The sequence below is a fragment of the Amblyomma mixtum genome, chromosome 8, assembly GCF_055824585.1.
Source record: "Amblyomma mixtum isolate Tamu chromosome 8, ASM5582458v1, whole genome shotgun sequence".
NCBI classification, from domain to species: Eukaryota; Metazoa; Arthropoda; class Arachnida; order Ixodida; family Ixodidae; genus Amblyomma; species Amblyomma mixtum.
In genome coordinates this window covers 76,984,339-77,045,286 of record NC_143019.1, presented here as the reverse complement: position 1 = coordinate 77,045,286, position 60,948 = coordinate 76,984,339, and the positions used below count along the sequence as shown (strand labels likewise).

At 47.8% G+C, this 60,948-nt stretch overlaps 4 protein-coding genes, 1 non-coding gene and 1 pseudogene across 5 annotated transcripts in view; 3 read left to right on the top strand and 3 right to left on the bottom strand.

Annotated features, from left to right (window-relative positions):
- Positions 1–941: 941 nt before the first annotated feature.
- On the bottom strand, positions 942–1,361 carry LOC149333083 (uncharacterized). The gene has a single exon (XM_089555982.1). The coding sequence runs from the start codon at positions 1,359–1,361 to the stop codon at positions 942–944; it is 420 nt and encodes a 139-aa protein (XP_089412108.1).
- A 4,784-nt stretch (positions 1,362–6,145) lies between these two features.
- Positions 6,146–6,715, bottom strand: LOC149333082 (uncharacterized; annotated as a pseudogene).
- A 3,580-nt stretch (positions 6,716–10,295) lies between these two features.
- On the bottom strand, positions 10,296–16,189 carry LOC149333081 (sulfotransferase 1B1-like). The gene is made up of 2 exons (XM_089555981.1): positions 15,996–16,189; positions 10,296–13,034 (listed from the first exon to the last, which is right to left on the bottom strand). Exon 2 carries the CDS (start codon positions 13,011–13,013, stop codon positions 12,054–12,056), a length of 960 nt encoding a protein of 319 aa, XP_089412107.1. The 5' UTR covers positions 13,014–13,034; positions 15,996–16,189; the 3' UTR covers positions 10,296–12,053.
- Positions 16,190–23,824: 7,635 nt separating this feature from the next.
- On the top strand, positions 23,825–39,795 carry LOC149333080 (nephrin-like). The gene is made up of 7 exons (XM_089557634.1): positions 23,825–24,033; positions 29,783–29,936; positions 30,771–30,910; positions 32,247–32,430; positions 35,131–35,424; positions 37,222–37,482; positions 39,572–39,795. The coding sequence occupies exons 2-7, from the start codon at positions 29,798–29,800 to the stop codon at positions 39,793–39,795; spliced, it is 1,242 nt and encodes a 413-aa protein (XP_089413760.1). The 5' UTR covers positions 23,825–24,033; positions 29,783–29,797.
- Positions 39,796–42,222: 2,427 nt separating this feature from the next.
- Positions 42,223–42,296, top strand: TRNAI-GAU (transfer RNA isoleucine (anticodon GAU)). The gene has a single exon. It is a non-coding gene; the product is annotated as a tRNA-Ile (tRNA).
- A 14,460-nt stretch (positions 42,297–56,756) lies between these two features.
- Positions 56,757–60,948, top strand: part of LOC149333078 (uncharacterized) — a 13,374-nt gene continuing 9,182 nt past the window's right edge. Inside the window, exon 1 of the mRNA XM_089555979.1 lies at positions 56,757–56,868. Coding sequence (XP_089412105.1) covers positions 56,757–56,868 — 112 coding nt within the window. The remainder of the gene's footprint in view (positions 56,869–60,948) is intronic.

Genomic DNA, 60,948 nt, shown 5'->3' with positions numbered 1-60,948 from the left:
TCCTCCATTTACAAAACATAGGCGTCGCGCACGTGACTATTGCGTCATTAAGCGCCACCGCCACCGGCACACAGGGCGTACACTTTGAAACGAAAAGGAAAAAAAAAACTAATTATCTTTCCTGGTCAATTCCGGGCTGTGGGCATCTGGCATTTGAAAAACGAAGAAAAACAACAAAAGTGGCCTCTGGTGAAGCTCCGCCCACATTCATGACAGCCACATTGAATGTTTTCACTCAGAAGTTACCTGTTATTAAAGCTTTTCTTATGGCTTAAACAAGAAGCTAGTTACAAATAAAAGATATAGACGCAAATATGATGCGAAAAACATTAAAAAATTTATTTAGTTTACTGTTGTCATTTGTAAGGAGAGTAATACAACGCCATCCGGATTACGTCAAACAAAAAAGCCAATATCATAGCAGATTGACTTGCTAGTGAGAGGTTTTTCCTGATCCCGTAATGAAGGATAAAATTGCGGAATTTGCTCGAAATTCTTGTATTTTAAGCACTGTGTATCTGTAATACTTGTACCATTCTCAAGATTCTTATTAAGATTGTTGTACCTGTGAAACGTTACATTTTGTGCGCGCAGTGCTTTGCTGCAACACCTCCCAACTGCCCAGATCAGCTGACTTATATCGACAAAAGAAAATAGTCGTCCAGCAACGACTAACGCGAGGTACGCGGCTATAGTGTCTAAGAAGAAGAAGACGGAAGCAGTCCTGGTTCATATTGCCCAACTGGCTGAATATTTTTAGGCAAGTATTTTTTTGTTTCTGAAGAACAGCACTTGACAAAAAACGCAAAGATAAATGCATGTCGACGTAAACTTGCGTTAACTTAGTTTCCAAGAAATACAGCTTTGTAATCGTGCTTCAGTTTCTTCGAGTGCGGACTTTACAGTTGCATACAAGCTGCTTCAAAGTTCGGCCACCGCAGCTACAGTCCGGAAACAGTGGCGTTAACAGTTCCGTTCGGGGCCGATGTTTCAATCTCGAGGGGGCCGCGGTACCGGGGCTCGTCGGAGTGGTCGCCGTCCAGGAGGTACGCGGCGCCCACGGTGAAGGCGAAGAGGATGCCGACCAGGAAGACGGCGGCCAGCATGCGCTGGTGCACCCGGGACCACGGGTTGAAACGCGACCTGCTGCGATGCCAGCTTGCAGAGGCGCCTACGCCGTCCACGCTGTGCAAGTCGGCGTCGGGGGCGTCGCCACCGCGTACGTCTCGGCGAGCGCCGGGGCGGGTGGCATTCAGTTTGGTGGTCGAGTCGAATGCAATCGAATCGCTGCTGCCGTCGACCGCGTCGACATCGAGGGATGCAAGGCTGGACGCCATGCCGGGCTCTCCACACGCGTTCATTACCGACCCGGAACCTACGTTGCGAAGGGCGCGAAGGACAAGGTTGGGATACAGCGAGCAGCGACAAAGTGTTGTTGCGGAGCGTACGTCGAAAAAAAGGCGCTCAAGAGAGCACTACTACAGTGTACGCGTATTCAAGACACAGCACCACTGCAGAGGAAGGGACGTACCAAAAAGGCGCTGCTCTCTTCTTCGTCTCTTCTCATCTCGTGGCCTCTTTCATGCTGTGTCGGCATGCTAAGCTATGCCAGTCTTCTTTCCTCTTGAAGTTCTCATCATTTGTGCTAGTTGAAGTATTTGATTTAAAGAAGACTTTTATTGCTAAGATTCTGAGATATTTTTGAGCTAAAATTTGCGTTTAGAAAACCAGGGACGAGCAAGCAGGCTAAACCGATTGTTGCGGCTCTGCGCCCTTCAGGAAACGGGAGTACACAAGTATCGGCATGATCTGTATATAATTACCATAGTCTCTGGATGATTGGGTAGTGGTGGGGACTCGAGGGTAGGAGATGCTTTTGGATGTCTCGAGGTGCGCCCGCCGCTGCGTGCTTGTGCAACGCAGACCACGGATTTCTTGTGGACAGAGGACAATACTGCCAAGGCAGTAAAAAAAATTGTAGGTCGCTTCAGCTGCGCCTTAAGGGTACGACGCGATAGCGTAATTCGTTAATTTCCATATGGGCAGACGGTCGTTTCCTACTTTACATCCATAGATCCCTCGGAGTCCTCATGCCGCTCCTGGCGCAGTGGTGCAGCGGTTAAGCGATGCGCCGGTGCCCTTCGATAGCAGGTGCTCCCAGCGGGGGGAGTTGTGCCCTCCAGGTTGCTTTTTCTAAGCAACCAATCATTAATTTAACTGCCACTTGCCAAGGGGGGCAGTTCGTTCCCTATCTGGTGGGCAGGTTCTGATGCTGCTGCAACGTCATGTGACATATGTGGTCCACCTGCCTCGTAGGAGGTCGCTCTCTGGGAACCACCTCCCAACATGCTCGTAAGTGACCGCCTATCTGTTGAAGGCATAGAGTTTCTTACTATTACCTAGAGGGAAAGCTGGCAAGCCGTCTATGGGAGTTTGCATGGAGACCCCACGTGACCACCTCAGCCACCATGGGCGCTCAAAGCATCATGGGGCGGTGAGCTACTTGTTGCGGAACTGCAACTTTTGGCCAAAAAATAATAAAAAAATAAAGCTGTTTGATAGCTACAAACCTCCTAACATTAAATATCTTGTCTAATGGTTGCAACAAACGAGCAGAAAAGCATTTAAGTGCAAAGTTTGCCTAAAATAAGACATGACTAGCTTTCCTATTGGCCAAGTGATGAACACTAAAAAAACTAATATTTCGTAATTAACAGGCGCACTTTTAAAAGTACATATGTTTTCAAAAAAAATGTTGTTGTTTAGATACTTTAAGAGGTTTTTTAATGGCATTTCGGAAGAGTAAAACCTTTTATTGGCGTCGTGTGTCGTCGCGTCTTCACTACTATGGCTTTTGCACACTGCGTTCGCGCGAAAGTCGTCTGCGCACACACGAACTACGTTTTCGGAATGAAACGCCTTAGTACTGCCACTCTGTGTTCCCGAAAAACTACGACTGTGCCGCAACAAGTAGCTCACCGCCCCATGATGCTTTGAGCGTCCATGTTGGCTGAAGTGCAGCGCCGCCAGCTTTCCCTCTAGGTAGTAGTAAGAAACTCTATGGTTGAAGGCACCTTCAACTGCTCGCCCGAAACGTGACTGTACAGTCGTGGTCTACCCCTGGAGGTCGGACTCCCCGCTCGCACCACTTCGACCTCTTGCTTCAACTTCATATACCATTCGGCATCCCCCGCGGTGATACTACGCTGTTGTGCCGCCCGTGGCTGGGAGTGTCATTCAAAAAAGCCTATTCCAATCTCATCGCAATGGCAGACTCTCCAGCGTGTGAGCAGCGGTTGTGATAAAGCGATCAGACACCTCCTCTGTGACTGCCCTCGTTTTGAGTGAGAGCGCGGTTTCCTGATTGCTACTCTGTACCGCTTGGTGTCGCGTCCTCTGACAGAGTCCAACGTTCAGGGCCCTTGGACACAACCTTCCTCACAAAGGAAAGCGGTGAAAGCGCTCCTGAGGTTCTTAAGGGACTCGGGGTTGTATCCCCGTCTATAATCTTTAAGTTTTCAGTGCGCGCCCTCTGTCCCCGTGACATAGTGGTCACTGGACACTTGTAAAACTCATGTCATTGCCGCTCTTTTTACTTTTTTCCCCTTTGTTCCCCTCCCTAAATGTAGGGTAGCCAACTGGGCATCGCCTGGTTAACCTCCCTGCCTTTCCGTCCATTTCTCTCTCTCTCTCTTCACTCACAACATCGACGCCGATAAAGCCGGCACCTGATTTTCTGCACAACGGAGCCTTTAACGCTGTCGTGTTAATATCGTACCAATGAGCATGTGCCGAATAATAGGGACATGCCCTCATAAGAGTACGCGTGGGCCTTAGCACCTCGACGCACATGTAATCAAACGCCAAAAAGGGCGCCTTCATTAACTTGAGCATAAAGGAAGCTGGGGGCAGCCGTTAGCGCGCTTGAAAAGCCTTGATAAAGATTGTTGTTCAGCTTTCGAAGCACCGATCTGCATACCCTTTCCTGAAACTAATGTTGAGTGCCTTGCTTCAAATATCTAGCTCGTATCCTGGTGCATAGTGTGAGGGTGCATTACTCCCGTTAGGAAGCCGGTGTAGAAGAAAACACAGTATTATGTATACACACCGTGACAATCTCGAATATGTGGCCTGATCACAGATTACGATCTAAATAACTGATATTGAGCATCGTCGCTAAGGTACAGCGGAGTACCTTCGCTTCGGCCGTAGTCTGCTGAAGGCGGTCTGGAGTTTTTCAACCCCAACACATCAGTCATGCATGCTTGAAGTCTGCGTTAACACAAAAATCAAAATCAAAAGATATTTCATAACGAATTTTTCCAAGCTCGATACATATGGCAAATTTGGTGTTCAGGAGAAAGCGTTAGTGAGAAGCTGTCGAAACGAAAACGCATGCGCTCTGGTTGGCGCCGCCATGAAACTTTCTCATATCTTCGATCGCACTTTCCAAGGATCACCTGCAGAATATCAAGGTTATCTATCATGTATAGGATATGCAACATTAATCTTTCAAACAAGACTCTCTTCTTGGTATAGCAGAAAAAAAATGACTTCCAATGCCTTATCTATCGCAGTCCGTATCCGAATATGTTTTGTGACAGAGGCGTTGTACGTCAAACACGGTCAAGAGAGGGACTGGCCGCGTGTGTGTCCAACTTTGATTTTGTCCTTTGTTGTGGGCATTCGCTTTTTTAGAATGAAACCTCAAGCTGTTGGTAACATGTTTTCTGCAGCAATGTGTTCCTTGTTGCTTGGTAAACAGGATTCTTTGGAAAACTTTCTTCGAAGGCAGCCGGTGAGCTGATGCAACGTACACTTACTGGGATGAGCGAGGTATCATAGGAAAGAGTAAATTGATTTGTTGACGATGACAGGTCCACGCTGTACACCACGAAACCACCATGTATTTCTAGACTCATTCGCGTACCACGCAACACTAGAGCATCGGCATGCTGGATAGCACCGTGCAGTGTCGTGTTCACCTCACCCCTCTCGCAAGAATTTTTCACCCGACCTTAACACCCACCAATTCCACCTTCTGACCGGTAATGTTTTGCTCAAATGCATCAGACTTGCATGACATCAGCCAGGGCGCCTATGGTACGAATATTTTCTGCAAGGACGGGCAGCTTCTAGAACTTCGGATCGTTTGCACTCAAGACAGGGCGCCTATGGCACGAATATTTTCTGCAAGGAGGGGCAGCTTCTAGAACTTCGGATCGTTTGCACTCAAGACGTCTGGTTCAGCTTAGCTCCGTGTGGCGCCTGGTGTAGCGATGTTGCGTGTTCGCGGTTTCTGTTTCCCTTTTTTAGGTAGTGGCTGCGCAAGCACACTTTGGAAGGCAGTTGGGAAAGAAACCATTCTGCAGAGAAAATTGGCAAGTGGCTTGAAAAGAAATGGCAAGAAATAATTCACAGTGGATAACGATTAGCGTGCCTTCAGGGTAGCGCTATGGCAGCGGCAGCAGCAGTACTGTCAGCCGAGGATAAAACATTGTCAGGTTGCTACTTAGTTGTTGACGCTTGAGAAAGTTACATGTTGCATTAACGATACAGTCGGCTTCCTCTTTGGCGAATCTGTCGCACGGGGCTTGGGGCAGAAAAGAAGGTAAAATTTTTTCAACATGACTTTTTAAGGCCTGCGACCTTGTGTGCTGAACACACTGAGAAGCAGTAATCAGGACCATTATCATATTTTTTCTCATTTCAGTCTCCAGAGCAAGACAACAATGAAGCTGCAGTGAGAACTGCAGCAGAGTCTAGCGTACTTGAGACACAAGTAGCACCAGCCCCACCCTCTCCGGGTCAGCAGCCAGGCAAGAAAAGGAGAAGAAATGAACGGGCTCGGGAGTCAAGTGTTCTGTGGGGCGATCGCCAGCAAATACTAGAAAAATTAGTGACTTCATTTGAGGTGTCTGTGCAGCCAGAGGATCCAGCGGACCAATTCGGAAAACTGGTCGCAGCACATATTAGATGCCCAAAGAGATATATATTAGATCCTCCTGTGCCCAAAGAGAAGGAGCTGTCCTGTCAGGCAGTTTTTCTGAAAGCAATTGAAAGATTTTCCAGTAATATGAGGTGATCAAGAAAAGTTTTTATTTCATTCAAACACTATTTTGGTCTTCTCGATAATTGCTCACGTCTAAGTGGGCAGCCTCACGCTGACATGGTACAGCACCTTGGTTGCCAAAGAAGCTGCACAATTGTTGTCGTACTGCTGCACCGATGGCATTAATCCTTCCACGAGGTAAATTTTGCTCAGAAAGTTGTGAGGTGTTGCCAAGATCGAGATGTGGATCTCCATCACTTATTCCATTAATGCCAAAAAGTTACGTAAACACGCACGTCACGTCGACAATGGCTGTGGCACGTTCTGGCTTGTCATTCATCACTGTGTGGAGACAGCGAAACCCATTGGCAAGTATGCCAAGGGCGTTCTCCACAACGCGTCGAGTACGGGACAACCTGAAAAGCAAAAATGCAAGTCAGTCTACAGAGCACGCACACAAAAGTGTAACAACAGGCACCGATAGTGCCTGAACAGCATGGAAGGCAAGGGGGGGGGGGGGGGAGAGATTATGCGCTATCAAACATCTTGATCAAGTGACTGAAGTAATCGCAATTTTGTCGCGCAAAATGTTGTATTCAGTATTTACCTGTAGTTGAATATCTTCTTCTCCTCTGTGAGCCTTTTTTCGCTGAATGGCTTCATGAGGTTCCTGCCTATTGGGAATGTATTGTCCCCAACTAATGCAGGCGGCACCACAATGTCAGGTGAACTTGCCACTTTCACGACGTCTGACAAACTGGCTGTTCAACTGCTGGTGTCTGCTTGCTGACGTGTTGTTTGCCAGACCCCCGCGTCTCCTTGCGATTCCGGTGCACCAACATCAGTGTAAATGAACTTGTAGTTGGCGTCCACTAGAGCAACAGCATAATAATTAATGTTTTTTTTGTAACTGTAATAAAGTGAGCCTGACTTGGCAGGCTTGGTGATGGCGACATGCTTGCCGTCAGTCGCTCCGGCAAAGTTAGGAAAGTTCCGCTGATGTCCAAAGCCATGCATAACTGCTTTCCTCTCGTCCTCTGTTTGTGGCGTTTTCATGAACTGCGCTCTCAGTTCCTGGCAGATAGAAGTGCAGGTTTCATGAATGATATCATTCACGCTTGAATGGCCGAGCTGGTACTGGGCGAATGGTGGCTCTCTCTTGGGAAGACAGAGCACAATGCAATTTAAATTTCATAGCAAATATAAAAGAAGCCCACAAAAATTTTCCATTTGAATTTGTTTCACATGAGCAACACAATACAGCAACCCTTGAAATTTTTGTTACTCTAGCGTAACGAAGTTTCTCGGGTGCCTAAAAGCAGCAAGTCTTCACACTTCTGCAAGATGTAACAATCAAAGCAAGCGACAGTGCCGCAATAACACGTTCCGTCAGTTCTCGTGTTACACGGTGCCGCTAACTTGAACACTCGTAAAGTGGTAAAATAGTTTCGAGCGGCCGCAGTTGCGCAACCAACATCATACATCATCATCATCATCATCATACATCCCCACAATAACATGCTTCCTTTAGCTGCCTCCTAAGAAAAAACACTTGCCGCTACAAGCACCTACACAAAAAAGTACGACACTCACCAGTGGTAAGGTACCGTAGTTTCACTTGAAGCCGTGTCCTCGCGGGAATGGCTTTCCTCGTTACGGTATCTTTTCTTTCTATGCGTGGACCCACGCGTGACAACAGCTGCAGGAACTGCTCTTCGTTTACGCGGAGCAGCCGGCGGTATTGGGCTGGATCGACATCTAGAAGCTCCTCGTACAACTGGTTTTGTAAACCAAGCTCCTTTCTCGCAGTCCAGTCCCTTTGCCAGTAACTGCGTTTCGCGTAGCAGTCGTCGGAGTCATCATCAAACTGATCAACTCCGATTGCCACTGCCGCGATCGCTGCCAACCGACGCTTCCGCTCCTCTTCCATTTTGACGACTAATCTCGAAACAGGTCTCGGCTGCCGTTCGCTGCCAACCTGGTGTCTTGAGCTTGCCTGCTCCTTCCGTTTCCGTCCGCTCTTCCGTCTGCTATTCACATCTGTCGTGTGAATGCTCTTAACACGCGGACGGCCCTCGGATGTGACGTGACGTCACGGATTCGTTCCGTGAGGTCTGCGATTTGGTCCGTCGTGTGAATCCACCTTAACGGACGACAGTATGAGCCATTAAAGGTTTTTGCCTTAAAAGACCTTGCAAGAATTTAGGGAACAAGACGGGGCGAGAAGAGAGACAACAAGAACGCAGCTCTCTCTTCTCGTCCCGTCTAATGCGCGAAATTCTTGCGGTGCAAATCCAACGGGCCCAGCTTCATTCATTGACGAACTTTGAGGACATTGAGAACCATTGAGGACAATTCTATCCAAGTTAATCTCGAAATAAAAACTGATTCGATGGTTCCGTCTCGGTATGTTGTCCGTTATTCGGAAGGGACAAATTCATTGATTGCTCAGAAAACTGAATTCAACACATTTCCCACTACAAAATCAAAGCCCTGCCCTCTATGCTTAAGAATTTAGAGACCCCTTTTTGAGCGAACCGCGATGCAGCATAGGGTCTGATACCCACAACCAAATTTATCCGTCGACGCTCGCAGTTTACTGCGAAATCGGCCGGTGGTGACACCTGAATTTCGTTTTTTAGTCTTCTCTAGCTTATAAAAGCTCCGTTTTCGGTGAGAACTATCGATTTGGAAAATGGGCGCTGTATTCTATCGGCACAGGTCAACTTCAATTTGTCCTCATGTACAGCCCCCATCAAGATTATACAGCCCAAGGGGTGTGCTTGTGAAGCCTGCAACGTGCCTTGCTTTGCATCCTCAGCAACGGCAATCTATCGGAAAGAGGAATGGCTTCGCAACCCCAATTTTCCCAAGCTTTGAACACCTAGATGTGTTAGGGAGCCCCGGTAAACAGCTTAGAAATAAGCCGCTCGGGCTGTACACTTTTGATGGGGACTGTACATTAAGGCAACCTGCGCTCTGGCAGAGTCAGTACGCGGCCGACGCAACCACATGGCTGCGACGCGGCCTCCTCGCCGGCTGTTTGCGAGCCATCATGGAGGAAGGTCAGGCAAATGCTGCTGCCATGCGAAGGATTGCCATGAAGCAGCTGTGCCGCGCTGCGGTATGCGAGTGTGCTCGTACATATCACTAAAACCGAAGTATGCGTCCAGCTTGCGGCGAAGCTGCTGTTGAGTTACGGTAAGCACGCATTTAGCGTAGACACCAGGAATTTTTAGAATGCCTACGGCATCAGAAACACGTTACTGTAACGAGGTCGTTTACAAACACAGAAACACACCATTGGCAACCAAAAAAAGAAACCACTTTTGCTCGCAGAGGACCATGTCTTGTAGGTAGACTCTCCAACTTCGGACGCCGGATAAAAAAATCAAACCAACACTTAAGCTCGCCCTTTCAGGGTATGAAGTGATAGCGTTAATGGCTCTCTTCACACATATCCACTGTTCTTTGTTCACATTCACACAATTATAAGAACTCATTCTCTAAATTCTTGCCTTTGAACTCTTCCACGCAGCAGTTGACGCTCATAATGTTGCTTCTATGTACACTGACATTGTTTAGAACTCACTCCACTACGCACAAAATCACATGGCCACAAATTATCAGTACACCCGGACGCAGGTTCAGCACTCAGAAAACTTTATACTGCTCACGCTCCATCTTCTGGGGCAGCTGGCTACATAAGCTCGGGGGAGTTTTGCGGCTGCTGCCGCATGCGGGTTCGACTACGCCACGTTGTCAAGGAAAGAGGATATGACGTGCGTTTCTCGACATAACGCCTACGCTGCCTTTTCCCCTGAACGGCAGCCTTAAAACTGTCTTTAAAAGTTGGGATGTATACGTTGACCGGCACGGCGCACATGTCGGAGCTGCGACAGTATTTCTCAACGGGTCCATATAACGCTTAGAGTTGTTATTCCACTGGGAATGCCACTGTCGCTGCTACCTCCTCTATTCGACGCACTTTTCAGATGTATATTTCGGCTGTGCTACCGTTTAGTTTTTTGCCGCTTCCGAGCGTATGATCATGGCTTACTTAAATGGTGCTGCTCGTTCGGGACGCAGTACTGGAAACTAAACATTTGACGGATTTGCCTGTCTGGTTGGGTTTGATGACATGAAGTAAACTCTGACACATCTCCAACGAAAAACTTAAATGTAAAACCCAATGTTTTGGAGCTGGCACGGCTCCTTCTTCAGGGGAGACTGGGGACAATGGCTAGCGTCTTTAAGTGTCCATGGAGGGGGGCAGAGGACGAAAGGCGGGGAGGAAGAGGGCTTGAGGAAGTTAAGTCTGTGAATCACGTTATCGGAGTGAGGTTGTCAATGGCGACTTCTCTTTGAGCTGCACAGCGAAGTCCTTGTTCATTTACGGCGGGCAGGTTTCTCTTTGTGCGGTTGATGTGGTTCGTAGTCGTCTTAATGTGCCAGGATTCGAGTAAGAGCCTTTGCTTGCTAATTTATTTCGATTCCGAGGATACTGGTTTCGTCGTAGTTGACTCAGTGGTCTGTCTTCGGAATGTTTGGCTACAGGATTGCGCTCTCCTGCGTAGTTGCGGACGTCGTTTTTATGCTGCCGGATTGTTTCTTTTAGACTTTTGGTTTCGCCGAAGTAGCTTGCGTCTCAGTCAGCGCAAGGTATTTTGTAGATAATGCCTTGGGTTCTTTCTCTCCGTGGGCAGTCTCCGCGGGAACGAGTAGGCAAAGCGCAACATTGTTTGTAGGCTTGTGCGCAGCATAGAGACCCCCTTTTTCATGATTCGGGCGATGGTTTCGCTGGTACCTCGGACATAAGGCAGAAAGTGACGCATTTTGGTGGTGGCGTTGGTTTTTGTGCGTTGATTTCTCAGCGCATGTTGTGCTTTTGGAGGCGAGTGGTATTTCGAATAAAGTTTTTTGGGTAGCCGTTCATGAGGAGTTTTTGAATGTCATGCGTGGCTCTTTTCTTCTGTCAAGTTCTGTGCTGCAGTGTGTCTCGACTCTTCTGAATAAATTCTTCACCACTGATGCTTTATGGACTGTCGGGTGGTTGGAATTGAAGTGGAGATATCTGCCTGAGTGATTTGGTTTGCGGTATACGGAGAATTGAAGGGCCCAGGATTTTCGGGGTACAAGCACGTCTAGAAATGGCAGGGAGATTTCTTTTTCCACCGCTAGCTTAAATTGATTTGAATACGGTTATACGGAGTTTGAATAAGACAGGAAATTTTGAATTTCAGATCTCATGATGATTGTTAAGCAGTCGTTGACATACCTGAGGAAAATCTTTGATTGTGGGTGGAATGGGCAGAGGGTGCGTTGTTCGATGTGATCCATGGTTAGAGCATGAACTTCGACGGAACCAGCGTCCTCGGAATCAAAACAAATTACATTGTTTGACGTCATTGTGTGTTTTAGGTGAACTAAACCATTTTCTTCTCAGACGTTAAGATGCTCATGACGTCACATGTCATGTGACTGAAGCAGATGTGTTGATGCTCGTTTCGTTTACGTTTGGTTTCGTTTATAGAGGCTTAGCGTCCCAAAGCGACTCAGGCTATAAGAGACGCCGTACTGAAGGGCTCCGGAAGTTTCAACCACTTGGGGTTCTTTAACGTGCACTGACATCGCACAGTACACGGGCCTTTAGAATTTCGCCTCCATCGAAATTCGGCCACCGTGGCCAGGATCGCACCCTCGTCCTTCGGGTCAGCCGCCAAGCGCCGTAACCACTGAGGCACCGCGGCGGGTGCTCACTGGTGTTCAAACATTTGCAGAGACTAGAATGAACTAGAAGAGAACTAAGGACACTAGAAAGCAAAACACCAAATTCGGAAAATGCAGGATCATTGCAAAACATTTTACCTCAAACAAAATTTTTAATCTTCAGAATCAGAATCAGAATTTTTTATTAGTCAATCATTTGAGCAGTGTACAATGTTATCCCGGAACATATTTTGCTGAGGAACAAAGGCGAAAAGTTCCTTTGCTTTTTTTTTTACTTCGCGCTTGATGCCGCAATAGCGTCTTCGCGTATATTTCTCCACAGGTCCATTACAGGTGACTTCTTTTCCACATTTTCGATAGCGACCTCCATCCTCTGGAGCTGTTCTGGAGAGAAATGCTTTTTCCAGCCGCCCACTTTCGCTTCCCTCACGAAGCTGTATTTCGTGCTGTCTCCCTTGTATCCATTTTTGCATGTTTCGTTAAGGCGTTCCAGCGTACTCTGAAATTCGGGTTGTGTGTTCTTATCGAGGGGCACTATCATCGTATCTCTCATGCTTTCAGCTGCGCACCGAGCAAGTAGCGTCCGGAATGCCTGGTCATCCTCTTCCAGCTGTCGCGCGTAACTGTCTCCTAAAAACTTCGCCAGTTTAAGTATGGTTCCCGGGGTGTCTTCCATCAGGTTCTCATAGGTCACGAAGAGCACGTTGGGCTCGTCCTTGATGGCATATCCGGAAACCACGTGGTCGAAGTAGTTTCCGTAGCCGGCTACGTCTTCACTGAGGAAGGCGTCGATAAGTTCATCAAACGAGCCGTCCTGAAAGCGATAAAGGCTCAGGTTTGTCACCATGTGGAACAACGATACGGCCACGTCCCAAGGGTTCCTGGCCACGTAGATGTACTTTCCTTCGGTGCTTGCTGCCCCCTTCGGGGGTGGCAGGTGCGTTTGGATGAGCCGCAGGGGCAGGCCGGACCTCCAGCGGTCAGTCTCAAACAAACCTAGATAGCGCATGTCCTTTATGAAGTCCTCGTAAGAATTCACTGGCTGACCTCTCTTCATGATGAGCTGAACGATGTATAGGACCCAATGCGTGCCGGCTTTGGGGAAGGACGTCACGACCAGGTCCCGTTTTCCGGGGCGAAAGCTTAGTGCTTCCTCTGAGAGTTCCGGGTTCCAATGCGGGTCCCTGGGAACGCCATCTATAAGTTGTGCAAAGGGCTTCTTCTTCGTCATGAGCAGTTAGAGACGGTCCACCTGCACAAAAAAGATATCGTCGCGAACAAAATGTCAGCGAAACCTAACAGCAGCAACAGTTTTGCACTGCATTTGCGATTTCTTGTACCTTAAGCTACCTTACGTTGCAAGCAGAAGCTTGTCTGCAGTACGCCCGCGAAAACGATCTGCTAAGGCGTACAAAATCAGCAATATTTATTACGCTTTGTGATAAGGAGCTCCTTGGATCATTCTGCGCTGGCGTCTTGATGTAACAGCGTAACCTACGCAATATGCAGTGTCATTTTGGTTTATGTGAGAGCGATGATGCTGTGAGCGGCAACTGTGTATGTATGAGTCATATATGACCAGTTATGACTCGTCGTATACCGGATGTGACGCCACCTGGTCGGAATTAGCGGTTGCTGTGTGTGGCAGTTGTGTAGGTATGTATGAGTCATGTGACCAGTCGTGTCGTAGGACAGCCACGAAGTGACGTCACCAGATAGGAAGTCCATCGCGCAAAGGTGTCAAGAGGGGATATATTCTGTTCAGAATGCACTTCGGCAGTTATGATGCGGAAAAATCGCTTTCCTGCGGGTTTCGGCATTTCCAATACATTGAAATGCCATCGATGCCGCATACTTCAACTACCGAGGCGTTTGTTTCATTCACTACATGACGCATCAGGACAGACCCACAGCGAACAAAAATTTGTACTTAAAATCCAATCCCTAATGTCGGTCTAAAAGCAACAACTAAACTTTATTCTGCAGATAAAAAAGCAATCATGTAGCGCGACTGCTAAGAAACGGGGTAACGTACTTGTCAGTGATAATGTAAAAACATAGCCGTCTTTCTTTTAATACGAATCGTTGGTTGGAACTGACTTTTTAAGGAAGATTTTTGAGGATGGCTTCGCTACGAACGAATGAGCTGTTCTAGTCAGGAAAAGCCCTGCGTATTTATGAAAGGGGTGACACTCCCACTAGGCTTAAATGTGGTCAGTGTTTTGTTCAAACTGCAAAGAAAGAGCAGTGCTAGCCGGTGAGTCGGTGGCTCTCGTTAAATGTTACTTTCAGTAACAGATGCCGGTTAAATTGCTCATTTTTATCCCCGTTTAAGTATATTTCGCAAACAGACCACTAAGCCTAAGCGGCCGTATTATCTGCCTTATTAAATCGGGATATCATTAACTCGTTATTGCGCTGCACGTTAAGCTGCGAGAGAGCACATTTCAGAAAAGTTCTGCGTTCCGGTGTACCAGCAGTGCTATTTGAAAGTTTCTTGAATTCTTTAAATGTCGATAGGTTTAGCAATACTTAATCGAGTTCGCAACACTGTGCGCTAGACGCATAGATCTTTGATAGTTTTGTGGCATATATGTGTTATTGTTTACATTAATGCTGGTATGGTCAATAGCGTGGAAAACAGAAATGACAACCAGATCGTGAGCGTTCCCAGAGGCACGAGCTTTTGGGTATTTGCCGCGTTTTCCTCGCAATCACCACGCTGGAGTTATGGGGAAAGCAGCAACTAGCCAAACTCTTTTCTTTGCTAATGCTTAATCTTCTGTCTAGACAAAATACCGCTATAAATCTTTTTAAACCTTGTTTCCTGGAAATATTGGCTAATTTATATGCATGAAGCAGAGTTGAGCAAGGAAGGAAACACAAGGCGCAGTAACTGTCTCACGCCTCTGTGTACACCTCAACCGCGCCGTCAGGTAAGCTAGAAAAGGAGCAAGAGTAAAAAATGCGCTATAGTGGAAGGCTGGGAGATCAGCTGTATATAACTCGTGTGTTCAGTGCGTCAAGAGGAAGTGGCTATGCAGAAAGGAAGGGAGTGTAACACCTTTTTCTATTGGTGCACGCTTCAGCCACGTCGTGCGGTAAGGTGCCTGTATTTGCCAAAAGTAACCGAGCAGTCGCGATGACGGCGTGAGCGGGCTCGTGGCCGAGCGTGTGTTTTTTGGATGAGAGTGAGAGTCTCTTCCGGAATTCCTTTCTGCAACAAAACGACGCCGAGAGCTCTTAAGACTGTTTACGTGTTTTGAATGCGAAAACATTGTGTCATTGTGAGCTCTGTTGCAAGGTTCATTAAAGATTCCTTCCTTTCGAATGGCACACGCACTCATTCGCATACAGTAGTAAGGCGACGCATACACTAGGGTTCACCTTTATTCGGTGAACCCTTGCATTGCCTTTTTCGTGGAAGAGACCGCGGAAGAATTAAGATGCGTTGAATTTACGAATCGGTTTCGTATCTTATTTTGCTGGCACTCTAAACGTGCAGCAAAGCACTTCTTTACCCATTTTGCCCTGTACATATGCTAATTTGTAAATAGAATACATGTATACAGTACCTATATCCCTCGAGTCTTTAATTTCATTTCTCCCATCTGCCCGCAATGCCTGTATTTCCGCTGCCTCAGCTCAGGTGCTTCTCGTAGCGATGCTAGATGCCGGGGTTAGCAAAAATCTTTTCCTTCCTTTTTATTATTATTTTTGAAAAAACCACTACTGCTACTACTATTTCTACTGCCAATTTGCATAAGCGACAGAAGAAACGTACTAAAAATAAAGACTCGTGGTTTTCTATCCAACAGCGCGGCTCATATAAGCTTCGCGGTGTCCGCGCGAAAGGAGAGAATAGCTTGTTTTTCCGTGCGCAGCGCCTTCCCTCAGTAGCACAGCTCTACGAAGAAGTGAAATCGCATGCCCCACATGCTACCTGGTTACATTTTATCATCCCGGGACGAAGAGCAAGGGCGCAAGCTGTCCGCCCGCGCTGCCTTCGCGACGGCTCGGTTACTTATGGCAAAGACGGTGCGAGGGGCGTTAAGGATAGGAAATAAATTCGAGAATAGGTCCAGCTTTATTGCTGCGGAAATCCCTTTTTCACTATGCGTCCCTTTCCCTCCGTTCATTCTGTTGTGTAGTCCATACAAGCATATACCTCGGAAGCAATGCCTTCTTTAGTGGGTACAGCCTTTCTACTTACCACGCCGATAAGGACGAGGGTAGAAACGAGTGCCAAACGGGCAGGCCAGGTGTCACACTGGTGCGTTCACGGGCCACAGCAGGGTATGCTTTGCTATGTGGCAGCTTTTTTACCTTCAACTGTTTCAGTGACGCTACCTGCGTGCCCTCTTCGCTCTTTGTCCGCTCAACAGGTGCGCAAAAAACAACCTTCGTCTCTCGGTCACAGATGCATGTGCAGTGGGAAGCCTCAAGTATCAGCACGTGGAGGCAACAGAGACATTATTTTTTCTTGTTGAGCTATGCTTCGCCATGATATCTCTCTGGCTAGACGATGACCTTGCAGCTGGATCCGCAGGTCGACCTGCGTGGCAACGTTGTTTCAACTGCCACATCTGCTGCCTCAAATTTGGACGAGATTATCTTGCGAGAGGACGCAGCTACGGCGCAGCGCAGTTGTCACGGCCGCGGCGTCCGTATTTCAATGTGCGTGAAATGAAAAGAAAACGCCCATGTGGTGTGCGAAGTTGGCACACGTCAAAAAATCCCAGGTGGCCAAACAATCCGGCGCCTTCACCTACAGCATTCCTCATAGCCCGATCCGTCTGTTCGGGACGTTAAACCTCATGCATATATATTTATACGCTCAGAGACAACTTCTAGGCATAATGTTGCAGTCGTAAAGCCGATGAACGCTCCTTAGAGTCATAAATGCGAACTTCCCTGCGCACAAGCGACAGCCTTCTTTACTGCGAGGAAGAATAGCACCACTAAGTTTTTGAAAAGGCAGGCACTGTATAAAACTCGTTCGGTCCTGTTCCCTTCCAAGTGGAAAATTTTGGTCGCTCTTAAAATGGATTGATAAATGTTAGTTTAAGGGGAGCATATAAGGATGACAGCCGCGATGGATTGCAATGACCCCGTTAAGGTTGTCAAGTGCAGCCGGATGTAAAGGTAGAATGAGGCTTTGTGTCAAATGAAAATAAAAAATTGTCATAGCAGGAAACGAGTTTGTGCTCGTAGCGATCACACTGGCAAATTCTGAAAGATAATGAGGGACAGGAGGAACAAAAATAATCTCGTAAATTAGTGTTGCTGAACCAATCTAGACACGTGAAAGTTTCCAACTTACGTCAGCTCCTTTAAAGGTTCATTTTGTTAATTTACTACTTCACTTCTGCCTTCACTTCTTGTGGCTGTTTTTATTCACGCTTGGCTCTCTGAACAGTCTGTTTTTATAGCTGTTGTCACAGAAAACTGCGTGCTGTCTTAGCCCGAGAGCGGTGGCCCATAGTTCCTCACTAATATGGGAAAAAGGCGACTCCCATATCCGCACAGGTTGAAACTTTAACGAGGAACATTTAAAGCCTGCGGTCATCTTTTATTCCCTAACCGTGAGCGACAATTGTTTTTTTTTTCTGCGCAGTCACGATCCCTCTGATGCTTTTTAAGTTGGATGGAGGAGTAATATTGAATTTTTTTAAAGTGTTCCTCCTCACACTACTAGTATCCTTACGTGATCCTCTAATTCAGCCAGGCTTAAGTGTTGAAACTCGGCGGTTTCTCTTTTTTGCGAATAGCCGCAGCTTTCGTACTCGGTGCCGCATATGCTATGCGGTGGCTAGCAGTATTTATATTATCTCTACTTTCGTTCTTAGTGTGTTGTTGAGTTTATGGTGTTGTTTTATTCTTTTGTCATTTCGCTGTTTTCTCAGTTTCTTTTTATTATGTCAGTCAGTTTATCCAGTAGCTGCGATAACGCCGGTGTGGACAGGTTTGCTGCGTAACACTAAGTTCAAGGCTGTGCGCTCTACCCGCTTGTGGCACCCAACGATATCAGCGCCGAAGTCAACCCTGAAGTGCCCTTGGCTCATCTCTTTCAGCCATTTCCCTAATCGAATTCTCTTTCCACCTTTGTGCTCCCACTCGTTCTCTTCCCCAGTGGACCGTAGCCCTCCAAATGACAACCCCATCCCAACTCCTGGCTAACCTCGATGCCTTTCTCTTCATCGCTCTCAGGCGTTCTGTTTTGCTTCCAACGAGCGCCAAGTCCTGTGTCCTGCCAGAACAGCGTCATGCTCAGCGGATACCTCGACATGCAGCGTAAAAGATGCCGTGCCCCGTCAGACGACTGACGTCTAAACAAGCAGATCTAAGAAAAAGCTCTTTGTTAAGTTTTCTTCATAATCCCGCTGAATGTTTTCTTGCTCTAGCAATTCTGAGTAGGCCGCCGCAGTGCCTCAGCGGTTATGGTGCTCGGCTGCTGACCCGAAAGACGCGGGTTCGACCCCGGCCGCGGCGGTTAAATTTTGATGGAGGCGAAATTATAGAGGCCCGTGTACTGTGCGATGTCAGTGCACATTAAAGAACCCCAGGTGGTCGAAATTTCCGGAGCCCTGCACTACGATGTCCCTCGTAGCCGGAGTCGCTTTGGGACGTTAAAACCCCATAAACCATAGACCATAAACTCTCAGTAGACATGTTTCTCATCTCGCGGCTTATTATTAGCATCGCATCATCTCTCATCGTCAGCAGCTTGCGAAGTCCATGCCGACGAGTTCCTTGCCTATACCTGGAGCCAGCACGAGACTCCCTGGGAAGCTCCAGTCAAAATTCGATGTCCTGTGCACCGCGCGCGCAACATGCTGCTGAAAGTCATTTCGAGTTCATGTCTTGTATACCTAAAAAGGTGAGAGGCAAAAATTGCCCGCTAAAGCAGTTTTTCTTTTTAAATCGGTTGTGCAACTACAGGTTTTAGCTTGCCTGTACACCGAAAAATTATGCGCGTTAATTTCAGTGTGGGACATAAAATACAATTTAAAAAACAATCTTCGTGGGTGCAATAGCGGGATATTTATTAGATCAAGCGGTGTACATTTGTTACGTGAATTTTAGTGGTATTTGTTATTATTTACTTTCGTACCGCCTCCGTGACTGTTCTAGACCTGCTGGGCCTGTGCTTATACTTAGATTGCGTAAACCTTTATTTGTTTATTGTTTATTGTAATGCCCACAGCGCCTCAAGTGGCATTACAGTGGGGGGGGGGGGGGGGGGGGGGAATAACACATCATACAAACGGAAAAAAAGGTAACAAAGTGCAGCACATACAATGCAACCATGATGCAACATTAATACAGCCTAAAAACAGCATTCACAGAGATGAAGAGAATAAGTCACCTCACGTAATTAATACCACCTCTTCAGAGAGCCGGTTCCAATCTCTTATAGACCGAGGAAAAAAAGCATATTTGTACATCTCTGATTTACAGTCAATTTCCTTAACTTTTAATCGATGGTCACGGCGTAGCGAAATATAGTTTGGTGAATGGATGTACAGGTCACGGTTTATGCCAGTATTGGAATAGTAAATAATGTGAAAAAATTTTAACCTCAAACAATATCTACGTTTTGCAAGCGTCTTCCATCCCACCGAGTTTTCTGCACGTGAAACGCTAAAGCGTCTGGTATAGTTGTTAAAGACATATCGGATACCCAAGTTTTGTACCCTCTCAAGTTTATCTATATCCGTTTTATGCCAAGGGTCCCATACTGCGCAGGCATATTCGAGAACCGAGCGAACGTTTGTCATGAAAAGAAACTCTTTTGTTTCTAAATTGAATTGCTTGGTGTTACGCCTTAAAAAACCCAGAACGCGACACGCCTTTCCTGTTACATAGTCGATATGTCGTCTCCAGCTTAGGTTGGAGGTTATGAATACGCAGAGATAATTGTATTCTGATACTGAGGAAAGTTGTGTCCCATTAATTGTATGAGAGAATTCATGGGGCTTTTTCTTTTTTGTGACTCGCATATACACAGATTTATGCAAGTTAATAAACATACCCCATTTCTTACACCAATCAGACACCCTGTCCAAATCATTCTGTAACTGCACACAGTCATTCGGACTATCAACGACCCTATACAATGCGCAGTCATCTGCAAACAGACGAATATGAGAAGAGATATTAGAGCAAGTGTCATTCATAAAGATCAAAAATAACAAAGGTCCGAGCACTGATCCTTGAGGTACACCAGAAGATACAATGCATTCGTTTGATAATTTTCCATTAATAACTACTCTTTGTTTCCTTAAGTACAAGTAATATTGTATCCAGCCAATCATTCTCTCATCAATGTTATACCAAGACAATTCTTCAAGCAAAAAAGAATGAGGAACAACAACAAATGCTTTCTTGAAATCCAAGAAGACGCAATCTACAGACAACTCTTCATCAAGTGCACTTGTCAGATCATGAATTAGTTCAGTCAACTGTGTTACACAAGAAAGGCCTTTACGAAAACCATGCTGCTGATTGCTTAATAAGGAATGCGTATTAATGTGATTAATAATGCTAGTGAAAAACACATGTTCCAAAACTTTACAAGCAATACTCGTCAAAGAGATGGGACGATAGTTAGAAACAACATTTCGAGGGCCAGATTTGTGCACAGGAAATACATTGGCTAACTTCCAGTCAAAAGGCAGTGCACCTTCCTCTAAGGATTTTGTGTAAATGACTCTCAGATATGCAAACAACTCACACGCACATGCACGGAAAAGAGCAGTTGGTAGATCGTCAGGACCAGCAGCACTGGCAGCATTCAACCCTTTCAGTATCGACTCAATTCCTCTTTGATTAAACTCGACACAACGCATGTGATCAGAATTAACTCGACCAAAATTGAGCTCAACGTGAGAGGTGTTGGAAGGAGCAGAGAATACAGAAGAAAAAACTCATTGAAGCACTCAGCTTGATCGATATTCTCGTCGATAATGGAACCGTCATGTACAAGAGATGGAATCGATACTTGATCCTTGCCGTTTCTTTTCATGAACTGCCAAAATTCTTTAGGACACTCTTTTATGCGCAAATGAAAAGAGGAAAAAAAATAATTTTTTTGCTTTGTTAACGGCTACCTTCGCTGCGTTTGTTGTATATTTTAATTTTTCATTGTTCTGTATAGAAGGATTCCTTCTATACGCCCTGTAAGCAGCCTGTTTTTTGTATATGAACCTGCGCACAGTTTTGTTAAACCAAGGCTTGCTTTCGCTTCGTCGTGACGTCAAGATCCAACTAGGAACGTACATTTCACGTAACTCTGAAATTTTTTCTTTAAAAATTTTCCACAACTCGTGAACTGACATCGTTTCAGATAGTGCTTCAAACACATGAAAGTAGGATTCGAGAGCAGCGCAGATATCACTAACACATGCTTTACCATAGCTATATATGCGACGCCACCCGCCATCACTAGCTCTGACGTAATCCAGCTTCATTTCGCACAGTACTGAACTGTGATCACTGATCCCGGGCAAGATTACAGGAGGGTGCACAGCCTCAGGAATGTTAGTCAAGAAAAGATCTAGAACGTTGTTCCCACGAGTTGGTTGAGTCACGATTTGCGTCAAAGCGAAAGAGGCGCAAATATTAAGCATTGCTTTAGTCTCCTTATTACCGCTACTTGATACCATGCCTAAATGGGACCAATCAATTTCAGGTAGATTAAAGTCACCTCCGATGGCCATTTAGTCATGCTTAACTGATTCGACAGCTTTCGAAAGCTGTCGAAAGTTTTCGTGATCATAGCTGCAGTCCGAGTTATCGATGTATTCAAAGCGCTGCGGGCCATTTGCTAATGTTTTTTAAGAACCCGGCCTCTTAAGCGGTATTGCTTGAACAGATCGACAGGTGAACACTCGCCTTCAGCCAGTACCGATTTTGTGAGAACAAACGGTGAGAAGGGTTAGATCGAATACTAAGCATGACAACTTTTCTGAATACACAACACACACGCCACACACTCGCCTCAAACCCACACTAACGCTACAAACACTTCCCTTTCTTTCATTTTCTTTTTTCCTTTCCATTTTTTTTTCTTCGTTTAAGCCATAGTTGTTTTTCTGGGCTCCGAAATACTTAACAATTTTTGTAAAACAGGTTAGTTTTGGATCCTACTCAGGTCTTTGTAGGGCAGACATCGTCCATGGCCGAGCAGATGCAAGGGTATATTAAAGATGGGTCCAAATAAAAAAAAAATCAATTTCAGCTTTAACACAGCCACAACTAAAAAAAACTGAAGTTACAATGCCGGAGTGAAGCGTAGTTGAACAAATTAAAACTTTCACAAGCGGATACATTTCCGAGACATTCGCACACCGCTAAGTTGCGAACCGAGGTTCTAGCTGCGAACTCCTTCAAGGAAGACGCAAGTGCTTCTTTGATTAGCCACACGCCCTAAATTATACGTATCCACTATCCGCTTCCCACGGCCTTCGTATAACGCCCGGACGGTTTTCAACACACCTGCCCAGAAGCGCTTCAAATATGCCGTCAATAACACACACGCAGGCGTCGGCGTTAATGCATGCAAATTGACCCTAGTGAACGAGCGGAGCTAACACGCGAAACCCTTTGAAGCGCTCCGCTGCCGAGCCAAAGTCGGCGATTGGTCGACATGTTCCGCAGACAACTGTTTCGTCACAGATTTGCGGGGACTACGCACCGCGCAGTTAGGTCGCGCGCGCGGCCCAATTTGAAGCATCACCGCGTGCCTAACGACCGTTGGGCGCTCCCGGGTGTTCAGGTTCGCTCGGTCGGTGTCACGGGGGTCTAGGAGTGTAAAGTTCGAGTAGCGAGTTCGTTTAAGGAGTGCCGGTTCCTAGTAAGTATAGTTGAAGTAGGCGTGTAGTCGTTTACTGACGTGCCGCTAGGCGTCCCGTCGATCTCCCTGCAGCGCTTGTGAATTCTTACGCGGAAGGAACGAAACTTGCCTTTGTTGGCCGGGGATTCGTTCTGGCATTTTTCGAGTCGCACTAGTCGAGCCGGATGTACGGAAATCCAGCATCTCTTTGAAACATCCTTTCAGCTCGACATTATCTCACGGCTGTCTCTCACGGACCAGGACGTTACTAACAGGCAACGATACCTATTTTTACCCAAGCAGAACGCCGACCCATTGCACCTCCGACAGTTGTTCGCAGGCAGTTGACACAGAAGAGTTTACTCCTCTGTACAGGGGCAGCGAAATCAGGGTCTAATTTTAAGATGCCGTCAGAGAACCCTCCCGAAATCGCGGGCAGCAAGGCCTAGGGCATACTGCGTGCTCAATCAGGCACTCGAAGTGCCGCACTTCCCATCACAACAGCTCCATATCCCATCATGGTTTCATGTTCCAAGCCAAGATCAGCGACATGCCAAAAAAAAGAGACTAGTTTTGTAAGGGCAGCGTAACAGTTGCGTTCGCATTGTCCTACAAACGCGGCGAACATAGTGTGTTTCATTCTACTTTTTGCCCTGAAGCCTAGACGTAAGGGCTGATCTTGGCGGGATATACCTAAAATTTCTCTGAACTAGCAGCTTTTAGGCCAGGCTGAGGCCAGTTCAGAGCTCGCGGTTTGCTCTCTATTATGGCATTCGGTCGTCTATAGCTTTATTTAATGCAAATGTCATCCAGGCCAGCTTCTGGTCAGCATATGAGGAGTGTGACAAAACTATATGCGCGACTGTTTTTAGACTGATCATACGAAGCGGAACCTCTTGCACTCACAAGTGCATCGCGCCCTGTTAGGAGATGGCGTGGCTGCAATCCGATGCTCCTCGGAAATTTATATACGATCGCTCAGGGATCATTAAATCCGTGAAAAAATTGCTCATCGATGCTCTGCTCCGTGGTATATGTCATTTTGCTCCGTTAGAAGTTGATATAGCAGAGGCCGCTGTTTAGCTTCTTTTTGTCCTTCTTGTAAATTCAGTTTCAGGAAATAAATGGCTTTATCGGAGTCTTTCCTTCCAATAAAGGGTATTACGGCGACACCGAAGTTGCGGGAATGGTTGTCCGGAGCCTCTGCGTACCCTGGCCGGAGCTGCTGGTCGTGGTCTTCCCGTGGTGCCTGCTAGGCGGCGCGTCCCGTCTGTCGTTCCAAGAGGCGGCTCCGCCAGCCACATGTCTACACGTGCCTCGGCGTGAAGTGCTTCGAGGTTCCAGCGTGTCCGTACCCTGCGCCGGCGTCGACCACGACCGACAAGAGGAGGGCAGTCAGATTCGGTGGTACAAGGTAAATACTCGTCTTTTTACTGAGAGCACGCACTGTGCCTGAAGACTTCCTCCTAAGAACTTTTCAGGTTCCATTGCCTTGTGTTTCTTATCCTTGCCTTTTCTTCAGCATTCAGTGTAACTATGAAGTTAATCTCTTCAGTGCTGGCCCACCAAATGGTATTTTTTTTTTGTGTGTTGAGACGATACTTCTTCCTCCGAAAAACGTGGGCGCGAAGGAAGGGTATCCTTAAATACCTTGTTCGCTATTTTTGCACATGTAGACTGCGGTAGAGCGGTTTAAAAAATGGAAAACCTCCACATTGATTCCTATTGTACGCAGTGCTAGCTGAATTCGCAGCTGCGCAGGCATCATTATTAGAGACTCGGTATGCTTGTCCATGCGAAAGCAATTTTGGCATATGGAACTCTGCAGACAATGACAGTGAAAGATTTTCATCTCCTACATCCGGCGTAGTGAGCATTTTCAATCACCGGTTCTAGTCTGAATATATAGCTTAAATTGCAGCGAAATGAAAAGTTCCGAAATGTCAGCTAATCGAGCTGCTTAAGATAGGCAGAAGTGTGTGGCGAGATTAGTCAAGAAATCAAGTGGATTTTAACCAGAATAGCGTTTATGGCGAAGCGTTTATGCGTAGAAATGTGCATTATAAAAATAAGACGAGTTAGATGGACGGAACCTGCCCAATTTCGCAAGTAACTTATTTCGCAGAACTGGACTTTTTAATCGGATAGATGCGTTGGGTATTGCTTCTGTTTTAACTCAAGAGGAAAGTAGAGAGCGTTGGTGGCTGCCACTATTAAGAGAAAAGCCTTCAATGCCTCATCGTTGTCGACAGAAGGCTGTCGGCACAAGGTTGTTAGCAGAGGTGTCACGCTTTTCTAGTCAGCGCAGAAACTGCACGATGGGATCCGAACCACCATCATTGCGTTCCGCAGCCGAGCTTGCTAATGGCTTCGCTACTTCCTGCCAACGCATAAGTAGTTCTCGTTGTCTAGGACGCTGGAGAGTGTTTGAAGAAAGGCGTCTAATCAGACGGATGCCTCCCAAATGCCCTCCAGTGTCTCCAGCATTTAAGATCCACAAACAGTTGTGTAATTAATTAACATCTCTCTTAACCGCACATCAGTGACACAAGCAGCTAAACCGCACTAAACACCTTCGCCTCACCGCACTTTAGGTCAACAAAGTGTCCTCCTGAATTTTTTTTACCAGCGCGGAAAACAACGGAAACACGGAAAAAAGCTAAAAAAAAGTAAAGTTAGAATCCTTCACACGGCCTTCATTCTCTCTTGATTGCGTGTGCTCTACTTTTCATTTCATTCATTCATTCATTCATTCATTCATTCATTCATTCATTCATTCATTCATTCATTCATTCATTCATTCATTCATTCATTCATTCATTCATTCATTCATTCATTTTATTTGTTTTTCACAACATGACGTACACATTGTGAAAGGGGCCAAGAAGAAAAGCCGTTCCTTTACGGCTTGAAAAAAAATCTTGGTCCCCCCTGGCATTGACAGCAACGAAGCAACACAATCCAGAAACAAATGTACAGAACAAAATGTACAGATATATACAGAAACAAACAAAATTATAACTTGGCATTTTTATGAAAGATATGGCGACAAGCTCATGGAACGGTCGGGAAATAAAGACATGCAGTTATAATGAAACAGTGGCTAAATATCTGTACAAGGTGTTTTGTTTATGAAATGTGTGGTGTGTATTAGGGACATGCAAATTAATAAAACAACGCCTTCAGGTTCCGGAAATTTAGTCCTAAAATTCCTAATTTAGTCCTTCACAGAGAAACAGTGAAAGCTGGATTAGGAAGCACGAAAGCGCTGAAACCTTCTACTCTCACCTAAAATCCACCCCAGAGCATTCTAATAAAAATTTTTGCCACTACCAGCCTGGACTGGTTGCGTAAACAACTAAATGTTTACTGTGCTAAAAACTGAAAACCATTAAACATGTCATTATTGGGTACTAGGACCCGATCTTTCACTGGGACATATTACAGCACAAAGTCAACAAAAAAACTCTGCATAACACTTCATGGTGCACGTTTCTGCCGGAACGTTTCTACTTTCCGGAACTGTCGGAACTTCCGGAACGTGTCGCGGTTGTGCGGGATGACACATCTGCGATGTCATTTTTCTAATGTCTATATATTACTGTAGAATGGTGCAGTACTAAAGAAGACCACATACACGGATTCATGGAAACGTACGGATAAGAAAAATTCCAGCTCTCGAAACTGCAGTACTTTGCCTCTCACGGGCTTTCAATTCCGAGTGCTAGTTAGAAAGCTAATTTTTATTCTTGGTATATGCATTTTATGTTTTTAACGGCTTTTGTTCTGCAATAAGCGTTGACGACGTTGAGTATCCTTCAAAGGTGGCAACTTGAAAGCTACCCTACCACTTTACGCTCTAATACGACAGTAAAGTCGTGAAATCAACGAAAACCAAAAACTTAGGCGAGGCCAGCTTCATTGACAAGGCATGCGCATGCTAAGAGACATGTCTGGATCAGAAAGATAAGCAATACACACCGCGTCCTCATCCTTATACAAATCACAAGTGCGGATTGTCGCGGCATTGTTCCCAGTAGGAAGATCTTTCAATTAAAATTCCCTTCCAAATTGGCGAAGATGGTTCGGTTTGGTTTATGGGGTTTAACGTCCCAAAGTGACTAAGGCTATGAGAGACGCCGTAGTGGAGGGCTCCGGAAATTTCGACCACCTGGGGTTCTTTAACGTGCACTGACATCGCACAGTACACGGGCCTCTAGAATTTCTCCTCCAAAGAAATTCTAGCCGCCGCGGCCGGGATCGAACCCGTGTTTTTCGGGTCAGCAGCCGAGCACCATAACCGCTGAGCCACCACGGCGGCGTAAGTTGGCGAAGAAACTGAGTTAAAAAAAAAGAAAGCTCGCGTGCATATACGACTTCAGACAGTTCAAAAGTCTGCTTGTCTCCTATTTTGTGTAAGTTCTGCCTGAAACACGAGACGCCAGTTCTTACATAAAAAAATTATGCCCCTTGCTCCTGCTCTCAAGATTCTTTGCTGTGTTTCCGGGCTCCTAAAAAGAACCTCACTGACTTCCTGTCTGTCATGAATTCCCCTTTGTGGACCTTTGTGGCCCATCGAGTAAGCATACTAGCATTTGTTGTTGTGAAAACGGTGTTTTTCAAAATTAGCAAAGACAGATGACAAGCTGCTTATTGCCGACCGCGCTGGTTGAGAATCGCAACCAGTTGGGTGGCAAGAGCTCCTCTTGCGGCGGCAGTTATGTCGGCCCAGACTGCGTGTGGCTTTTACTGAGGAATGTGTAGCTCAACTAGACCAGTGGCTGCTGCATAAAGCATGAGGAAGGCACTGAAAAGAACCACGACGCTCTGATCTTGCACTTTCAAGCATATAGAAGCAATGCGTGTAATGGGAGACGAACTACTGCTGCAAATCACCGCATTTTCATTTTAATAGGGCGCGAAAGACCCAGTAGTCTTCTGCTCTTACGAATGTAGCGTTCACCTCTGTCCAAGCAGCAACAACGATTATATAAACATCTTTCTACCACTAGTATGACAAACAGAGACACCAGTAAGAACAAGCGCGAGTTAGGTATGATGACTGGTTAAGAATTAGTTACATAACCGATTCCACGAAACACGGCGGCGGTAAGAAATCCCAGACTTAAGGGAAAAATAATAGCGCACACGAGAAGACGGGACAAGCGAGGAGACACAGGCCAGCGCTAACTTTCAACAGACGGTTTATTGCAAAATCGGGAGCATATATACACATGTCCAGAAAGGCAGCAAAGGCAACATTGCAAGACATGTGACTGTGACCCTCCTTGCCGTCCAATTTTTGAAGATGCTGTAATCTTGTACCATCACCGCGACCAACTTACCAGGGAGATTGTTGAAGCGTCGAACATCGTGCGTTCTGGACCGGATTGTGTCAGTGAACCGACCGTTAATTTGTTAAAAAAAGAGCTTGTATATCTGGCACGATAAGCAGATGGCTGCCGAGGGGGTGTGTGTCTTGTTGATGTTATCTTCGTTCCTGTTCTTTGTTGCCTTTCTGGACATGTGTATATATGCTCCCGATTTTGCAATAAACCGTCTGTTGAAAGTTAGCGCTGGTCTGTGTCTCCTCGCTTGTCCCGTCTTCTCGTATGCGCTATTATTTTTCCCTTAAGTATGTCTTACCAACATGCCCAAGCCTCATCTCTTCTGAAATCCCAGAATACACCTTTCTTCGGCGTGAAGTACATGAACCCGTATGACATAGCATATCTTATATTTTACTTGATTCGTTCATAACTTTTCGCTAAAAGGATACGAGAACGCTGGCAGCTTGCTTAGCTGTTTCATTAATCATGCGGAAAGTCTGGCTTTTTTGCAACACTGTACCTTCGCAGCGGGAAGATTTAGAAGATTTATTTATTTTAAAACTAGTAGGCCTTACCAATGCAACATTTTCATTACCGTTATGAAAATACGAATGCCATTTGAACTGAAAGCCAACTGGCTGGAGTTTCTGGGAACGCGAAATCGTGCGCTGCCGGTCAGTGGAATATGAATGTCCTTCCTTCTATTCCCATTTCAATATCGTAAAAAAATTGGTCTCGAAGAAAAATGAATTCCGAGCGTGTAAACGCGGGAAAAATGTCGGTGAATAAAATTATTTATGAACAAAAAGAAAACAACCCTATTTCAAGGATTTGAAATAGTGACTTCCTCACCTAATCTCTCAGTTAGTCTGCGCAAAATGAACAACGATGCCAGGTTGCTATCCTGCGACTATTAAGCATGCTATGTACGGGTCTAATCGTTTCCATGTTGTTTCTGTCGAGTACAAAATTTTTGACCCAAAGCTTGTGGTCTGCCACTACTTTGTCATTGTTGTTTGCCATAGCTAGTTGTTCCTCACGCTATAATGCTTTTCAGGCTTGCAGCGCGGTAAAACTCCGATTATATTTTTGCTTTCATTGGTATGGCTCAAGTTTTTGGAAGGATACTGGGAAAAAAATTAAGGAAAGGGTATTAAAATTGACGTAATGGACCGTGACAAATTTCGATTTGACAGGAATCTTAAAGGCAGTTGCCTACCTTTGCCTTTCGACCTTAAAATAATCGGTAGACAGTCAAACTCTTCCCGGCAGAGAAAGCTGCGCGTACTTGTGCATCTGCGTTTTCAGGTATGTTGAGCGAATTCTGATGTTTTACTGACCAAAAGCATTTGCTTATGTCTATTTGGTTCGCAGGTGAATTATAGTGAGCGCGACTGTGAAAAATATTGAAAATGCGTGGTATCTCAAATATCTGGAGTCGTAACCACAAATACAAGTTCTGCTCGATCACGTCTCTGCTTCCGGTCAAAATATGCAAAATTTCATTAAAATTAAGTCATATACTGTTTCGTGAGAATGGCTCATGGTTCTCCGCTTTCGAAAACCAAAAATATTGCATAGAGCACGTTGTTTCAGTGCAACAAAGTAGTCACCTTATTATCGTATGCAATGCTGCATCGCCTAGGAGGCACTACGGTGAGAATCATAGCAACGACATAAAAAGGCACTAGAATTTAATTATTTGCGTGGGCTAGAAATACGTGAAGCTTCACCGGTGAACGCGTTCAGCATTGAGAGTTTGTTTAACCCTGCAACTGTGAAGAGGCTAAGGAGATCTCCTTATTTTTGCCACCATTCTCTGCCATCGGTAAGGATGGGAAGCCCGTGATGCTTGCACAACAACATGGCCGCGTCGCAGTCAACGGATCCTCGCTGAGACTGGCGCAGCTCGGGACGGCTGACTCGGCCTGCTACCAGTGCTTGTGGGGCAACGGACGGTGGAGCTCCTACGCCCTCGAGGTGGTAGGTGGGTTATCGAAATAGCATATGTTTGGATTGGTTGGTACATCTATATATTGATGGAGTGGCACTCATGAAGCACTAGCACCTCACTGGCACTGAAGCCACTCTTGAGGCATAACTTGTTGAAGTATATCATTTTAGCATGCGCGAAAAAAAAAATCATTCCGAACAATGCTAGCGCAGCCTGCACGCAACACTTTTGAAGCCGCGCCTATTTTAAAGAGCGTTCAGATTCTCTCAGCTGTTATAGAACTGTACATATCTCGAATTACTTTTAGCAAATTCCAACAACCTTGCAACAACAAGGCCCGCATCGACACCGGCAGCCATTCAACGTCAGCGCGGCGACACCCTCCTAAAAATCCGTAGGAAAGCCGGAGCATTACCGCAGAGTGAAGTTTAGTTGTTAACTCTGCTGGCGTTGATTTTCGCCTTCATTTATTGGACAGACCGCTTGGCGTCTTAAATTGATCGTTCTAAATTTTCGACTAAGGAATATTGTTCTAAAAAGGCATCTCATAGGTTTGCGTACTGTTTCATCATCTCAAAAATCTGCCCTCCGTTCAGGGGCCATTCAGGTGGCGTCCACTGAAAACAGCCTTACTCCCGTCACGTTCCAAGTAGTTAAGTTGCTTAGGCTTAGTGCTGCTGAACAAATTATCCCTTAATGGAGAGTAACCAGACCATTTAGGGCTACAATTCCGTGGTGCACAATGCGGACATGTCTGTGAGCCGTGAATATGCCACATGTGTAGTCGAATTGATTCGGTGCCTTTCGCGCTGCACTTTGCTGTGGATTCTAGAAGCAAAGGTTTCAGCTTTCCTCATGTCTATTCAGGTCCTATGTCGCCACCTACAATCACCGACGCGGATGGCAACGTCGTCAGCTCCAAGCTCGGTTCGCTGGTGCAGGGAGAGCCGCTGGAGCTGTATTGTAGCCCTCCGGAAGGTACGCATATAAGGGAGATGTATGAAAGCGTATATATGGTTGTTTCAGTACACAATGAGTCGAAATATCGCACGCTTAGCGCAGTACATAGTGTATGGTGTGTCACACCCAGCTAATGCGAAAACATTCGGAATATGAATACAACCGAGGAGAAAACTGATATTACGAACCTTATCATACGTGAATACGCCGTGACGAGATCTCTAGGCTATATTTGTTGCAGGCGACCTATACTGACTCTTGTTTTGGTAGAATAAGTGCGAGAATATATACGAGCAACTGAATTATATTGCTTACATATTCCTTGGATGCTTTTGCGAATTCATGCACATGTTTTTAGTTTTATATTCTGCATATTTTGAGTATTCGCATATTGTGTAGAATGCTTATTTTGCTCTGAACAGCTTTTCTAAGGCGTGGGTTGATCTTCGTCAGATGTTTTTATACATTTTGCCCACTCTCCTACCAGTTTTCATGGCAGGCTACGGATGCAAAACGAAAGACCAATTAATTATTTTTACCATTACGTGCGGTTCCTGTTAAAATACTTAAAATATGAGCCACACATTATGGGCTAGCAATGCGACAACATTACAAGCGATTGATGCATTTACCGGAAGTGTTATCCCTAATGGTATGCTGCGGTCATTTCTGGTTTAATGATGTCATTGTGCCGTCACACTTTGGGACGTGATGACGTCATTTTGGCGGCACGCCTCCTTTTATGACACGCGATGCTGATTTTTTTTTCTCCGATGTGACATCTAAGGCTTTCGCATTAATACTTATATAAAGACATTACAGAGGGAACAGTCGCGCCATAGATATCGTGTTGATGACAAATTATCTTGGCAGTTTTATTGCGAAAGCAATACTACTCGCACTTTCAAGCCTTCGCGTGCACTTTCAAGCCTTCGCGTGACCCGGCCGCAGTTACGTTTGACCTTTAGCGGAGCGAATATGGGCGACCAACTCGCTCCTTCAGATAGCCCGGCTGCAGTTACGCCGCGCCGCGCACCTTTGGCGCTACTGCCGCTGTGACGTCATACCAGCTGTAGATTATGTTTTCTTTCTCTCAGTCGCAACAACATCAAAAAAAAAATATAAAAAAAATTACCGAAGATGCTTTGAGTCGTCGTCGCGCAGCGGCGGCCGGTAGCCACGCGTGACCTGTAGACACGGCGCACTGCGTTCCTTCGGTTGGAGGCGCTGCGCTTTTGCTTTCGCAACCTACCAGGCTTAACCAAAGCTAAGCTCCCGCCATTTTTTTCTCTCGAAGCACGATAAGACAGACTTCCACACCCCCTCGTGCACGCATCGGTGGCGGCGTCCGCAGAGTTCCCGAGTGCCCGCATCCGCTGGCAGCTGCACGACCAGTGGGGACCTTCGTCTTCGGGGGCCGCGGGGACCACGGTGTTCTCCAGCGGCACGGGCTCCATGCTGCGCATCGAAGCCCTCGAGAGACGCCACCAGGGGATGAAGCTCCGCTGCACGGCAAGCCGACCCGTGGCCGGCGCCGCATCCACCGCTGTCACTCTGGACGTATTCCGTGAGCACGCTGGCGGGGCGGCGTAATGAGGGCAACTGTGTGCCACGCGGCTGGCATAGCACGCAATGTTCGGCAAGGACTGGTACACCAGTTATGTTATATCTGCATTGAAAACTTGCAGCGAAGAAATACCGATTACTGGGGCGACTTCGTACGAAATTTTGAATTGGACAGTGCTAAAGAGTTCAGTGCTGGCAGACAACGCACGATGACAAGGGCGCACAACTGCACCAAACTAACAACTTGGTTTCGAAAGGCAGCTGAACCGCACCTTATATACAAACACGAAAACGAAGAGAGCGATTCTCACGAGCAGAGATCATCAAAGCTCGAACAGGGTAAGAACGAAATTATACGCCATCATTTCTACATCGTCATCCACAAAAAAGTAACGCAGGCGGGAAAAGCTAAAAGGGAGGGACAAATAAAGTGGGTGATGATAAAGAAATTATCTTTTGGTTCTTGCCGTATCTCAGGTTTGATATGCTTTGCGCGAGTCCACTACTCCCTTTGCTTTTTTGTCTGTATATATCGTGCGGTTCGGCTTCCTTGCCAAATACTGATTTTAGTTGATCGCAGTCCGTTTAGTTGATCGCAGTTGTGTCGTCCGTTTCATGCCAGCGCTCGTCTTCTCAGAATGATTCTTAATCAACTCGCCGGCCAACACACCTTTCTAATGAGGACAATGTTTTAGACCAAGGACAGAGAAACGCACAAGACGAGTAGGAAAGCGCTCGTCCGGCGTGTTTCCCTCTCATTCGCTCAAAAATTTGTCCCCATTACCACTGTTCAATTAAACTTGTCGCAGAGACCAATGCGGGCAGACTCTTCTACGACTAGCCGTTTGTTTGCGGATACCATTTTCATTACTTCGTTTGCGTTCAGATTTCATTTTAGAGGCATCGAAGAGGTGTGATCCACTTTTGTGACTAATATTTAGTTAGCGTAACGTTCTTCTAAGAATGCCGTTCTTAGAAGAAACTATCAATTTACGCGAAAATACACACTCCCATCTAACTCGTCATCATGAAGTTTGGTATGTTCCACGTCCTCGCACTAATTACGGATTTCAGACACTAAATTACGCCTTACCTACTTTGCTTAATCAATTTCACCTACCCAGCTCTTCCGTTCGTTTACCTTCGAACCAACAGATGAAAACTTTATTTTTATAATATTTGCTAGCCTTGCCGTTGCGATGCCTTGATTTCTCTGTGTTGGAATGTGTTTGCTTTCAAATGCCTTTTCTTTTTGTATGTCATGTAAGATATATAATGTTCATTGCTTTTCCGGTTGCAGATAAACCGTACATTCTTATTTTTTCGATTTCTTTTTTGTTATGTTCAAATTGTGAACTAAGTGCTTTCTATGTTTGTATGTATGCTTTACACGCTTTCCTTATCCCTGCCGCCGATGTAGTTTGGGGGAAGGGAACGTTGTCAAGCCGCAATATTGCGGCTTTTTTTCCCTCCTCCTCAGCCATGTGATTTTCTTTACATGTCTGGAATAAAGTTGACTTGACTTGACTTGACTTAACGCCAGAAACGACAGATGTTACGTTAGGCTGACAGAGTGTGTACCGAGAGCAAGGATATATAGCTTGGAGCGACAGAAATCGCGTGGATAGACCTAGAGGCGATGTACTAGTTTAAGCGGGCCTTTTCTTCACACTGATGCGTAAATCCAAGTAACAATTGCGCTGTTTATGTCACTTTTTATTTATACCCTAGTGCAGGCAGCATAAAGTCCTAGAAGCGTGTGCAAAATGCTGCAAACAAACATTATTTGTAACACCAGGAAACAGTTTAAATAACGCTACATTACGATAATATACACCGAATGGTAACAATGCAAGACTGCAGATATGCTGAGTATCAGGTGAAGAGAAAGAGAATATTGCAGAAAGTTAGCGAGGGCTTTTCCAAAGCGCTTACCTTCAAGCACGTTTTTAGGTAACGAGTTCAATACTGTGATAGTCCTTCATTGTTGTCCTCGTTGTATGTACGTGTATGCGTAGCGCCAATCGAACTGACAGGCGAGGATAGGCAGAACTGCTTGTGCTGCCAGTGGACACTTGGAATCGGACGTTCATCGAAATTGCCGTTTTCCTCAAGGCCACTCGCCATGCTTGAGGGTTCCGATTATTGTGAGAACGAGTCGTTGAAGAAACTTGCTCTAACAATGAGCCAAACCGGCTTGTCGCTGGGGCGAACTGGTGCTTGCTGATCGAGGCTCTGAAGCGCAGAAAATGAACATGGCCAAAAGAACCAGAGGACGAACATGGCGCTGCTGTTGCCCTGAGCGCACCTCATTCATCAATAAACTCCTGTTTAAAGTTGTGCTCCCTCTTCTTCGTGATTCGTTCCTTGTGCAGTTAGTTTGTTTTAAATCCCCATTCATTATCGTCAGTAAAACTACGTCCGCTGCAGAACTACGTCCTATTAAACTGATCGCCAATTAAGCCGGTCCTGAGCCAGAACCCCCCCCCCCCCCCCCAAACATCCTAACGTCATTCGCCTATTGAATCTCTGCCGCCCCCTGTTGCGTTTTTCTTCTCTTGCAATCCCCTCCTTTACCCTTGGGGACCGTTCGCCAATGCGTTTGCCGCATCAAATAGCTTGCCCATGTCCCCGACTTATGCTAATGAAGCGCCTAGGTAGTCTAAGCACACTGTCTTTCGTCTTCGCGTGTCTGTCGCAGTGGCCCCCGTGCAAGCTCTGCTGGTGCGCCGTGGTCCCCTGGTGGCTGGCGTCACGGCAGAGCTGGAGTGCGTCGCGTGGGGCTCGCGCCCCGAAGCCTCTCTGCGCTGGAGCTTGGGCGGCCGCCCCTTGGCCTCGGCCTTTACTCACTGGGACGGGCGGAACGTGAGCACGGCCACGGTCACGCTCAGGCCCGCACCGGCCGACCACGGCCGCCGACTGGTGTGCGCCGCTAACAATCCCAGGACACCCGCGGTACCCGCCGTGCAGGACTCGCGCCGGCTCGATGTGCACTGTGAGGACATGCTGTTATCTTTGTAATTGCCCTACAGGAAAAAATGGCGCGTACCCACTTCAGAGAATTGGGCAAGACACGGGTGACCCCTAACATTTCATCGGAAACGTTTTCAAAGAAATAAAAATAAAAAAAAAGAAGTGCAGACTGGCAGTTTAAAATTATGAACAAATCGGTTCCTGTGAATTGCACAAAAATGCACAGTTTTGGATGGTTTCATTAAAGATGAGTTTGGAACATTAGCAGCCAGAAGAGAGAACTCAGAAAGACTTTCGGATGGGAGCCGTTTCGTGTCTAGAAGGAAGCCTTTAAATGGCGGTGAGTACATACCCCTAGAAGTCAAGACCTAGCTGTCGGCTTTTTTGAGGCAAGTTGCTGATTTTCAGTGCTTTCGAACATAGCGGTTAACTAAATTCACTGTGGTCATACCAACGACTCTTGAAGAAACACTTGTATTTTATGTCAAGTTTGCCATATTTGTCTATGTTTTTACCTTTATTTTTTGAAGACACAAAATGATAGCAGGTTTCCTTAAGGAAAAATAATTCACGATGCCCTCGGATTTTGGTAATACAGTACTTCCATTTAATTCACTGCTCAAGTGTTGCCCGTCTTTTCAAGTTTGAGTGCCGTCAGATGGACACACAGGATCATCTCCTTTTGGAGCCACTCAACTCTTTCTGTAGCCATCTGCCTAGTCTTTACACAGGAGCTGCATTCCACAGAACTGTAATTTTGGCAGTCCGTTCTCGGAAAATGCTCTGATCCGTTTCCGTAGCAGAGACTCTTGGTTGAGCTTGCAAGTTGATTTTCAGGTGAATGACAAATGTTACACGAGTGCAAAAAAAAAATGGTTATACCATGCATGTATACGAATAGGCGCTTTCCCAAAATTTCAGAGTCTAATCTACTTACCTGGAATGGCCCCTTCACGCGTGGTGCGGCGACACTGACGATGAGGGCGACAACGATTTATTTGCTAGGAAATGATAAACAGCAATTAGAACAACTAGTGCAAACTAAGGCGGCAATAACCGGTTGCTCTGAAGCGTTGGAAAACGTATTTGCACCTGCGTTGGTTTCAATTCCCCCCTTGATGCTGGGAGGGCAAGTTGTTTTTCTGCGAGGTACTATTCGGACGAAAACTTTCGTAATGTTCATCTTCGTCGGTTTCAGGCTCAACTTCATTTTCGTTGTGACTTCGCCGTGGATTCGGGGAGGTTAATCGCAGAGTTTGCCATGAATGCGAGGTAAATCGATGAAATAAAAACCTCCTTTCGGCATGATTTCATCGCAAAGGCAGTAGGATGCGGTACCCACCACCGCACAAATCCTTAAACAAAGAAGAGGCTGTCTCATGGAGACAACTTCAAACGGGGTCATATCCAAATCTAAACACACTAAGTAAAATTCACCCCACACTTTACGCACAAAATTGTCCGTGGTGCCATGAAAAACCTACACTGTATCACATCACATGGGCATGCCAAAAAGTCGACATCGTCCCAGTTATACAAAACCCAAGTGTGGAGCAATGGGAGGGTCTGCTCTTCAGCGACTGCCGCGATGACCAGATCGGTTTGATACGGCGAGCTCAGCTGACGGCAGCATCCAGCGGAGCCCTGGAATAGGGGCAACCGACCGTTGCGGATGGACTCATCTGACCGCATAAAAGCACTTGTGCTAGAGCTAAATAAAGTTATCCTATCCTATCGTATCGCAAATAAGGCACTGTTTACAGTGTTTACCATTTTTCTACTATTATGTCGAACTTTTCGCCTTGGGACTCTTCCGCAGACCCGCCCGAGGTACAGCTAGAAACGTGCAATGCCGCTACGGGCTGGGCGTGCCTGAGGTGCCGAGTGGACGCGAACCCGCCTCCGCTGCGGCTCACGTGGAGCCGGGATGGGGAGCCGCTCAGGGACGTGGCCCCGCTCTCCACGGTCTTGCGCTGGCGCCAGAGGCAGGGCCGTCTCGAGCACTACGCCTGCACCGCCGACAACCCGCTGGGCGCTGCCTCCAGCCGACCCGTGGGACTTACACTGCTCGAGAAGCAGGGTGCGTCGGAGGGGTCCCTTTATCTTTGAGTTCTTTTATCTTCCTCTGTGTCGCTTATCTGCTGGTAAAAGGCATGTGTTTACCATTGATCCACTCACAGAGTTGGCGTTCACCACTTCAGTTAGCAAGTAAACCTTGGCCACTTTTCAACTGCAAAAAAGAAGGCTTTCAGAAAAATCTTTCTCATTTGGCTACACGACTTTTATGTCAAGTGCCGGGAATTACAGACATACACACACACGCACTTGCCTCTTTTACCGCTGCCTGTAACCTCGGCGCGGACTCAACCCACGTATTCCGCTTGATAAATTGTGTTGCTCAAATCGTGCATTGTTTATTAAACCTAAGCTGAAGTTTCGGATTTAGCATCAGTACTTAATCGATCGCTTGGCATTGAGGCCCGATGATGCATTCCACAATTCAGAAAAGACCTCAGTGGGGCCACACTGTTTCTCTGTTGTGAGCGCTGCCACCATAGATGCATCGCTCGCGTAGCTTTGGTAATGGACACTTTATTTAGGGCTCTGTTTAATTGCGGTGAGTGTCGTGGGGTCAAATTAGCAGACTCGGCGCTCCCTAATGGTAAGCGAGGGAAGCGTTCGTAAACCATACGTGACGGTGAACACGTGAGAGAGATATGCATATCAACAAAGGATAAACCTGGCTGAGAGTCGCTGGTAGATTTCCACGCGCTTTACGAGTTGTTTCACGGCTTCTACGGTAATTGTATCGTTGTAGACATTAACAGATAAAGCAATGCCGCGAGGTCTCGAATTTATTTGCGTTCAATGAGATATCAAGTAAACTCAGCACAGGAATTGACTCTTGCCTTGCTATGCATATTAACTAAAACGTTTCATGGTACGGGTGCCTAGAGCATAACAACTACCTGCAGTAAAACATCGTCTACCGCTGAAGATTTGCTATGTTCTTGGTACCACATCTGAGTACGCTGCCCTCCACGGTATCTAAGGGGTTATGGAGTTCAGCTGCTGTGTCTTTGATGGCGTGGTGAAAACCGGGCCGTGCGGTCGTTGCATTTTGGTTGGGGGAAATGAAACATCACTGTTAGGCTGTGCAATGTACTACGCGCACTTGAAATAACCATACTGGATTTGAGCAGGTAACGGATAGGAAAAAAGGGACTCTTTACGAAATACATGACGGAAGCCAACAGTCACCGAAATCAAAAAGCGTATAGGATGTATTTTTTAAAAATAATTTGGGAGGTTCATCGATGGGAGCCTAATAGGGTAATTATTGTTAAAGATTATTTATTACAATTACAAAGCAGAAAAAAACAACCACATGTCACCGGTGAGGTCCGAAACCACGACCTCCGAATTTCGCGTCCGGCGCTATACTCACTGAGCAACGGCTACGGCTGCCCAATCTTCTGCTTTCGAGGGTATGTATGTGTAGTGTAACCGAACTTTGAGAGTGGACCCCAGCGCCACCCTAGTCTATAGCGGCGAGAATTAGTTAACCACTATGGCGTTAATCATAGGTCCGCTCCCTCCCCCCACGTGCTGCCTCTGGATGTAAAACCTCGTATACCATAGCTAACCGCCTGAGGATGGTGTTGCCTGGTCTGCAGGAAGTAGAATATACCAGCGTCATCAGCGTCAGTGTCCTGCGAAGGGGATTCAAGGAGTGTGGGGTGTACATTGAATACGTCCAGGTACCGGGCAACGCTTCTCCATGTATTAAACGCAGCAAAATTCACTCACGTTCTTCAGGAATTCATAATGAGCATTGCATTAGGCTGATGGACAGCTTGATCCAGGGTAGTCCCTTTTTCATCAAAGAAATTTAGGCAGTGTCAAAAATACACAAACAAAGACAAAACATTAACACGACAGGAGACGCCTGTCGTCTTTTTCGTCGTCTTTGTTTGTTTTGCACAGCTTTAAATTTTATGTTGTATTAGGAGAAATGTACTTAAAGTTCGTAGTTGTGCACAACAAAAGGGACAATAAAATAAGAATACTTTATCGCAAAGTATTTTAAAAGAATTAGAGTTTGCCAATATATATTATGCCATGCCTCGTTTATATCCTGATCGAAGGTTTTGCTCCAAACTATGCAGGCAAAGCAACCATGTCAACGGGCCTCACCGCTTCATTGCTGCTCCTGTTGGGCCTCCTGTTGGTCCTTGTGGCTTTCCTCTGTGCCCTGGCATGGAACAAACGGCGCGTTCTGTTCCAAGGACTGCGTCAGGCGAGGGGCAGACAGAGTGCCGATGCCATGCAAGCAGCGGACCAAAACGGACGGGCATTGTTCGCGCGTGACGGCGCACACAAGCCGGCATAGACGTCGAAGTTCGCCGTATTAGCTTCGACCCCGAGTTGGCTAGGAAATTTGTTAAAACTGCAATGCTAGCGTAGAAATGTACTTGCACGCATTGTCACGCTAAAGAGAGATAGAAAAAAAACTTTATTATGGCAAGTGTGTTGACCCCCCCTTGGGTCCCTGGACCACCGCACGGTCCCACTCTACGTCGGAACGTTCATGTGATGTTTGTTCATGACATCGGCACCCCGAAGCACCGCAGCAAGCTGCGATGGCGGGTCCAGAGACAAGAGCACGACCTCCCAGTCCTCCCAACTTGATGTCGCGGGCTGTCCCTGCGCGGGAGGATCAGCAGGGCAGCCGAAAAGGATGTGGGAGAGTGTGGCGTGAGGGTCGCTGCACAGGGAGCATGCAGGGGAGGTGCCACAGTAGTGAGATAGCAGCTGAGGGGATGAGAGAGAGCGGGTCTGGATGCGTCTCCAGAGGATCTGTTGGGAGTGGGTAAGGGAGGGGTGTGGAGGAGGGTAAGTCCGACGGTCCAAGCGGGGCATTTGCGTGAGCTCTGCAAAGGTGTGCGCCCGTTCTCTCGAGAAGCCTGGACCGAGGCCGTCCTGAGCCCGGCAAATCAAACCTCGGGCCAATTTATCGGCAGCCTCGTTTCCTGAATTCCCAGAGTGAGCCGGCACCCACTGGAGCTCTACCCTGCGTGGTAAGTTTTTGGAAGGGGTGTTGAACAACTCCCAAGCAGGGGCGTGAATCCTGCCTCTTGCGAAGTTGAACAGATCCGTTTTGGAGTCGCTAAAGATGTGGTTTGCATTGGAATGTACAAGGGCTAGGGCGATGGCGGTTTTCCCTGCCTCCTCAAACGTAGAACCCGAGGGAAGGCGGTGTGTGAGGGGCTGTGCTAGGGCTGGATGGTAGCCAACTGCTACAGCTTCATGCGTTGTGCACGCGGCGTCTACCCAAATGGCGTCCTGGGCTTGTCCGTAATACTTGTAAAGGGCCTTAGCGCGAGCAGTGCGGTGAGGGATGTGGTACTGGGGATGAACGTTCCGAGGAAGGGGTTTCACAACAAGGGGGGTATGATTGTGTCGAGGAATGGCTATAAGGGATGCCTGATTAGCGGGAATGTTGCTGCGAAGGGAATCGAGGATATGCCTGCCAGTTGCGCTCGCGGCAAGTCTTAGATATTGTGTCTGAAGGTGCGCGTCTACTAGTTCCTGAAAAGTGTTATGCATGCCTAGTGCAAGGAGTTTGACTGTGCTAGTGCTGCGAGGAAGGTTCAAGGCTGCCTTGGTTGCTAGACGAATCATGGCGTTCACTCGCTCTGTTTCCATGCGGTTCAGCTTAAGATATGGGGTCGCGTATAAAACGCGGCTAAGTGTAAAAGCATGCACTACTTTCATGCTGTCCGCTTCGTGTAAACCTTTGTGCAGGGAGGATACGCGGCGTAGAAGTTGCAACATGGATTGTGTGGAGGCCTTGAGTTTTTTAAGGGTATGATCGTTGCGTCCTGAATCCTGCAAGTAAATGCCAAGGATACGGAGGGTGGGGGTGATGGGGTAGGGGTTCCTTGTAAAGCGATTTTAATGGGCGAGTTAGCGGCAGATTTCGTTCTTATGAGGAGAAGCGCGGATTTAGAGGGGGAACATTCGAGCCCAATAGATGACGCGTGAGCGGAGATGGTGTCAGCTGCTAATTGAAGAGTTTCCTCAGTTTCTCCATCAGATTCATGAGTGGACCATGCGGTAATATCAGCAGCGTACAAGGTATGCCTTAGGTGTGGGATGAGAGCGAGTTTATGAGCTAGGGGGATGAGAGCAATATTAAAGAGAAGGGGGAGAGGACCGCGCCTTGGGGGGTTCCAAGCTCGCCGAGTGTATAAGGTGGTGTGCTCAGCTCAGCTATGTGCATGGAGGCAGTTCGGCCCGAGAGAAAGGCGCGAACGTAGTTGTAGGTATTTGAGCCTACCTGTAGTGCCTGCAGTTCTCGAAAAATGGCATAGTGTCGAATCCTGTCAAATGCCTTTGTGAGGTCAACTGCCAGAATAGCTTTAGTGAGGTGGGGGATCGTGTCATCAAGCACGTCATGTGTAATTTGTAGTAGGGCATCCTGTGCAGATAGATGCGCACGAAAGCCCACTACACAAGCTACCACAAGCTTGCCGTCCCGGTTAGCTCAATTGGTAGAGCGACTGCTCCGGTGTAGCGGTGGTCCCGGGTTCGAACCCCGGACCAGGACGAGTTTTTCTGTAACTACGAAGTTTCTGTGAAAGCTGTATAGCTTTCCTTTGTGGCCGTATGGCTGCGCTCGGGTGAACGTCAATGAGTAATTACTCCCTTATTACAAATCTACTCCACCTTGGGGGATTCCCCTAAATATTTGGTCAACACTGTTCCCACTTCGAGTTATAGATCAATTCGCTCTCGCCCTACCACAAGCTTGCCGTCCCGGTTAGCTCAATTGGTAGAGCGACTGCTCCGATGTAGCGGTGGTCCCGGGTTCGAACCCCGGACCAGGACGAATTTTTCTTTAACTACGAAGTTTCTGTGAAAGCTGTATAGCTTTCCTTTGTGGCCGTATGGCTGCGCTCGGGTGGATGTCAATGAGTAATTCTCCCTTATTACAAATCTACTCCACCTTGGGGGATTCCGCTAAATATTTGGTCAAGCCCACTATGCTGTGCGAGAAAAGGTGGTTGTCTTCCATGTACGTGGCCACGCTAAACACACACTTCAGAATATTCGTTGAAAGACCGCTGCCGCACTTATGCAGCGCTACTTGAAATTCGTCGTGATGTTAAGTAACAATGCAAGACAAACATCATACACACTTATGCAGCGCTCCTTGACATTCGTACTGATGTAAAGTAACAATGCAAGACAAACATCATTATTATATTACTTTCGTAAGAATATATTTATACCACACGGCATATGTGCGATGAATCAGTGCTAAAGCAATGTATTCTACAAAATGAACAGGAGCAGACAATCTGCAGTCCCCTCAACATGTTTCTTGAAACATGTTTTGTAGCACCGTTTTTATGACTGAGCTTTTCGCGCATTCAAACCATATCTCGATAGATATCCACTGTAACACTCAAATTTTCATCTGGGGTCTCAGTTTCCTTTCAGCGTATCCTAGTACAGTCATTGAATAATGTGCAGTAGTTACTGAACTATGGCAGCCTTCACAAAATAAACCAAAGGGTGCGATTCCTATAATACACGATGTTTGCGTGGGAATTGAGTGTTCTCAGAACACAGCATAACGACCGGTTGCAAATTATTTAATAAAAAGCTGCATTTGACAGCTAAAAAGGTACAAACCATTCCTTGTTGCATGCCTTTCTGAATAATAACTTTTTGACAGTGGAGTTCTACATACGTTTCAAAATTTTACCTTGCAGGCCAAAATATAGGGCAACGACTGCCAGGCGCCGACAGCACCGGTACAGCTCAATAACATACCCGTAGCGCCACTTAATGACGCCGCGCAGCCGCTCTCTGTCCTTCGTGGCGCTGCGCGTCACATTTTTTGTTGGTTTCAGAATCCCTTTCGTTATGTCATGCAATAAGTTTACCGGAGAGTGCAGGTAGCATATAATACATACTGCTCATTTTTGGGGCACTTACACTTCATGTACCAGCACTTTAATTCGTTGCTAACTGCAACATATTATACTAAACACATATGATGAGTTCAGAGACGGCTAATAATGCCAACAATGCATGCTTTCCGTCTTTTTGGCAATCCTCATATGAATATCTTGCAAACACGAAAGCCTTAATGCTAATGTACTGCTTTATACGATGTTCGTGCAAGAGCCAGCGATGAATTGTCATTGAAGCAACCGTCATAAATTCTGTAGCAATTTATACAATCTGTGAATGGTGCCATGGAACAACAGGCTTACCGGCATAGTGCATGAGCACTGCCTATAAAATAGAGGTACCTGCAATAAAGTAAAATGATTTTTCATAGATGCACTAATTTGCTTTCTGGCTTCCTTCATCTTAAAAGCATTGGGGCTCGCTTTCATTTGAATGATGACACAGAGCCAGGAACGGCGCAGGTCTATTCGTAGTGGAGTGGTGTGTAGGGGGTCGGGGAGTTACGGAGTTACGGAGGGCACTTAATGTCCGTGTACGAGCTAAAAGCATTTGATCTAAAGGCCTTCTACCTAAAAGCCTTTACCAGGATGGCATTTACCATGAAGGACTTTACCATGAGACCTTTACCATAACGTCTTTACCATAACTTTTTTTGACATAAAAACCTTTACCACAAAGAATTTTGACCTAAAAGCCTTTACCCTGAAGACATTTACCTTGAAGGCCTTCCCCCAAGTGTACCCTTCACCAAGGCTGCCCACAACCCAGTGGGCAGGTGGGCCGCCTGCCAGAAAGCAGGCTTTAGGCACGTACCGTAGTTGCCAATTTCCAGAGCCCTTCACTGGGGCGTCCCTCATAGCCTTAGCCACTTTGGGGGACGTTAAATCCCCATACACCATAAAAGTAGCCGAGCAGCTACGACAGCAGCGGGAGCTGGCTCTCAGATGACTGGCAGCGCTGCGGTCTCCGGCACTGGCCGCTGCTCCCTGGCTGCGAGTGTAAACTGGGTGACGGAAGCCCGCACTCTCGCCCTCCTTTCTTGGATGATAAGTAAGAAAGTAGTATGTACAGCAAGCAATTTCGCGCCTTTGGCGGCACACCTTTGGAGTGCAGCCATACTGAGCGAGGGCGTAGGTTTACGTCAGACAGACGCAGCCGGGGAGCAGCGGCCAGCGCCGAAGATAGCAGCGCCGTCTCTCGACTGCAAGCCCGTTCAGAGAGCCGGCGCGGCTGTCCGGGTACTTTTGTAAAGGGGGTACGTACAGCCTTTGTAAAATGTAATCAGGCTGCACGTTTTTCTTCTGAGTCATATATTAAAGCTATTATGCCAGCCCTCAAGGTCAAAATCTCTGTATGGTAAGGACAACCCCTGTTCTCACCTTCAAAGAACTTTATGATCTTTAGGGAAGCCGTGAGGGCTCTGTTATACGAATGAGAAGCAAACTATGGAGCCTGGTTACTTTTCACAAAGGCTGTACGTATGAGCGTAAATGATAAAATGCACCGTTTCGATGGAGGCGGAACGCAAAAGGCGCCCGTGTGCTGTACGATGTCAGGGCACGTTAAAGATCCCCTGGTGGTCGAAATTATTCCGGAGACCTCCATTACGGCACCTCTTTCTCTCTCTCTTCTTTCACTCCTTCCTTTATCCCTTCCATTACGGCGTGGTTCAGGTGTCCAGCGAGATGTGTGACAGATACTGCGTCAGTTGCTTTCCTAAAAAAATACCACCTTCCAGTGCTACCATGCTAAAATAGTATAAGCTTTGTCGGGCCATGCTCAGTGATCGGTACTAAAGGAACTAGACCGAGTGGATCTTTAAAGAATCATGCCAAAACTTTTCTGAAATGTGCCACGGCGATCGTCTGTCGAATTGAGCTGAAATGTGGAAGCGTCTACATAGGCCAGGCAGGCCACTGTGTTAATGACTGCGCAAAGCAGCATGGTCTATCAATAAAAATGTTGTTGGAGCCAACTTGCCCCTCATTTTAATGCACCCAAAGGTTGCTAGTCACGACTTAAGAGTACCGAGATTCTGGGAAGAACTGAACCAACTGTAGCGCGTCAGCTTTAGGAGGCGTACCACATTAAGAAAAGGGAAGATGTAGGTATAAGTGAGACATCGATTTCATTCGATAACTTAGAAAATTTACGCACGGTTTCGCTTGGACCTGTGCCGCCTTAAATTTTGATTGTTTTTTTTTTGGCGCGTTTCGTATATCGGCCTATATAAGCTGCGACCTAAAGGCAATAAATTTGGTTTAAAGGTTTAGCATGCCCCGTGAGTATGTATAGTCACTTGTGTTCACTTTGCGTAATTTGTTCTGAGCACTAGTCGTGGGTCAACTAGCCCAGCAAGAAGTACTGGTAAGCATTCATAAGGAATCGTTGTGTGATGTGGTCTTGCAGTGTTCAATTGTGTGTTCCTTCAGGAGTTAGCGGAAAAGTCACAGTGTTCTTTCGCTCATGATCTCACCCTGTCTAGTTTAGCAACCACAGGAGATGTTTTGAATAAAGGAATAGCGAAATATTCTATCAGCGACTGTTTTAAATAGCACTTAGGGAATAAAGTGGGCAGCCAGAACGTTCTCGCGCGGCAAAACTGCGAAAGGACCGGTTCTGGAGCTGCTAGAGATGTGAGCTTACGCAAGGCCGTACCAGCAGCCCGGAACGTGCCCCCTCGCGATTCCCCAACAGCTGCCTCGGAAGGGATCCGGTTTTTGATATCAAGCAGAATAAGAATGCGCCCTTGCGTAGGTTCCATTTCTCTTGCATAAAAATCTCTAGAACGGCCATCGGGAGGCTATGATCTCAGCTTCTGACCATTTAGCCTACACATGCCCAGCGTCCTGCATGTTGGGCATCGCTTTGTTTTCGCGCAGTAATTCTAAAGGTTTATTGCTGTTATTGATTCGCGGTGCTGTTATTTATTCCTCAAATTTTGCTACTATGTGCATTGTTGCGACTCTTTTTGTGGATGCCTATGTTTAATTTATATTTCGTAATTTCTATTTTATTTTTAGTGCAATGTTTTAACCTTGTACCAGTGCTTTGTACTTACCGTATTTTCCGGTGTATAAGACGCACCCTTGTATAAGACGCACCCGCCATATATGCAAGCTGTCATTGAAAAATTTCGTATATAAGACGCACCCGTGTATAAGACGCACCCCAGTTTACCCAGTTAGGCTAGTGAGGCTTAATTAAACACGCTTGCGCGACTATCGCGAAATGCACCGTACCTGTGAGAAATTTTTAAGCAATGCTAAGTGATCGAAAAAGGCCACACTCACGCCATACCTGCAGACGTTTTAGCAAAAAAAGAAAGAAAAAACGAAAGAGATCCCCATATGTCCATAACAACATTTTATTTCTACTTGAAACCTTCGAAGTCTTCATCTTGAGATGCGCTATCAAAAGGTTCACCCATTTCTGGTGGCAACGCGGCTGAAACATTCTCTTCGTACTACGTACACGGAGCAAAGTTGCAAAGGGTGACTACAAAAGAACGCCGGCTTGTCTTGGCTTTTCTTGACAATGGCGAGAAGCGCGATTGTCGCCATATTTTGGCGTTTCTCATTACTTTTGCTTGGGGCCTCCTAAACGGCCGCGCGTTTGTGATCCCGGAAGTCGTCATCCCCGCCGTTTCATGATAAAGATTACGTAAAAAAGTCGCGCACAGTGGTCCCGGTATTGAAGTATTAACCGTGGTACAACCGCATTATTGGTACTGATATTTTCTCGGTGAAAAAATCTGGAGCATGAACCGGAATAATCTGTGAACTCGCAAAAAAAGACGAAAAATTCGCATATAAGACGCACCCTTGTATAGGACGCACCAGCAAGATTTTTGAAAAAAAGCCGCGTCTTATACACCGGAAAATACGGTACTCCCCCCCTACTTACTCCCCCCCTAAATAAATAAATAAATATTGTGCAAAACTAGGGTATGTTAAAGAGGCTCTAAAGATTTCCTGTGCAAGGGTGTGTTATGAGCCTCCGCGGTGGCTCAGTGGTTGGGACACTCGGCTGCTGATCTGAAAAATACGGGTTAGATAGCGGCCGCGGCAGTCACATTTGGATGGAGGAAAAATTCTAGAGGTCCGTGTATTGTGCGATGATGGTGCACGTTAAAGAACCCCAGGTGGTCGAAATTATCCGCAGCCCTTCACTACGGCGCCGCTCATAGCCTGAGTCACTTTGAGACTTTAAACTCCCCATAAATTTATAAACGAAGGATTGTATTGTGTGTGTTCCGAAACATACGCCAGACTCATCTGGAGGCCGTTTTTCAGATTCGACCCCATCAAGTATATTATAATTCTGCAAGAAAAAAAATAAATTTTGCGCACTGTCACAAGGAAAGCGCTGCGCGTGATGAGAAATCTGATTCGGAAGTTTATGTGAAATGTTGGGTCCTTTATAATCTGCACGTAACAGGTAGCGATTGATGTAGTATCCTGAATTATAGGATGGCTCAAGAGTCGGCACTGAGAAAATTTCCTGCAGTAAAATCATGATTCTGAATGCTGTGCTGAGATCAAAAATTTATATCATAAAATATTTTATTTTTTACTTATTGGAAATTTCGGCATATAGGAGTTCGTTTGTTCAGTCTAACAGTTTAGTGCATTGAATATGCATCGCCATTCCTTTCTCTGCATAAAATTGTTTTTATAATATGGGAATCTAAAGTCAAATCTAAAGTCAAATCTACTCCACCTTGGCACTCCCCTAATCATTTGACCAACACAGTTCCCACTTCGAGTGATAGATCAATTCGCTCTCGCCCTACCATAACCTTGCCGTACCGGTTAGCTCAATTGGTAGAGCGACTGCTGCGGTGAAGCGGTGGTCCCGGGTTGTTGTGGTGGTGGTGGTGAAAAACATTTATAGTGCAATAAATATTTACAGAGAGGTGATTGGGGTAGGCCCTATTGGCCCTTTCCCCTAACAATACTAAGTGGAGCCCCTAATCCGGGGCCCCATTGGCAAGCAACGCCGCCCGCGTCCGGTGAACTAAGGCCTTTTGGGTCTTTAGGTCCTGACAGCCGAGCAGGGCCGCCTCCCAGTCCTCTCTGGTGGGGTTGGGGAGGATAGATGGGTTTGATTGACACGCCCAAACCATGTGGAAGGTGTCCGCCACCTCCCCACAGAACTGGCACGTGCCATCAAAGGATGCGTTGAAATGTTTAAGTACCGCCGGGCACAGTACAGTGTTAGTAAGAATTTTGATGAGGAGGCGCTCGTCAGCGCGATCCAGTCCCTTACAAGGGGCCGGGTAGCGCCGGTGCTCATCCTTGTAGTAATCGGGGATGTGTTTGAATGTAAGGGCCAGATTGTCTGATTGGGAGTAGGCGTCCAAGGACAGGGAGATAGCCCGGGGAGAGAGTGCGCGGGCGGCCTGATCGGCCTGTTCGTTTCCCTGGAGGCCCTGGTGACCGGGGGCCCAAATCAGGTTGCGTGGAGTTGGATCTTCGCATCGGCAGCTATATTCCAATATGCGCCAGGCAAGCGGGGGAGCCCAGCCCAACTCATAGTTCCGACAGGCCCCTCGCGAGTCGGTGATGATGTGTTTCGACTTGGGAGTAGTGAGAGCCAGAGCAATGGCAATCTCCTCCGCGTGTGTTGCGCTGTAGGCTTTGAAAGTGAGCCCGTTAACTGTGTTTGTGTTGTGTACGACTGCGGCCGTGTACCACACCCCGTAGTGTGGGCCGGCAACGTCCACATAATACACATGTTCTTGGTTACCATAGTATCGCGCCAACGCTTCCGCGCGCGCCTGGCGACGACCGCTATGGTCTTCTCTGGACATGTTGCGGGGAAGGGGTCGGACCCGGAGGGCGCGTCTCCAGGGTTCTGGCACTCTCTCCCTTTTCTCAATATGGTAGTCATTTTTGATGTGTAGCCGGTCCAACAGGCGGCGACCGGACGTGGTCTGTGCAAGACGCGTGTATTGGTTGACTAAGTGGGCTTCTCGAAGCTCCCGGAATGTGTTTACCACGCCCAAGGCCAGAAGTCGCTGGTTGACATGGTGACCGGGAGGTCGAGAGCCCGCTTGATGACTTTCCGGTGGATGACCTCCAGTTGGTCATCATCATGTTTGCGCAGGTGCAAGTAGGGGGCTGAGTAGAGGATTCTACTCGTTACGAAAGCATGGGCAAGCCGCAGTGCATCCTTGCTTCGTATTCCGCCCCGCTTGTTGGAGACCCGGCGGACCATGCGGCCCACCTGGTCTCCCACTGTGCGAAGTTTGGCTAGGGTAGTGTCGACCCTGCGTTGATGGTGCATGAAGAGACCAAGGACGCGGATCTCCTTGGACTCCCAGATCGGTCCCGAGGGGAGACTGATGCAAAGCGGAGTTGTGTCCCGAGGGGAGGGACGTATGTGCACAAATTCTGATTTAGATGGGGCGCACTGGAGTCCGCAGTAGGCCGCGTATAGTCGCCGACTAGGGTCGCCGCTGCTTGCAGGCAGGATTCCATGTGGCCCAGGTTACCTTGCGTGGCCCAGATTGTAATGTCATCCGCATAAAGAGCGTGATGTATCCCGGGCAAAGAAGACAATTTGGAGGGAAGATGAAGCATTGCCAAATTGAAGAGGAGGGGAGACAGGACCGCGCCTTGAGGTGTTCCCCTCGAGCCGATGGTGTATGGCCCGTGTTCCGCATCTTGTATGCGTATGTAGGCTTGACGGTCTGTAAGAAATTGTTTTATGTAGTTGAATGTTTTGTGGCCACAGTTGGTGTTGCTGAGGTGGTCCAGGATTACTTCGTGTTTGACGTTGTCGAATGCGCCTTTAAGATTCAAGGCCAGGACCACCTTGTCGTTGTGGGGACATTCGACAGGATCTAAGATGTCGTGGTGAAGCTGCAGGAGTATATCCTGTGCAGACTTGTGAGGGCGAAAACCGAACATGGTGTGCGCGAAAGTGTGCTGTGTTTCGAGAAAATCGGAGAGTCTGTCGCGCACCATCGTCTCCATCAGCTTGCCGACACAAGACGTGAGGGAGATGGGGCGAAGGTTCTCCACATCAATAGGTTTGCCGGCCTTCGGAATAAAGGTCACGAGAACCGATTTCCAATCGAGAGGGAGAGGAGTCTCTCCGTCCCAAATGCTATTGATGTATTTGAGGAGCGCGGCGTAGGCTGCGTCGGGAAGGTTGGCCAAGAGCTTGACCGTAACCTTGTCGCGCCCGGGTGCAGTGCCCCGCTTCATTTTGCTTAAGGCTGCCCGGAGGTCGTGGAGTTGGAAAGGCTTGTCCAGCTCCGTGTTATCTTCGCCTGCATACGAGTACACCGCCTGCCGGGGGTCCTTAGTGGTGCACAGGTAGCGATCCCTGAGCGTGTGCGCTAGCTGTTTTGTCGTTCCTGTAAAGTTGTGCAAGGCCCTATGTAATTGGCGTTGGGTTTCCGTGCGTGTTTGTATTGGATCGATGAGATCGCGGAACAGGCGCCACGTGTTGCGGCCAGACATCTGGCGAGCAGCCGCGTTGCACCGGTCCACCCAGTTCGAACCCCGGACCAGGAAGAATTTTTCTTTGACTACGAAGTTTCTGAGAAAGCTGTATAGCTTTCCTTTGTAGCCGTATGGCTGCGCTCGAGTGGATGTCAATGAGTAATTACTCCCTTGTTACAAATCTACTCTACCTTGGGGGATACCCCTAAACATTCGACCGAATTTAAATATGAGAGAAGCCAACAGCCACAGAAACCAAGGGGCACAGGGGATTTTTTTAATTAATTAATTTATTTTTGTGGTGTTGATCAATTTATAATATTATTGAATATGTTATCGCTTAAAGCTAATTGATTAGAAAAGCAGAAGAAAAAACAACCACATGCCGCCGGTGGGATCCGAACCCACGACCTCCGAATTACGCGTCCGGTGCTCTACCGCTGAGCTACGGCGACGGCTGTCAAACTTGCTTTCGGTGGTATTTATGTTTTACAAATAATCTAACCTTTGGAGTGTTCACCAGCTCCACCCACGTTCTTAAGCGGCGGTCGTAGCACGTCCTGAGTTACCGCTGATGTGACGTAGAACGCCATCGAACGGCGAGGGTGGAAGCTGTGTGAGAACCCTCTTATGCTTCCTAAGGCATCAAGGCTGCCAGAACCGAGGCCCTCGTTAAGCAATTAAGCAGACAAGGAAACGGGAATGAGGGGCTCGTTATAAATATGAGAGAAGCCAACAGCCACAGAAACCAAGGGGCACAGGGGATTTTTTTAATTAATTTATTTATTTATGTGGTGTTGATCAATTTATAATATTATTGAATATGTTATCGCTTAAAGCTAATTGATTAGTGTTGTGTCCCCTTATTGCTTTTGTGTGTGTGTTACCCCTGCAGTGCTCCGTCCTAACGACCACTTGCCCCTCGTCGCACCCCCCTCTTGTGTGTTACCAGCGCAGTGCTCCGTCCTAACGACCACTTGCCCCTCGTCGCACGCTGTCGCCAGATGCCCCCCATGGTGCGCCCCCGCATCCTCCTCCTGTTTTGGGAAGCCACTCCCTCCCGTGGACGCTTCTCCGCTCCCTCCTTTCTTCGGGCGGCCAGTTCGGCTCCTGCCTCGGTCGACGCTAATCGCACCCTCATCAGCTTTAAATAAACAAAGTCTTAAAAGTACCGTGTGCGTCTTTCGCTGCATTGAACACAGCGACAGGACACGACAGTGGCGACGAGAAAGTGGATTCGACCCGCGCTACGCAACGCGATTGACAAGCCATGGCTACGCGAGGGTTTCCCAATCAGATACCAGAATTCAACGGCTCATCGTGGTCATCGTGGGTTGGACGCCTTCAGTTCTACTTTGAAGCTAACAACATCACAGACCCAGCCTTGAAGAGGGCCAACCTGCTGACGCTGTGCGGGGAGCAGACCTACGATACTGTCTGCGCCCTTATTCAGCCAAGCACACCAGCGGCAGTGTCTTACGACGACATCGTATCAGCACTGCAAAAGCACTACGACCCAAGGCCATCCGAGGTCTACAGCCGGGCTCGCTTCCAACGACGAGATCAACTTGGAGGAGAAACTGTGAGCGCCTACGTAGCCGCGCTCAAGAAGCTTGCTGCCGACTGCAATTTTGGAACGCTGTCGACAACAGCTACCGGGCAGGAGGGAGACGCAGCTTCTTCTGCTAACACCACCATGCTTCCCTTGGACGTGATGTTACGCGACAGATTTGTGTGCGGACTGAGTGACGAGTCACTGCAGCAGCGCCTGTTCGCTGAGAAGGACCTCACATTCAGCAAAGCTTACGACATCGCCGTTCGAGCGGAGAGCGCCGGTCACCAGCAGAGAGGGATTCGCCGGAACACCGAGCCGGTACACCAGACAAGCAACCAGGTGCGCAAGCCTTCTGTTGTTGTAAAATCGGTCAAAAAGGCACAACGCTGCTGGCGGTGTGACGACCAACACAACCCCGAGGGATGTCGATTCCAGTCAGCCACGTGTAATTTTTGCCACAAGCGAGGGCATATCGAAAGAGCATGCATTACGAAACGGAGACTTGCCAAGATAAAGGCACCTTCCCAGCCTAATCACAGCGTCAACGCCTCAGAGAATACGCCGCTATCTGATCTCCATGGAACAACATCAGCAACACCATCTGTGTTGTACGACCTGAACACCATGAATCTCGGCACGCGACCGAAGATTTTTACAGAAGTAAGCGTACATCACCAGCTGATTAAGTTCGAGGTGGACTCCGGCGCAGCCTGTACTCTGATTAGTGAGGACACGTTCCGAACTTCATGGCCATCTGACGCACCAGCCCTGCAACAAGACGACACGCACCTGCGAACGTGGTCAGGACAGAATCTGCCACTACTGGGCTCTGCCAACGTGCAGGTTAACTACAACGGCCAGACCGATACGCTACCTCTGCTTGTTGTGAAGGGCACAGGATCAAGCCTTCTAGGGAGAAATTGGTTTTCTCCACTAGGCGTGATGATATGCGGCATACACCAGACGCCGAGCCAGAACATGGTTGAGCAACTGCAAGAGAAATACGAAAGAGTATTCTCGGAAGAGATTCCAGGAAACGAAGGGCCCCCGGTCACACTGGAGTTGTTGGACAACGCGCAACCCAAATTTCTGAAGGCCAGGCCGGTGCCGTTTGCTCTCCGAGATTCAGTTGAAAAAGAGTTGGACAAACTGGAGCAGCAAGGTGTCATCGAGCCGATGGAGCATTCAGAATGGGCCACACCACTTGTCATAGTTCGCAAGAAGAACAGAACCATACGCCTCTGCGGAGACTACCGGAGCACCGTCCATCTTGCGACTAAAGCGTCCTCTTACCCGCTACCGACACCTGAAGAAGTATTCAGTGTACTGCGTGGCGCAAGAGTCTTCAGCACTTTGGACCTCACCCAGGCGTATCAGCAGCTGAAGGTGAGCGAGTCAACTGCTGAATTATTGGCAATTAATACACTGAAAGGCTTATACAAAGTCAAGCGACTGCCTTTTGGCGTAGCTGCAGCCCCGGCCATATTTCAAAAATTCATGGAGACAGTGCTTCAGGGCCTCCCAGGAGTTTGTGTCTACCTTGATGATGTCATCATCAGTGGCACTTCCACTGAAGAGCATGCAGTGCGCCTAGAACTCGTTCTCGAAAGGCTAGCAAACGCAAATTTGCGCATAAGCAAAGCGAAATGCTGTGTTGCGGTGCCAGAGGTGCAATTTCTGGGACACCGAATTGATGCGGAAGGCATTCACCCTACCGAGGACAAAGTGCGAGCGATCACAGAAGCACGAGCACCAACAAACAAGCAGGAGCTACAGGCTTTTCTCGGACTCTTGACGTTCTACGACCGGTTCTTGGAACAGAGAGCTACCGTGGCCAACGACTTATACCAACTCCTTCGGAAAGATGTGACATGGACATGGTCGCCACGCCATCAGCAGTCATTCGATGCCCTGAAAGACCTGATTCGAAGATGTACAGTCCTCCGCCACTACGACGAAAGGGAGCCTCTGCTTTTGGCTTGCGACGCATCACCGAAAGGAGTCGGCGCGGTTCTATCGCAAACTGACGAGCAAGGAAGGGAAGCTCCCATCGCCTTCGCCTCACGTACGTTGTCGCAAGCAGAACGCAACTACGCGCAACTTGACAAAGAAGGGCTAGCCATCGTCTACGCGGCGACACATTTTCACCAGTACATTGCCGGCCGAAAGGTGACCTTTATAACCGATCACCGACCGCTATTGGGCATTCTGGGACCACAAAGGCCTATGCCACCAACTTTGTCTCCGCGAATGACACGTTGGTGCATCAAACTCTCAGCGTACGACTACGATCTGGTCTACCGCAATGGGAGTAAACATCAAAACGCCGATGCGCTAAGCCGTCTGCCACTAGACGCAACTGTTGACGAACCATTTCCACCAGGAGACGTTCTGATGTTCGAAGCACTGCCAGAACCTCCGCTTACAGCAGGCACAGTTGCAGCATCTACGCAGAAGTGCGCAGCTCTCCGGCTAGTTTACACAGCTGTTCAACAAGGCAACGTGCACAAACTCAAAGGGGACAACTTCGACGCTTACCGCAGGCGAGCTACAGAGTTGAGCACCCATCGCGGCTGTATCATATTTGGGTCCCGAGTTGTGATTCCGAGAGAACTACGCGCACAAGCTATGTCTCTCATCCACGCCGGACATCGGGGCATCGTTGCAATGAAAAAGTGTGCCAGAAGCTACATGTGGTGGCCTGGCATTGACAACGACATCGAAACAGTGGTGCGAGAATGCAAGCCTTGCCAGAGCAGCCGGAGCGCCCCGCCGAAAGCTCCTGTCCCAGAATGGGAAAAGCCAGACACACCCTGGCACACATTGCACATTGATTTTGCAGGACCAATTGAGGGCTGCACTTTCCTTGTGGTCGTAGACGCCTACACAAAGTGGCTTGAGATAAGGCAAATGGGACAGACGACTTCGGCAGCAGTCATTGACAACCTCCGATCACTATTTGCAACGTTCGGCCTGCCACGCAAGGTAGTATCGGACAACGGAACACCGTTTGTGTCTGCGGAGATTCTCAAGTTTTATCGCGACAACGGGATCTCCTCAGTTACATCGGCCCCCTACCACCCAGCGACAAACGGACAAGCCGAGCGCTACGTAGCCGAGCTAAAACGCGCCCTTGAAAGAGATCAGACAGGCTCGCTGCAGCGCCGCCTTGCGCGCTTTCTCTTCAAGCAGCACACGACGGTTCAGAGCACAACAGGCGAGACCCCCTCGAAAATGATGTTCGAGCGTGAAATGCGAACCCAGCTCACAGCCATCCTCCCCGAGCCAAAGGCAGAGACGTTCCGGGAAGAACAAGCAATTCCGCGCTGCGGCACGCTTAATGAGGGGCAGCGCGTCCTCGCCCGACAGTTTCTGAAAAAGCCACGCTGGGAGGAAGCTACAATTGTCAGACGCATAGGCCTGCGCTCTTGGCTCGTCAACATACATGGCACAGTAGCACGCCGACATCTCAACCAGCTGCGTAGATTTACGACGCCGTCTGAGAGCTGTCCGCCAGCGGAGAGAACACGTGCACCATCTTCCCACATAGCCTGACACCTCTCCCCGGAAGAAGAGACTTCGCCCAGGACAGACCTAGGAGACACAGCGAACAACAGCCAGCCTACAAGTGTTTCTCCCCCGAGCGCACAAACCCAGCGCGCCTCCACGCGTGAGCGCCGACCACCTGCACGATACCAGGCAACTTTCTAAGGGGGAAGGAAGTGTTGTGTCCCCTTATTGCTTTTGTGTGTGTGTTACCCCTGCAGTGCTCCGTCCTAACGACCACTTGCCCCTCGTCGCACCCCCCTCTTGTGTGTTACCAGTGCAGTGCTCCGTCCTAACGACCACTTGCCCCTCGTCGCACGCTGTCGCCAGATGCCCCCCATGGTGCGCCCCCGCATCCTCCTCCTGTTTTGGGAAGCCACTCCCTCCCGTGGACGCTTCTCCGCTCCCTCCTTTCTTCGGGCGGCCAGTTCGGCTCCTGCCTCGGTCGACGCTGGTCGCACCCTCATCAGCTTTAAATAAACAAAGTCTTAAAAGTACCGTGTGCGTCTTTCGCTGCATTGAACACAGCGACCGGACACGACAATTAGAAAGCAGAAGAAAAAAAAAAGTTGGTTGTTTTTTAACGAGCCCCTCATTCCCCTTTCCTTGTCGACCGAATTTAAAGTTAAACAAAATCATGCTCACGGCCACAATGGCTGCTGTTGACACGCCACCACGCCTTACAGTCCATTTACTGCTATCACAACTCCATCGTCCAGAATGTAAGACCTTTCGCCCGTTCTCGACAAGGGACCGAAAAGGAAGAAGGCGATGATAGTCGGGGGCGGCTTGAGAGCAAAGAAGAAGATGGCGGCCGCTATTGTTCCCGCCCCTCTAGAAGACCAAAGTGACGCACTGTGCCGGTTCTGCGCGGGGGACGGCCGGAATGAGCCACTGGTGACACCCTGTACTTGCGAAGGTAAGCCAGGTACCGTTAAGAGTCCCGAGTGTGCACTCTAAACAGGAAGGAGTAAAAACAGAGTAAGCTGCCCTCACTAGTGCACTACCTTACAGAAGGAAGTGCGCTAGAGAGGACAGTTTACTCCCTTTTAGAGCGCATATGTTTCGCGCCAGTTTCTGCGTTTCGCGGCGTCGTAGTCGGCGCTGTCCGTTGTAACCAGCAGTGTACAGAGAGAGAGAGAGAAAAAAAAGAACTTTATTTACACAGGAATTCGGGGCATGGCCCAGGGTCCCCGCACGACCCCACTGCACTCAAGTTTTTATGTTCCTAAGGCCCATAACACTGGCAGCCCGGCCGGTGGCGATGGTCTGCACGGCCGGGTCCTCCGAGCGCAGCAGGGTCTCCCAGTCCTCCCAGGTCTTGAGGTTCTCTAGGTCCCGCGGGGGAGGGTCCGCCGGGCAGAGGGAAAGGGTGTGGAGGGAAGAAGCGAAGGGTTCTGGGCATAGGGCACATGCGGGAGTGGGAAAGGATGGATGATAGTGGGCTAGGTTAAGGGGTGAGGGGAGAGTGTGTGTCTGTAGTCTGCGCCAGAGTGTTGCGTGTTTGTTATCTAGGGAGGGGTGTGGCGAGGATAGAGCTGGCGTGAGGCTCTGTATGCCTGGGTCAGCTCACTGAATGAGTGCATGCGCTCCTTCGTGAATCCCCGATCCGAGGCCACCTGAGCCCGGTTTAAAGAACCTCGGGCTAAAAGGTTGGCGGCCTCGTTTCCAGGATTCCTGGAGTGCTCAGGCACCCATATCAGCTCCACTTGGCGGGGCGGGGGTGCATTGGGCGAGTCCACTATGTCAAAAACAGGGACATGAACTCGGCCTCGAGCAAAATTTAGAATTGCAGTTTTAGAGTCACTTAAAATATACCGGGCTTCCGTGCGAGTGATAGCAAGTGCAATGGCGGCTTCCTCTGCAGCATCTACGTGTCTGGAGGGAGAGAGAGTGTGAGGAGGGCGGATGAAGAGGAGTCCACCACAGCTGCTGTCGCTTCATCACCCGTGCAGGCAGCGTCCACCCATACGGCGTCCGGCTCGGAGCCGTACGCTCGATGGACTGCCTTCGCACGGGCTCTGCGGCGCTGCTCATGGTGGGACGGGTGCATATTCCTCGGGAGCGGCCTGATGAGAAGCTCCCGGTGAAACGGTCGTGAGATGGCCAGGAGGGTTGGGTCGTTGGCCTGTATTCTGATTTCGAGGGAGTCCAGGATATACCGACCTATGGAAGTTCGTGTGAGCCTGATGTATTGGATCTGTCGGTGGGCCTCCACTAGTTCCCCGATCGTGTTGTGGAGGCCCAGGCCTAGTAATCTGCCTGTGGGTGTGTTGAGGGGAAGATGACCTTGAATACCCCACCTTAGTCGCACTTTAAGCTGCGAAGCCAATGGAGCGGGAGCTTGGAAAGCAAAGGAAAGGCGCATAACTGCCCTCTTCGTACAGTGGACACCTCAATCGTGCTTTAATCTGCGTGGCGGTAGTGATAGATGTGTGCTGTCTGCTTTGCCATTGAGAACGTTTTGCTATTTTAAGGAAAGGGAGTGCGCAGGAAGTGTTCATTGACGTTGGCGTTGGCCACGTTTTACACTCCGATCATTTTAAGAAAAAGAAGTGCGCATAACTGGCTCCCTGGGTCAGTGGACGCCTGAATCGCGCTTATAGGTACGTGGGTTGATGAGAGAGAGAAATGGGCTGCAGGCATTGACAACGTTGCGCCAGAAACCCGGCGCTGAAGCCATAGGCCGTCGGCATTTGTTGTGTTCATTGCCGTTGGCGCGGACGTTTTACGCTCCGATCATTTTAAGAAAAAGAAGTGCGCATAACTGGCTCCCTGGGTCAGTGGACGCCTGAATCGCGCTTATAGGTACGTGGGGTGATGAGAGAGAGAAATGGGCTGCAGGCATTGACAACGTTGCGCCAGAAACCCGGCGCTGAAGCCATAGGCCGTCGGCATTTGTTGTGTTCATTGCCGTTGGCGCGGACGTTTTACGCTCCGATCATTTTAAGAAAAAGAAGTGCGCATAACTGGCTCCCTGGGTCAGTGGACGCCTGAATCGCGCTTATAGGTACGTGGGTTGATGAGAGAGAGAAATGGGCTGCAGGCATTGACAACGTTGCGCCAGAAACCCGGCGCTGAAGCCATAGGCCGTCGGCATTTGTTGTGTTCATTGCCGTTGGCGCGGACGTTTTACGCTCCGATCATTTTAAGAAAAAGAAGTGCGCATAACTGGCTCCCTGGGTCAGTGGACGCCTGAATCGCGCTTATAGGTACGTGGGTTGATGAGAGAGAGAAATGGGCTGCAGGCATTGACAACGTTGCGCCAGAAACCCGGCGCTGAAGCCATAGGCCGTCGGCATTTGTTGTGTTCATTGCCGTTGGCGCGGACGTTTTACGCTCCGATCATTTTAAGAAAAAGAAGTGCGCATAACTGGCTCCCTGGGTCAGTGGACGCCTGCATCGCGCTTATAGGTACGTGGGGTGATGAGAGAGAGAGACGTGGACGCAGTGCGTTAGCGCTGACAACGGTGAGCGAAGTCTCGTGATCAACCATTAACTGCCGCCTGCCGGGGTGCAAGATGGACTTGAGTGTACATATAAAGACAAACAGGAATTTCTTACCACTTATGCTGGAGAACATCCAGTTCCTCTCACCCGTAACGCCTCCCACGGCTGTGACAACCTCGTGAAGTACTTGCACAGACCTCGTCTTTGAGAACCACGCATTGCTGCAGCAAGTCGAACATATATCCATCTATTTCTCCGACCACTAAGCCTCCATGAAAATCAAGAACTGTTAGTGGAGTGTTTCTTAAAGGCGGAAAATGTGTGAAAAATAACAAATTGTCTGTTATTGTACATGCATGTCCTCCTCGAATTCTTTGCCTCAGTCTGTAGAAAAGCTGAAATAGCTGATGAGCTGCGGTCAAATTTCGCATTAGGAAGTAGCGTAATCGTCGGCAATTTTTTTACTCCCATATAGGCGTACTCTTGTTCAGAGGGCAACAACCAAACAAGAATTCGTCACCACTTCTGTTTCATGCTTTCGAATGGCTACGCTGCACTGAATTTAGACGCCGTACACTACAGAACACATACTTGCGATGCTTCAAAAGTAATTGTGTCATTCTTTCTTTAGCAGATAATAGGACAGCTAACAGCGCGAAACGAAGGCAGATCATGAAAGAGCACATCGTAACTCAAGCGATGACTTCACTCTGTTTATTTGCCACACTGTCTGTCATTTGCGTTATTAAATTCATGCAAGCACCTAATTACACTAAGCCTATCACTACAGATAACATGAATTGGTCTGCAGGTATCTAGAGCCGCGGGTGATTTGTGCAGTTTAAAGTATGCTTTAATGAAATGAAGAAACATTGAGAAATCTGGAAAGAAAGAAGAAACAAGAGCACAGCATGAGTGCAGAATAATAGCTGTAATTTTTACATTCGCCAAACCTCTCAAAACATCTAAAAGATTAAACAAGAAGGCGTAAAAGTTTGTAAACAGAGCAAGGGACGGGGACGAGGACATACGGCCCTAGTGGTATTCGGCCCTCGCGCTGTTTGATCAACTAACTAGCCCGAACAACCAACATGATAAACCAACTAGCCCGCCCCTCAACTCTTGTAAGTTATGTTTTAGGCACCGCTGAAATTGTCAGTCCTTTGCTGGAAGACAAAGCCGCGCTCAAACGAAGCCGAAAAACCATGCGAAACTAGCCTCAAAGGACAATATGCTTGTGCATGAATTGTGAATTTGGTATAACGCCCCTAAGCGACACATGGGCTTCGAGGGACGCCGCAGTGTAGGGCCGCGGTTTCATTTAGACCACTAGGAGTTCACTAACTACCGCTTACATGTGTCATCGCAAAGTTTTTTTTTCTATTTCGGCATTTGCACTTCATCAAAATGCCGCCTCCGTGGCATCGACTGAGCCCGTGACTTCGGATAATTAACGGCTAAACGAAATAAGGTGCGAATCAGTTTGTCCCTTGTGACGATTTTGTTGTCTATCGCGTACCGTTCCCTTGTGAAAACAAACGTATTGGAC

Bases quoted from the DNA above. Each gene is read 5' to 3' on its own strand.
- LOC149333080 (XM_089557634.1), top strand. From the start codon at position 29,798: ATGCTTGCACAACAACATGGCCGCGTCGCAGTCAACGGATCCTCGCTG. The intron at 30,911-32,246 runs GTATATATGGTT...ATCCGCTGGCAG, and splicing joins TAAGGGAGATGTATGAAAGC to CTGCACGACCAGTGGGGACC. The intron at 32,431-35,130 runs GTGAGCACGCTG...TGTCTGTCGCAG, and splicing joins TGTCACTCTGGACGTATTCC to TGGCCCCCGTGCAAGCTCTG.
- LOC149333081 (XM_089555981.1), bottom strand. From the start codon at position 13,013: ATGACGAAGAAGAAGCCCTTTGCACAACTTATAGATGGCGTTCCCAGG.
- LOC149333083 (XM_089555982.1), bottom strand. From the start codon at position 1,361: ATGAACGCGTGTGGAGAGCCCGGCATGGCGTCCAGCCTTGCATCCCTC.